A 70457-nucleotide genomic window follows, 5' to 3' on the forward strand; every position below is an offset into this window, starting at 1 on the left:
CCTGAGTTCTGACCCACTGGGCTGTGGGTGCAACGTATGTGTTGGCGACCCCCTGGCAAGGCCCCTGAGCCTCCTGCCAGATGCTCTGTTCTGGTTTTCCCTCTCCTGTTGACCCTCTGCAGAGAACCAGCAGAAGACCAGCAGAAGGCCCTCGGGAATGGCAGAACTTCTAAACGAAAGAGCCTGCATCCATGTGCGTGAGTGCGTGGACCAGAGCCCTCCCTCCCCACACCCAGGGCCCATTGCAAACCCACAGGGGACTGCGATGTGAATAAGAAATAAACCCTTATTCTGTTCTTATGGCTATGCCACGCCACTGAGATTTGAGGCTGTGTCTTACAGCTACCCTAACTCACTGACCTCCTCCTAAATACGCCTTTCCAAACCTAATACTCTGCCCAAGACTGGTTTTCAATTTCTCTCAACAGGCCATGTCCTCTCAACCTCTATCCCTACCTTCAACCACGCCCATCACAATTCTGTCCGCTAAGGCAGAGAAAGCCTCTTCAAACACACATCAGACCATAGCACACCTCGGTGTACATCTTTTAATGGCACCTCCAAGTGCTGTCCTGTGGCAGATGGTCTGTCCACACCTGGCTGTGGTCTGCAGTGCCCGCTTCACGTTAGATTTCTGTTGCCATCCACGGGGCCTGGACACAGGCGGCACTGGAGATTTCTGTCCTCAGGGCAGTTTCACCTCGCCTCTTCCTACAGCATCCTTCCTTTGCCTGCTCTCTGCCTCCCTCTGTTGGTTTAACTTCTCTGGGCAACACCTCCTTCAGGCTCCCTTGCTCTGGACCCCTCAATAAGCTACACACCAAACCCGTCACCGTGTTTTCTACACTGACAGCACTTGGGGCAGAGACAATTTTGGTCATCTGTGTGCCTGACCATAGCAGGGGCTCAAAAACTACCCCAGAGGTGACGACCAAAAATGACTTTAGACATTGCCAATGTGACCTGGGAGAAGCACCGCTCTGGAGGCACGTGGGAGAAGGGACCAGCTGCTCACCCTGACGAGAAAGCACAGGGGACGTCATCTTTGTGGGATCACCTTAGTCAATGTTGACCTGAAACTAGATTTTGTCAAAAACGGCTTTCAGAAGCCGACTTATAGGACCAAATTCAGAAGAGATTGGGGGTGGTAGACACTGGGCCTACGCAATACCCACCGCCTCCTTTGGGCTAACAGGCCCCAGTGTTTCCAGCATGGCCCTAAGCCCAGCACAAGCACGTCTCGAGATTAGTCCAGGCCATTCGTGATCATTCCGTGTCTCAGTATTTCAGCCTCCCTTGCAGTTAGGGGTGGTTTTATAACCAGTTGTAGTCAGTGTGATAGAAGGGGAAGTGCGGTATGAGGGTTTCTTGGAAATTTTTGCTTTCCTGATGAAAAGGATCACAAGCAGGAGACACCCTCCACCCACATCCTTCTGCCCTTGACTGTGGACGTACGGCCAGGGCTGGGCTGCCATAGTGCAAAGGCCAGGGGAGTCACATGGGTCAGCTTGGACGTCCTGGGGTGCTGTACCACCACAGTGAGGACCCTCTACCTCCTGATTTCTTGTTTGGGGAGAAAAGGAACTCTTTGCTTTGTATAAGCCCCTGCAGTGGGTTGAATAGTGTTCCCCACCACCCCCAAATCCATGTCTACCCAGAACCTCAGAATATGACCTTATTGGGAAATAGGGTCTTTGCAGATGTCATTGGTTAAGGATCTTGCAATGAGATCATCCTAGATTTAGGGTGGTCCCTAAATCTAATGACTGGTGTCACTATAAGAAGAGGAGAGGCCACAAGGAGACTCATGGAGAGAAGACCATGTGGACACAGAGGTAGAGATGGGAGTGGTGCAGCCACAAGTCAAGGGACGCCAGAGCCACCCGGAGCCGGAGGAGGCAAGAAGGATCCGCCCCTAGAGCCTTCAGAGGGAGAATGGCCCTGCTGACGCCATGATCTTGGACTTCTGGCTTCCTTAATTATGAGTGGATTTTTGTTGTTTTCAGACTCTCAGTTTGTAGTAACTGGTTTACAGGCAGTCCTGGAAACACACACAGCCACTGTTAGTAAAGTTTTCTGTCACTCTCGATGAAACTATTAATTGATACATGAAGGCGTAAATCGAGGGCCCTTAGAACCCACACTGCAGGTGTGTCCAGAGCCCTTCTTGGAGGATGAGGAAAGGTGAGGAGCCAGTGGGAAGGAAGCTCTGGGGAGACATGACCTCATTTCTTCTAAGTCTAGGTGGAGCCCTTTTTAAAAAATATGTTTCCAAACATTTACCACTAATTTATTTTTTTATTACGCATCATCGAGACATTTAAAATGGAGAACATGCATACATAACACTAGATTTATCTTACATTGTGAGAAAATAAGACTTTTCACACACATTCATATTACAGAAAACTGAGGCTTACCATTTTTTATGTTCACAAACTTCAAATACTCTCTAATCTATATTTTTTGAATATTCATTTTGAAGCATTTTGAAATATATATTGTCTGCTTTCTCAAAAACTAAGATTTTTTTAAACATGTATGAATTTTTTTAAATTTAATTTTGTTTATTTATTTTCTTAAAATAAGAATGGTATATATTGAAGGTGTACAACACGGTAATCTGATATACCTACACCTAGTGAAATGACTAGTACAGTATCCATCTCCTCTCGTAGTTTTGTGTGTGTGTGTTTTTTAAGATGGAGTCTATTGAAAACCTCCCCCTTCCCACAGAGCTCACCTTCTGGTGAAGGTCCGCACGTGCCCACCAGGGTCACAGGGGGCGTCCTTGGACAGAGAGAGTCAAAGCATAATTTGGAGACTGCCTGTTTATAGATTCCCTGCAGACCATCTCCCCAGTTCTGTTACATATTCCTCCCACAGGAATATTCCTCCCATGCTCCGTGTGATGTGCGGGGGCTCCTATTGTACGGGATCTAACTCACAGGACGTGCTGTGCTCAGCCCCCAGTCTAGTCATCCTAACTGGGCTGTCGTTTCAGGCAACCTCAGAACCCTCATTGGGAAAATCCGACCTGACGATGTGCAGGGCGCCTCTGCTTCTCAGATGAGACGAGACGGGGTACTCCTGGGATCTTGTGCTGTTTGGAGGTGATGACTCAGCCCCGAGGAAACAGTGGACCTAGGCTTTTTGGCAACACTCATCCAAGGTGCTAATGTCACCCCAAGAGAACACCAGGTGCCAGGAACCTCCAGGTGGAACACTGTACCACCTCTGCTGTCATCCTACCTTTAAAAGACCAACCCGAATTCCATCAAGGCTCTAGGTCCAATGACCAAAGCACAGACAACAGAGAGAACAGGGAACATGTTGAATGACACCACATGGAGAGAGTTGCAAAATCCAGGCTGTTGGACTAGGAAACCATGTTCTTCAATAACAGATAGAAAAAAAATTTTTTTAGGAAGAATCCATAGATTACAAATTTTAGAAGATACAAATCAATCAATAGCAATATAGACTTTTTTTAAAAAAAAAACAAATTAAAAATTTAGAAGACATTCAAATGGATCAGATATCTGATTATATTGACATTAGTATTAATATTTTGATGTGATAATATCATAGTTATGTTTTAGAACGAGAGTGCTTATCACTTAGAAATCCATACTGAAATAATCATGGATGAATGATATGTTATCTGGGATTAGCTTCAAAATCGCTGGAGATGGAGGAAATGGGTGAGGATACTGGTGAATGAATGCGGGCATAAGTTGAGTGAGAATTATGGAAGCTGGGTGATGGGTACACAGGGGCTCATCATACACATTTTCTCTACCGTTATATACATTGGAGAGTGTCCATCATTAAAGACAGAAGCAAGAGCATGTATTTTACAGAATAACTCACTGCCAAGAAAGTTCAGCATCCACCTTTGCAGGAAACCTCCCTTCCTGAACACGGAACCATTAGGACACAGCATGGATGGATCTCTCTCTCTCTCTCTCTCTCTCTCTCTCTCTCTCTCTCTCTCTCTCTCTCCTTCTACTGCCTCCTTTTTCTTCCATCATATTATTTTGTTTCTTAATGACCAGAGATTATCCACAAGCTAGACATAACCCACTGACTGTTCTAGTCTGGTTTTCCTGGTATGTTAGCATTTTCTGAATTCGTTGCCTTATCATGGCGCTTTCTGAAGCCAATGAGAGTGAACCCACCCAGAATACACCTCTATGAGTAAGGGAGTTTATCACCTCAGATGCCAAGACGTCTGGAGGGGGCGGCTCTGGTGTGGTCAGTTCTGCTGCTTGGCGAGGCAATCGGGGGCATCTTCTTTCCATCATGGGACCCAGCCCCCAGAGTGTTGGTCACATCTCTCTTCTGGCTTCAAGGGCTACAGCATCCTCCAGAGATGTGTGTCCAGTGGTGAAGAAGAGCGTTTCCTCTCGTGTGTCTCTTTTATTCTCCTGGGAGACTTTCCCGCAGGTGTTGTCCTCTAGGATGGAGTTATGTGTGGTGCTTACATCTGGCACGGAGAACAAGACCTCCAGGAATGACGCAGAGTCATGATTTGTCCACTAGTCTGAGGAAAGTGTCCTTCTACACAGGTAGCCAGTACCTGGCCATGAAGATACGTGGGCCGACTTGGGACTCTGCCAGCTAGAGCAGAGGGGGACAGAGGGGCCTAAGAACTTGGGTGGCAGTTTCTACTTAAGAGCTGACAATTCAGAACAAATTTCAGGCTCACGTCTGCATTTCCAGTTTCTCATGAGACAAGATGTCTCTGCCAGCTTCAGTGGGTCGTTCATTCCTGCTGCCTGGAGAGCCGTGGCTTTGGTCCTGGCAGGTACTCTCCAGGATCCCAGGGTCCCTGCCCCTCCTCATTCATGCCACATTGGGGCCCCAATTATTCCACTCCCAGCATCCCATTCTTCTTGCAATACGCCTGAAGCTCCTTCCATCAAGAGGTGAATGAAGGCTGTGTCCCCGTCCCTTGAATCTTGTGTAGGCCTCGTCACTTGTTTTGGCTCACAGAATGGTGAGGAAGTGAAGGCATGCCAATTCTGACCTCGTGCATGTCTGCTTGCTTTCTTGAAACCCTGTTCACGCACCCTGAGAACAAGCTGGGGCTAGCCGGCTGGACAACGAGAGATACGTGTCCCAGCTGCCAGCCAGCCAGCCAGCCGTGGGAGTGTGGCCATTTTAGACCATCAACCTTCAGTTCACCTGCCGGCTGACGGCAGCACACAAGTGATCTGTAAGCCAAGATTGGCTGTGTCTGACCCAGATCAGCAAAACCATGCAGTTGATTCGCAGACTCGTGAGCAACAGTAAACACTTACTTGAAGCCACTCATTTTGGGGTGGTTTCTTACCCAGTAGTCGCTGAATAATACATATATCCCCTGATTTTTCAGTTTCTTATATTACCTATTCAGTTCCTGTGAGCAGTTGAATTTGGGAACCCTGGATTAGGCAGAGGTGTTCAGACTTTACTGTGTTTAAGAATTGCTCAGGGAATTTACTTAAAATACAGATTCCTGGGCCTCATGCCTAGAAAGTTTCAGTAGATTGGGTGAGACCCAGGTATCTGCACTTTAACTAACCAGCATATCTGATTCTGGTGCAGACAGCCCAAGGAAGACCACTCTGGAAACCATTTGTTCATGAGAACAAATCACTAAAACCACAATGTAAACTCTAATATTACCCCTCCTCTACTATCACGAGAGAAATAGAGAGAGAGAGGGAGAGAGGGGGAGAGATAGGTTTTAGCCAAAGAGGGACAATGCTCATCCATGAAAATAGATGAGAAAGACCTCCCCGCCCGGAGTCTCAGGGACTGCAGTTCACTCTCAGTATTGCTTTTTGATTTACGTTAAGAAATATATTCCTTTTAACTTACATAAAAAGATGTATGACCAAATACATAAATAACAAAATCCCAGATCTAATTATAAGAAGTTGAATGGTGGCTGATGAATCGAACTAAGTGGATTAGCTAGAAGCTAAAAGAGAAGATGGAGCATGAAGCCATAGCAGGGGAAACCTTAAAATGTTGAAAAGAAGTAAACTATGACAACCTGTGTACTAGGTCCCGGAAGCTGGCAAGGCCACTTGGGTCGCCGGACAGTCAACCCTTGGTCATCCCAGCAGTGTTCACTGGGGACTTACCATGTGGCAGACAGTCCTTGAGCTGACCCACCGCATGGAAAAGAACAGATAAAAATTCTCCTTGTGGAACTCACATTCTATTGGGGTGAGGAGACACAGATAACGCACAAGATAAATACAATTTATATTAGATGGTGGAAAGGGGTTGTGTCCCCCGAAAGATATGATTGAGTTCTAAGCTTGGGTACCAGTGGAATGTAACCTTTTTTAGAAATAGGGCATTTGCAGAGGTAATCAAGTTAAGATGAGGGCATCAGGGTGGGCCCTCATCCAATATGACTGGTGTCTTTATAAGGAGAAGAGACACAGACGTGGGAGAACTCCATGCAATGACGGAGGCAGAGATTGGAGTCAAGAACACCAAGAATCGCCCCAACACCAGAAGCTCAGAGGAAGTAGGCGCAGATTCTCCCCTAGAGACAGCGTGGCCATGCCAACAGCTTCACTTTGGACTTTTAACCTCTAGAACTGTGCGAAAATAATTTCTGTTGTTTTAAGCCACCCGGTTTGTGCTATTTTGTTATGTGGCTCTAGGAAACGAATGGAGATAAACACTAAGAGGAAACTAAAGCAGGGAAGGGAAGAAGGGAGTGTTGGTGGTTGGGTTTGTAGTTTAGATAGAACCACCTGAAAGCCTTCACTAAGACCAGGGAGTGTGGAGCGGGAGCCATGCGGATACCTGGGGGAGAAGCAGCCCAGGTGATAGAACACGACCTACCAAGGCCCCAGGAGGAAGCTTGCCTGCTGTGCTGTGGTTGGAGCAGTCTGCGTTAGGGGAGGAGCTGGGACAGGAGGTGGGAGAAGACGGAGAAGGACTGGACAGTGTAGGGATTTGCAGGTCCTAGTAGGGCTGAGTGAGAAAGAAAGCCACTGGAGGGTTTTGAGCACGAGTGACATGATCTGAAGTTTGAATGAGTACTGCTTCTTTTATTTAAAGGATCACTCAAGCTGCTGTGTTGAGGAAACGCCAACAGTGTCAAGAATGAAATGTGGGGAATGTGGGAAATTAGCTAGGAGGCAGTGTTTTAAAATAGGCTAGAAATAGGGGTGGCTGGAGGGGGATAGAGGGAAGGAAAGCTGTTAGGTTGTGACTGTTTCTTGCAGGTGGAGCCAAGAACACGTTGTGACGGAGAGAGGGGAGACTGAGATGGCTGCCAGGATTTTGGCCCAAATCACTGGAAGCAAAAGGTTCCAGAATATCGACTGTTTGACTTATTTGTGATTTTCCATAGTTTATTTAATGCACATGTTCTAATCATTGTCTGCATGTACAAGTACTAAAAAAGTGTGAACTGAAATATTCATTTTTATTAAGTAACACCACTTGCCAAAAAGCCTTAGTATGTGAAACACACTTGCACGTTGGTACAGATGTTTGAAGTGTCAAGCGCTCAGTAATGTGCACTCACGTCTATGGTATAGACACGAAGAGTGCATTTAAAATACAACGCCGCGGTGGAGACCTTGCTCAGATTGCCTAAGGAATGCACCCTGCGCTGGGGTAGTAAGCAGACAGCTTGGGGCCTGGCTGGGTCCTTGCAGTTGCCTGCGCTGGGAGTGTATTCTCCAGGCTCAGACCAGTGAGGACCAGGTCCCCCTAAGGCCAGGCATTGGGACGGGCGGTGGTGTCCCTTCAGGCTGTCTAGACTGGCATGGCACAAGATTTACATAAGGACATTCTGGCATTCCCTTTGGACTTCACAAAATGTGGTTAGCCTTGCATTCCAAGCAATACCATGGCTCCACCCAGGCTCAGCACCCTCCGGACAGCAGCACCTCAAACAGCAGGCAGCTGGCAATTCTCTGTGCAGTCCTGCCAACGTGGTGCCAGCTGGAATAAGCAAGGCCAGGAGGCCCGACACCAAGTACACCGGCTGCTTCTCTGACACGCAACACTGCCAAGTTTGCCTCTCGGGAAAACCGCACTAGGGAGCTGACTTGGAAGTCTGAACTTCATTTTCTGCACACAAACCATTTTAAAAAGAAAACACAGAAGGGTTTTCTGTAAGGAGACGCACACGGAAGGGTTCTGCCAGGCCCCCTCCAGGTCCTGCCCCGGGACCACCGGCGGTGAGACCGTACCCTCCGGGAAGACGCCGGCCAGCACGTGGGCGTGAGCGGACACGAGTGACTGCAGCGTGACCGCTGCACATGGGCTCCTAATGATGGACAGTAGGGGACTTGGGGCACTCTTGTCTTTTTCCCAGAGCAGCGGGCGGAGAGCTGTCGGGCTGGCGCGGCCCTTACGTAAGGCGGGCGGGCGGCCAGCCGGCCGCCACTGTCGCGGACAGCATCTGAGGCCCCCACCCCGCTGCGCGGAAACTTCCACGCGGCGGCGGCGGCCTCTCGCCCCCGCGCACGCGCCGCTTTGCCCGGTGGCCGACAGGGACCCGGGCCCCAGCGCGCGAGTCACGCCTCGGCCGGCGCGAGGCGACGAAGGTGGTCCCCGCGGACGCAGCCGGGGGAGGGCGGCACGCCGACCTGCGCCTCTCTCCCTCTCTCACTGCGACCGAGTCTAGCCTAGAAAAGCCCACGTCGCCGCCACCCCTCCCGCCCCTCCCAGTCGCGTATCTTTCCGACACGGCGCCCTCCCCGCCCGCACCGAGGGGAGCGCCAGGGCGCAGGCGCGGTAACCAAGGTGGCGGAGTCTAGTGAGGATTTGAAATCGGCTGCGCGTGCGCACTGGAGGCCGGCCCTGGCGAGGAGGCCGCGCTTCCTCCGCACCTGCCCCGCCCCCTCCCCGCCCCTCATTGGAGCGGAGGCGGTGGCGCCCCCGCCTTCCCCCGCGCCCTGTCGCCGCCGAGAGTGTCTTTTCGCCGCCGCCGCCGCTGCAGGAGCACGGAGCCAGCGGCGGGAGCGTGACTGAGGGCCCGGCGCACGGCGGCGGCCCTCCTGCGGGTCCCGGGCCGCGCGGCGCCTGGGCCCGCCCCCTCGGCCCGGCCGCCCGCCCTTCTTCCATGGCCTCTCCCGGCGGCCCGTGTGGAACGCCGCCGCGGTCCCCGCGCCCGCCCCGCACCGCCTGAAGCCGCCCTACAGGCCCGAGCCGAGCCGCGGCCTGCCAGGGTCGCCCCGCGCCGCGCCGGGACCCCGACGGGAGCTGCCGCCGCCAGCCGGCCGGAGCCGCAGCGCAGGCCCGGCCGCCCGGCCGTCCGTCGGTCCGTGCGCCGCGCGGCCGGGGCTCGGGGCGCGGCGGGGGCGGGGCCGCGGCGGGGCGGGGGGGCGGGCGCGCGGGCCCGCGGGGCGGCGCGTGGATGGATCCGCGCGTGGCCTGGATCCAGCCCGAGCAGAAGGGGCCGGCCAATGCCCTGTGGATGCAGATCTGGGAGACCTCGCAGGGCGTGGGCCGCGGCGGCTCGGGCTTCGCGTCCTACTTCTGCCTCAACTCGCCGGCTCTGGACACGGCGGCCGCGGCGGGGGCGGCCGGGCTGGGCGGCGGCGGCCTGGCAGGGCCCGCGCTGCCCGCCGCGTCGCCTCCGCCGCCCGCACCAGGCCCGGCCGCCTTGCCCCCCGCGCTGCTGACAGCGCTCGGGCCTGCGGCCGAGGGTGCCCGGCGCCTGCACAAGTCGCCGTCGCTGTCGTCGTCGTCGTCGTCCTCGTCCAACGCCGAGTCGGGTACCGAGAGCCCCGGCTGCTCGTCGTCGTCCTCGAGCAGCGCCTCTCTCGGCCGGGCGGGCGGCGGCCGCGGCGGCGCCTTCTTCCACTTCACCGACGGCCCGCCCAGCGCCCCCGGCACGGCCAACGGGCACCCCGGGCCGCGCGGCCCCGCGCCCGCCGGCTCCCCGCCGCAGCACCAGTTCCACCCGGGGCGCCGGAAACGAGAGAACAAGGCCAGCACCTACGGCCTCAACTACCTGCTGTCAGGCAGCCGCGCGGCCGCGCTGAGCGGAGGGGGCGGCCCCGGGCCCCAGGCGCCGCGGCCCGGCACGCCGTGGAAGAGTCGCGCGTACAGCCCGGGCATCCAGGGGTGAGTGCGCGCGGGCGGCGGCGGGGAGCGCGGAGGGGGTCCTGCGCGCGGCGCCCCGGGCGGGGGGACTCCCGCCCCGCCGGGTGCGCGGACACGCCGTGGTGTCGCGGGCGCTCAAACGTCCCTGTCTGGGCTCCTCTTTAATTTCAAGGCTGGATGCTGGAGGCCAAGGTCCGACTCCACTGAAAGATTTTTATTTAGAAACTCCTTTTCTAACCGAGTGGTCTGCCCGGGTCCTAGAACTAAGTGCGGGTAGGGGGCCGCTGAATCCGGCTTGTGCAGATGTTTTCCTTTTTTGCCTCTTGAGACTGGAAAGGGAGATCTGATACTTTCCCTCTTTTCCTCCCCCAAGACGTGTTAGGGACCCATGGTCAAAGTGGGGTGCGGATAGGCGTGGCGTTTTCTGTAATTAAGTTGCAGACGATTTAGTATTGCCAGTAATTTGAATCAAATTGAGGGTAAATGTTAACTTTTTTTTTTCTTTTTGGCAGAGTCCTTTTAAAAGATGATTAGTTTTTTGATTGTGATACAATTTAACCAACAGTTAATTTAGAAGTGACTTTTTTGGGAGAGGGCTTGTATGTTACAATTAATTTGGTGCTGAAATTAACATAAAAAGCATCAACTGCAGTTTTTTAAAAAGAACTAATAGCATTCAAAGAAAAAAATGTTTGTAGCACATACTTATTTTTTTGGAAGATGCCATCTTTATTTTAAGTATTTTCACACCAGTCTAGAGGATATTAAAAGTTTTGTTTTAAGTTTAGTGCAATTACAGATGACCAGGACTGGTTAAAAAACGTGTGTGTGTTTGGGGTGGGGAATGGAGCTGTCCCAGGTAAAATTGCTCAGGTGTGACTGTTACCCAATCCTTTTGCTTTTCTGAGCGTCTAGAAATAAAGTGTTTGCACACAGGTTTCATTTCAGTATCTCAAACTGTTTTTGCACAATTACATGCTCATTTAAAAGGCACCTAAGGATTTCCCAGGGTCTTAGGGTTGTTACAAACATTAACATTCTTCTAATTTCCAAATTGTTAGATATTGGTATTACTTCTTAAAGGAACTTTCTTTCTTATAGGTCTGCTTATTCTCATTTGAATTATGTTGGGAAACAAGTTGATACCACTTTAGAGCATGTGTCATAGACATTAATAGATGCGTATTCTGCGACGTGTTTCACCTGGTTTGGTTTAGAAGGATTGTTAACTTCGATTCCCTGAAGCCTGAGCACGCACATCAGACCAAGCAGGAGCCCCGTCTCCTCTTCCCTCTCTCCTTCGGTTCTTACTTGTAGAACTTTCTGAGAAGAGGTGGTGGGAGCACTTTCATAATGTGTGACATTGTACCTAAGAGCTCTTTGGGGGCGACCTTCAGGTTTCCAGCCAGTCGTGTAACTGGAAGTGGCTCTGTGTCTTAGCACTTGGCAGGTAGGAAGGTATGTCGTCCTCACTTACAGAGCATTTTTGGGCCCAGACGGTCTGGAGTCCCGCTTCTTCCTTTCATGAGCCTCTAGCAGTGGCAGTCGTTCCCGTGTGCAGATCACTCAGGCTCTGGGTGCTGTTTCCTCACCTGCAGCTTTATAGTAAGCCTCAGTACATCCCTGACTGTTGCTTTTCTTAGTAAATGAGCCCACTGCATGCCAGGCGCTTTGCTTGGATATGGGCAGGGGTTGGCACGGGAGACCCAACCTCAGGATCCCGGTACCCAAACCTGAGCCTCCTTGGAGAGTGCCCCCCGGGGGCCCAGCACACGTGAGCACCGTCTGTCCGGGGCCCGTCGTTCGCTTCTGTTTGTGTGCAGACCTTCATCCCCGTCCTGTGTAATGTCTCTCTCTCTACCTCATCCTCTCACCCTCACGTGGACTGTTGTTACCTGTGGTGGAGACCGCTCCGTAGCCGCAGGTGCTGGGCCTTTCCCGATGCGGTCATCTACCAGCAGGTTTGATCAGGTCCCACCCCACTGGAGCCCTGTCACGGGACCCCGCAGCCCCCCTTAGGTTAAAGACTAAAGCCTGAAGTTCTCAGCAGGCCTCTAGGGCACTGCTGTGGCTTGGAGGTCTGCTTGCCCTCTCTGCCAGGGTCCCACACTGACACCCCTGCCTGCCTGTTAGAACTCAGCTCAGAGGCCACGTGGTGTGGGGCTAAGAGTGCGCAGGGAAACAGCCAGGAGGTCTGCATTTTAACCCACCTACCGTGTCTCCCCGAAAGTAAGACCTAACTGGAAAATAAGCCCTCGCTTGATGTTTCAGGATGACATCCGCTGAACATAAGCCCTAATGGATCTTTTGGAGCAAATCTTAATGTAAGACCCAGTCTTATTTTCGGGGGAACACGGTAGTGGGGGCCTCAACAGTAATGCTCATGGTAATGCTTTGTTGCTTTTGCTGGTCCCCCTTCCTTGCCTGCTTCTGTGGGGGTGTGCATGCCCCCAGTCCTGCCCTCAGCGTGTCACTTCCTGTCCTCTCTACCTAGAGGAGGAGCCTGGTGGGATTGCCCTCGGCCCTGTGCCTGGAAGGGCGGGTGCTTGGTTTGCTGCTCCCAGTCCTTGCGGCGGAGGAGTAAAGCGGAGTGCTGGAGCTGTCCTGGGTCAGGGGAGGAAGGTGGCTCAATGACCATTGCCATGGGGCCCGCTGGGCTCGTGGCAGCCAACCCTTTGGCTCTTTGGAACCTACCCCTGGCTGCCAGCTTAGCCAGAGGGATGGAGGAAGGCCACTGAGAACTCTTTCTTGGGGCTTCGAAAGGGACAGAACGGAGGTAAGAGAGCCCCTGGTCTGGCCAGTAGGAAAGGGCCTGGAGGCTGAGAAGCTGCTCAGACTTACCGTGATCACGGTAATCAAGACAGATGCCCAACACACCTGCCCCAGTGCGAACGTGCCTCCCGGGTGAGGTGGCGCGGTGCATCTCTGACAATTTGGGATTTGCACTACAAGGTAAATGTCTTATTCTGAGAGTTCCGTGCTGCACTGGTTTTCTGCGGCGGTGTAACAAATGACAGCAAAGTCAGCGCCGTAAAACAGCACTTGCTTATTGTCTTACAGTTTCTGTGGGTCAGAAGGCGGGGTGGTGGCTGGGTTGAAGTCAAGGTGCTGGCTGCTGTGTTCTGGGCTGGAGCTCACGGTCCTCTTGCAAGCTCATTCCTGTAACGGGCAGAATTCAGTTCCTTGCAGTGAATTGTGGGACTGAGATCTCTCATTCTTTGCTGGCTGGCAGCTGGGTCCCTCTCAGCTACTTTAGGCCACCTGCATTCCTTGGCTTGGGGCCCCTCTGTCTTCAAAGCTGCAGAGCTGCCTGCATCTCCCTGACATGTCTCCGCTAGCTGGAAGAAGCCCTCTGCTTTCAGGGCTTGTGGAATTGGGTCCGGCCCCCCCGGGTACCCTCTCCCTTAAGGGCATGGAACAATCAGCAGGATCACAGGGTGCTGATGGCCTTCTAGTCTCCGGTCCCAGGGATTACGTGTAGAATCTTGGGCTTCCTGCCGCATGCAAATGTCCTGCTGTAGGGAGACTTCCCCTGCCGTGGGCAGATGGGTGACGAGGACCTTGTGGTATTCTTTCCCAACTTCTGTGCCGCGACCGGACTCCAGCCTGTCGTGATAACTTTTGCAGATTGCTGGTCCTGTCCTCTACATGTTTGTCATCACTGAACTTGGGCAACCAAAGTGACCCTAGCTTTGAATGCCTTTCTGTGCCTCTCTCATGTGTACTAAAATATGCCATCTAAGAAAAGTTTTCCAGAAAGCCATGTGAATGAATACATGAAAATTACAGTGATTAAAAAGTCCTGTTCATGAGCTAGCTTACGTAGGCCAGCTGAAGTGTCATTCCTATGCTAGGTGAAAGGGTGGCTGGTGACTCACCCAAGTCACTTCTGGAATCCAGTTCTAAGTACATAGCAGTCCAGGCTCGCTTTGCAGAAGACCCCACACCAGTTGTCCTGCAGTCCAGGGTAATGGGAGTGGGGGCTGCCCCAAATGGTTCCACCTTGGTCCCTTTCTGTGGATACTGCTGCTCTTACAGAACTGACCACTGCTCCCCTGTGTCCCCTCAGGGGCTGTGTTTCAGTCTGTGTTTTCAGAGCCATGCACATGCTCGCTGCTACCTCTGAGTACCTGTGGGATAGATGAATGGATGGATGGGTAGAAGGAAAAGAGGGAAAGAGGGGCGGAGGGAGGGAGGGAGGAAGGAAGGAAGGAAAGGAAGGTAGGAAGGAAGGGGATCTGCCAGCTTAGATGAGCAAGTGAGGGGTGGCAAGTCTACATAGTTTAAATAAATGCTAAAGTTAACTTGTCTGTCTTAGAATTTCTAAAGATTTGATTGCCATCTCTGAAGTTATCCAAATACAGAAAAGTCAATCTTTCGCAGTTTATCTGCCTGTCTTCCTGAAGAGTGTGGTTAAGGCATTTTTATGCCTTGCAATATCAAAGGCAAAAACAAAACATTCAAAAAATTCTGTCCTGTATTTGAAAGGCATTCCCACTTAGTTTTAACGGGTCTCTTACTTTTGTAGTAAAAAGTAATACTTAACATGAAAAGTTAGGAAGCCTGGGCACCTGCTCAGTGTCCTGTGACTGGCTCACTCGTGTCCTGGGCTTCGGAGGCGTGCGCTGGCTTCCAGGAGGAGGCAGCAGCCGCTGGACTTGGTCCTGGACTGGGTGGGTCACTGTGCAGAGATTTATCTGTCTCCACACTGACAGGTGGACTAGATGGGATCAGCTCTGGCGTTCCCATTGGCAGGGGATGTCTTTGATTATCAGCAGCCTTTTTATTGTGGGTTTCTGCTCTTTCTAATTCCCAAATAAGCCATTCTGCACAACCATTTAGGCTCTTCTGTGGCTTTTGATTGGAGTTTATTTCTTAAGTGATAACGTGTGGATGTAGATGGTTTATATCTTTCCACGTTTGAAAGAGATTTCAGACGATCGTCATGTTTCTGGAATCCTGGAATCTGAAGGAATGGCTAGGATGCAGGGCTCTAAGGCAACGGAAAAGCAGGCTTTCTGCTTTGAGACTTTGACTGGCGTCTGTTGGCCAGCTTTCGGAGGCGTGCACGGGGCCTGAGCTCGCTGCGCCAGCCTGCAGCGTGCTCTCACAGAGCCTGGGTCACGGTCTAGGTTTGGCGGGTTTCATCGTGGGTTCTCACTTCTGAGCCTCAGTTTCCCCACCTGTGAAGCAGGGCCTGTGATGTCCCCTCGCAGGGACATATTCAGTAAAGGAAACTTGGAGCCACGTGTGAATTGTCACGTGAGGGATTAGAAAGGCCTTTGCTTTCCTTTTCTCCTCTCTGAGGAAATTGAAACCAAAAATTATGTGGTTCTTGTTGCCAACTAGACAGAAGAAGCCTTTTGCCTGGTTGTTGAAAACACAGACAACTTTCCCTCTCAGGCCGAAACTTTCTTCCTGGAGAAACTGCTGAAGACCCAGAGGCCGAGTCTTCGGGCAAGGCCGCGGGCACTGCTGGAGGCCGGCCGCCGTGATGCTGCAGAAACACTCTCTCCCTTTGAATCAGGACATTCTTTTCTATTTTTAAAACCTTAAACGATGCCCAAGTAATGTGTTCTCCAGTTTTTAAATAAGAACCGTACCTCCCCAGAGCCTTAAGGGGACTCCTGATGTACTTTATCAGGTATGCGTGTGCTGCTGTATGTAACTTGTTTAAAGTTGGTCAGGGTGTTTTTGTTGCTCTGTGCACATAATAGAAGTGCGTGTTGTGTGATTTCTCTGAACTCTTTGCAGCTTCTAGCACGTTCTGTGTGTAGTGGAGAACACAGAGGTGGGTGCCCAGGCCCGTTAGGCCGAGATAGAGCAGTGCTGTCCAGTACGTGTCCTGTGAAGGCGGCAGAGTTCTGGTTCTGTGTGGTCCTGTAACGGGAGCCACTGGCCACATGTGCCACTGAAATGTGACTAATGCAACTGAGGAACTGAATTTCAGTTGCATTGAATTAAAATGAAAAATTAAATGCATTGTGCTTGGGCAGCACTGAACTGAAATAACTTTAGACTCTATTCAGAACACAGTGTTTGATTAACTGTTGCCTGAATAAATCCAGACTCAAAACAGGAACAAAAACTGTGCTACTGAGCAAGTCACCCCTGGAAAGCTCTAGAAATAGTGTTTCTGAGTTCGTAGTGTAATTCCTTTTCAAAGGGCTGCTGTTTCAGTCACCAGTGAGGCATAAACTGGGTTCACAGCCACGTGCAGCCTGGCACGTGTCTGGTCTGCGGGTGCAGGTGCCAGGTGTCGGCAGTTCTGTGTGCCTGCGTAGTGACATCATCTGGCAGTCCCCTGGTCACGCAGCAGCAGCTCAGAGTGCGTGGGGCTCTGTGGGGCCCGCCTCTGCCTGAGGGTCCTCCCTGGGTTCTCAGCAGGCTCACGAAGTGGGTAATGTTACTCCTGTCTTGTAGACAGAAAACCAAAGCCGAGACAGGCTGGTGTGATTCGGCAAAAGATGCTGCACTTGGAAATGTCAGTCTGGCACTCGTGTCGGGGAGCTCCACGCAGTGTTAAGTGAAGGAGGCATCCCCAAGATACGGGGAGGGAAGACAGCAACTACTTTGCCCTGGAAACCTGGTTTAAACGTGTCAGTGGAGACCCAGTGCCAGGTGGCGGTGCCAGCTCCTCCTTGAAGGACTCTGACAGTCAAGTGCAGAATGAAGAAGATAGGGGAACACTGCGGGAGGATTCCAGGGACAGGAAGCCATCCTGCTACTGTAGTACACTGAACCTGCTGCTTTCCGGAACTGGCCTGGAGGGGCATTGCGGTGGAGGGAGCAGGACTCCTGCCATCGGAATGATTCTTACTGGTTGTAGTATTCCAAAAATGGAGCTTTTGCTGAGTTGCTGTTTTGTCTGAAGATAGAGAGTTGAAAGACCAAAAGTAGGACCAGGGAGGGCTCCCCGACTGCCTCCTGGGTGTCAGGTGCTGCTTTGGACCTGCATTCTCCCAGTTCTTCTTCTTGACAGTAACTCATTTTAAAGAGAGACAAGTTAAGCCTGAGTAGCTGTAAGCATCTTGCCTGAGGTGCAACCAGTAAATAAAAGACCTGGGCCAGGAGGTGGGAGGCCTGGTACGAGAAAGCCCACGCACTTCACCAGTGCTCCCCGGGCTCTTGGTCAAGAGCGTGGAGCAGGGACATGGTGAGTTGGCACAGAGGGTACAGCACAGGAAAGAGCGTTTTGGTTATAGGCGTTTCTCTAACTGTAAGTAAACTGATTTATGAGAATCGAAGAACATCTTGGAAATCATGGCAAAAATACACGAGAGGACAACCTGGCATGGCCTGTGACACGCAAAAAAATACTCAAGCATTGTTATAAGTTGTGGAAAAAGGCAGATGAGTCTGTCTAAAGAGTTGGTGGCTCTGACAAAGACTGACTCACAAGAGACTGATGTACAAACCTAAATACAGTCATGATGGGTAGAAATAAGAATGGAGAACCAAGACCAAATCCCAAAGAATGGGAACTTGTGAGAATTGTCACAGGGCAACGCTTGGAGTGAACTGAAGCTTGAACATTGTTAAGACTGAAAAAGGCTTTTTAGGATGGGCCTTTAGGGGAACTAAAAGGGCGATGGTTCGGAAGAGGCTCACTGCTCGCTCGAAGCTTCTCTTAGCAGGCAGCTGCTCCAGCTTTGCCTTTATTCCCATCAAACGAGTGGTCTTCAGCACTTGTCACAGTAACGATCGGTCGTCACTGGCCCGACTGAGCCCCCACCCGTTCATGCAGCGCCTCCTGCGGCCCTCCCAGGACAGGGAGAAGCTCTTGCCCTCTCACCATGCAGAAGGAGAAGTGAGGCTTGGTGACGTGGCCGGCCCAGGCTCATATGGCCGGTAGGTGCAGAGCCAGCGCTGGCGGCCAGGTGGTCTGGTCCACAGACCATCTCTGTAACCACTGGACCTGGAGAGCAAAGAGGGCAGTATCCAAACGGGTATGACAATAGGAAGACAGCGATTACGTTGAGTTCCAGTTCCCTAGGCCCACGTGTGACGGAAACACAGGTTGATCCACAGAAGTACTTCCATGACAGTTCATGTTCTCCTTAAATACAGTTTACTAAATTATTAATTGTGCCTGAAAGTGAAAGTAATGTTCAACTTTAGATAGAAATACTAGTTTCTAAGAAACGTTGCTGAGACGAAGAATATAAAAAGGATGATAAAAATCTTAAGTAGATAAGTGCAAAAAAAAATAAACTCAGTAAAAGTTCCAATGAAACCATAGTGATCTGCTTGCTGCTACGTAGGGTAGAGATGTTAGCCTTCGCTATGGACTGAATTGTCTCCCCCCAAATTCCTATGTTGAAGTGGGATGGGATTAGGGCTCGGCCTTTGGGAGGTGAGTGGGGGTGTCAGTGCCTTCTGAGAGCTTCCGCGCGCTCTTTCTACCATGTGAGGACAGGTGAGAAGACGGCGTGTGCAAGCCAGGGGGCGTCCTCCCACAGCCGGCCTCCCGGGGCCCTGGTCTTGGACTTCAGGCCGCAGAGCTGTGAGAGAGACGTGTGTGCAGCTGTGTAAGGCGCCCAGGCCGACTCAGACGGCCCTCCACGTATTTCGCCATCTCCCGATCGGGGTTATCTCGTCTGTCAGCATGACGTACGCATTTCTGCTGCGTTCTGTAATTGTAATCACCAGCGTATGGTGGGCTCTGACTCAGTGCCAGGCCCTGTCTGACTACTTGGTCCGGACTCATTACATGCTCATGACAGTGCCGTGTGGGGGTGCAGGGACCATCATCGTCCTCCTTCGTGTTTCACATGAGGAAATGGAGGCACAGGGCAGCTGAGGTCCTGCAGGTTCTCGGAGCTGGAAAGCAGGGGCAGTCCTGAGCCCACAGGAAACCACAGTTTGCCGTTGGTTAGTCTTGGCTTGTGCTTCCATAGACTTCCTGCTCAGCAGCGGGGCTGCCGGGGACCCCTTCAGATCTGCACGTGCTGTGTGTGCCGCCGTCCCTCCGGCTTCGTCCAGGCTGTGTGTCGTCCAGCAGGGCCCACAGGCACCGGCCGTCTTTGTTCCTTCTGTGCTGCACGTGCCGCGGGGCGGCTCCTGCCTTGCGCTCGGCAGACAGTGCTCCCCGGGCTCCCCCGCGGCCCCGGCCGTGGTCCTCACAGGGACCCTCCATCCGGCTCCAGCCCTTCCGCTCATCGTGTCTTTTTGTTGTGTGTGTTGTGGCCACGTTTCTGAAGGAGAGTTACTTGGTGCCGTGGTCCCTGCAGCCTGCCGCGTGCCTGAGGCACAGGTTTCTCTGCCTCAGCGCCTCCACACCACACGTCCCGGGTGTCTGGCTGTGAATGGAGAAACCTGAGGCACGTCCGCTTCCGCCGGAGGAGACCCCACTGCTCAGGTCCACAGGCCGCCGGCTCTGGGCACACTGGGGGGCAGTGATCGGCAAGCTCTCCCTCCCCCAGGGGTGCACCACGCCCGGCTTTCCTGCTCTGAGGGGCTTTGGGGTGACTTGTCCCATCAGGACACAGCACCAGCACTGGGGAGAGGCTGTGCAAGTGTGACGCTGCTGCTCTGTGGTCACGTCCATCAGCGAGAGGGGAAGAGCAACTTCAGGTGCTGGAGGTGGCGTGGGTGCAGCTGGGGTCGGGCCAGAGGTCTGCGGAGCTGATGGCACACGAGGCTCCGGGGCGCTGTGAGCAGAGAGCTGCGGGAGGTGCTGCCTTGGCTCCAGGCAGCTGTGACCTGCCAGCGGGGGACGGCAGTCGTGGTGCTTATGTGCTCATGCTCCATGCGCCGGCACAGAGCAAACGGCCGGGAAATGTCAGCTAATCCTGAGAACATGGATACCATAGTATCACTAATGAGTTTGAAGGCTTTTTAAGTCTCCCTGCAGCTTCAGAATTCTTCTCAGCGCCGCCCTCGGCAGCAGTGGCCGGGAGGCGAGCTGGCACAGGAGAAAGCCTGTTAGCTGCACCTGGTGTGGCAGGGCCGGAGAGCTGGGGTACTTGGGAGGACAGTCCCTTCCTCACACACGTCTCCTGTAGGGTTAGTCTCCCGCATCTGCAGAGGAGCTTCTTCAGGAGCCCTGTCTTTTACGTTGCAGTGGGGGGTAGCTTCCTGAACCAGTGACTTGGGGTGGCTCTAGAACCGGAGCTTTAGCGCAGAGGGGCCTTTTAGCCTGGCGGGCCCTCAGAGCTGAGCAGTCACAGGAGTCGTTCCAGGATCTCCAGGAGGCCAGGAGGGCGGCCCACTGGGGGCTGCGACAGACAGGCAGCAGGGAAAGCCCTTTCTCCTGGTTTGGCCTTGCTGTGAAGGTGAAGGCTGAAGGCGGCCAGCTTCGTGAAGAAGACGTCAGGCCAGCCCATGAGGTCTGCCCTGGGACCTTCGGAGCTGAAGGCAGTGTCAGTCAGCAAAGCTGAGGTACTGTTGGTTTTTTCGTTGTGATTACAAAGGCTGTAACATACTTAGGGAAGAAGTCTGGAAAATACAGAGAAGAAACTACCCATAATTTTTCTTCTAACATTTGAGCATATTTCGTTGTTATTTTTATGCTGCTTTAAATATGTTGCAAAGAGGTCATTTTGCATTTGTTTGTTTAAATCTAATTCTAGATAAGTGGTTCCTCTTGTCATTGGAAAGCTCTTCAAAACAGTGTTTAAATGTGTGACTGTACATGATTTCCTAATAATCAGAGAGCTTCACTCTTATAAGGGGACCACAGTGAGCTTCCGCATGTTTCTGTATGTCGGGTCACCTCCTAAGTGTGGCTTCCCAGCTCTGTGGCTGAACACCAAGTTTGAGGGCACACAGCTCCGGGTTTGAGTTCTGGTCGTGTGGTCCTGGCCAGTTATCATCTGTCTAGTGAACACTTACCGTGTTTCCCTGAAAACAAGACCTAGCCGGACAATCAGCTCTACTGTGTCTTTTGGAGCAAAAATTAATATGACCGGGTCTTATTTTACTATAATACAAGACCCGGTCTTATATTAATTTTTGTTCCAAAAGATGCATTAGAGCTGATTGTCTGGCTAGGTCTTATTTTTGGGGAAACACAGTAGTAGGCAAGGCTGGGGACCCTGGACTTCCCTCTGAGCACCTAGAAGTGGCCTGCAGTGGCCTGTAATTGTGCAGTGGCGGCCAGGCAAACCTGGGTGGTAGGCGGCTTGAGCCAGCCCAGGAGGGAGCCAGTGCCCAAGGCTCAGCAGAGGGTCTTCTTGTGCCCGGCCGCTCGCCCAGCTGAGATCTCCACTGCATTGTGGGTTCCTGAGGACCCCACTGTCAGGAGATGGAGGCCCGTGGGTCATTTGTGCCCCATGATGGGTTGCGGATGTGCTAAGCAAGTGGGGTGCTTCTGCTGTTTGCTCCAGCAGGTGCTTGAGGCGTGGGGTGGTTCTTGGGGTTCTAATGCAGAATGGCATAGTCATGATTCTGGAACATCCATGTGTCACTCAGCGTGTCACTCAGTTTGTGAAATGCTGGGGGGGACTTCATCCTGGTCTGTGGGAAGCTCCCAGGTGCCTCACCAGAGTTCTTTCTATGAAAACCATCTCAGCACATCTTTTCTTCTCTAGTAGGGGGTTCAGAAGAAATGCATTCAATTAAATACTGTTGCCATGGCTTAATCATAAGCTTCTGGTATCTGAGCTTTCTGTTCTGAGGGGAAGAGAAGATTGTTGGGGTTCTCTGGTCTCCGGTGGCCCCAGGGCCTTGGCATGGCATTTGCAGCGAGCTTGGGTTTGCCCTGTGGAAGAGTGTCATTTCCCCTGCTCGTCTCAGTCTAGGGTCTGAAAGGCCCTGGGCCATCTCCCTACACCAGGATTCAATGTGATTGATCCCTAAGGAGGGGTCTTGAAGCGAGGAAAGAGGAAGCTGACTTTTGCTGGGAGCTGAATTTGTATGGACCTTAGTTACTGCATTGATGATTCCAAAGCTGCAGAGCCTTCTGCCCTGGCTATTTTGTGAATGCTACTTGGTCTTAGCCTTTTGAACCTTGGGTTGGCCTTGGTCTGTCCCACAGCAGCAGTGCCTTTCTTGCCCAGCTCCTGCCTGCTTCTCCTCCAAGGAGGTACCCCCCACTCCTGTCAGTTGCTTAGCTGTCAGGCGCCTCCCTCCCCCACCACTTTGCAGCGGCTTCTTTCAAGGGCCTCACTCTTCATTAACACTTGTGAAATCATGTGCACATGTAGCTTTATTCAAAGCTCCTCTGAAGAAAGACAGGTGCACAGGTAGGTCTCTGCAAGGTGTGGTGAGAAGCTGAGGAGCAGACTAGAGCAGGCTGATGGGAGCCCTGGCGTGGCAGCCCCCACCTTAACAACAGAAAGGAACACTCTGGAAACATGAGGTCTCGACTTTGCAGTTTCAGTTAGTTTCCTTTTACTTTGGAACTTAGGTGAAAAATCTAACAAACCTCTGAAGTTCTGATGCACGGTTTCCTGAAAAATTGGAGCAGTTGTCAATGGTCTTGTACTGTAATTAAAAATAAATAAGAGTGATTTATAATTAGCTCAGTAACTGTATCAGCAAATAAGTGCCTTAAAGAGGGTGGCCCTCCCTGACAGGAGAAGTGACTCGGTCGTCCCCTCACGGGTGTCGGCACTTGTCCCTGCTCAGTACCCGCCCGCCTCTCTGGTACTGAGGAGGGATGGGCTGCCAGCTCAGAGCCGGCCCTGTGTCTGGTCCAGACCAGCGAGGGGCTCTGGTCCAGCGTGCTTCAAACTAGAGTCTAGTCGGGAGCTCCAAATATTTTCACTAAGGCGTCGTTTTTGGCAAAAAAGCAGACAGTGAACTTTGTGGAGCCGAGGGGAGGGATTTCTAATTTCCGAGAAATCACTGGCTTTTTAAAGCTTTGGAAGGTTTTAGGAAGATTTGGAGACAGGGGGAGAGGGAGAGAATAACTTAACAGTTGAAGACGGTTTCTAGTGTTTTCTGTTTCATTTTACAGCGGAACGGAAAAACTTGGTTTTCCCCAAGCGTTTGGAATTGACTGCATTTATGGGGGGTGAAAGGTAAACGCCACACCTGGTTAATGTGGGGACAGGACTGTGGGGCCCAGTGTGGGGGGTTCTGGGATTTCAGTGAGGAGGGAGGCTGGGCCATGTTAACACTAAGAGTGCAGCTCGTGTGTGTTTAGTGGCTTCAGGTGGTGAGGCTCTTGCAAGCACCTGGGAGGAGGCTGCATTCACTCCCCTGGCTCCTCTTTACCGTTAAGAAAACGATGACTACATTCCCAGCTCTGATCACCTCTGCTCTGAAGCACCCACAAGACTTGCAGTCTAGGGGAGCAGGCCGGCCTGCAGCCAGAGCCTGCTGCGTGTGTCCTTCACCCCGTTTCTTCCTGCTTTCATGTTTTAAACAAACGCCGTGGTCCGTGCTTCGGGCCCCTTGTTTGTGTCCGTTACCTGCTGCAGCGCATCTGCCTGTCCATGGTCAGGTGCAAAGAGGCCACGTTGGAGCAACATCCAGATTGTGCTGGGGCTGGGAGCAGGGGAAGGAGGCAGCTCTGGCGCCTGGGCCTGGACACCCAGTGTCCTGGAGCGGGAGGCGCTGACACGGACGGCTGGGGCCGCCCTCTCTCCCCGCGGCCCTCCAGACCAGCCAGGCCTCCCTGGCTTGCATTCCAGTTTAGACAGTTGGGAACCCTGTACCTCAGCAGCTCAGTTTCTAGAATAAGACATAATCCCCTGAAGTGGTCATCTGTGCTCATCAGTAGCTTCATTAGCTGTGAAATTAGATAATTTGGTTCTCTAACCAAATGATCCATCTTTAACTCTTTAAAATAGCTCATTGAGGTGGGTTTTATAAATATTTGCTGCAGCCGTGTGCCGGATACTAAGGTGCTAAAACATCGCTGATCCTGATATTTGGTACTAAAAGCAGAAATTGGGAAATGTATAAAAAATCGAGAAGTCAGTCATTACCTTCTGAATGGCTGTGGACTCTTAGAACAATTGTAGATGAGAAATGTCTTCTCATTTTTCAAAGAACTTTATTTCTTAATATTTACTTTAAAAGTACATTAGAAAATAATGCTTCAGAAGTCTGTTCTCTGGCAGTTTCATGATAAAAACTAAAATTCACTGAAAACTCTGGTCTCACCATTTCTTTCTCAAAATAACCAGAAAATGAATCAGTCAAGCCTTTCTCCAGGCTTGCGAAGTACCGTGTTTCCCCACAAATAAGACCTAACTGGAAAATAAGCCCTCACATGATTTTTCAGGATGACATCCCCTGTACATAAGCCCTAATGTGTCTTTTGGAGCAAAGCTTAATACAAGACCCGGTCTTATTTTCGGGGAAACACAGTATCAGTCTGAGATTCTTCCCAGTTGAATCTCTGAGGTGCACCTGACCTGACCTGCTCTGGAAGGGCCAGCAGCCATCACTAGTCCCGGAATTCCTCTTCTCAGTTAGGCCATGGCAGACGAGCTGCATTCATACATGCTGAGGCTTGCAGGGCTTCTTTTAAGCACATGACAGCAGACCCCCCACCCCACGTGTGCCTGCCCACATTAGTGACACAACCACGACGAGAGGCTGAAGCTGCCACCACAGCAGCACAAGCTCCGCTCCCCTGCTGTTACCTCTGGACCCCACTCACAGCTTAGGCTGAGGTCTGACTGTAGGGAGCTTTGCGGGTTCATCGGCGCCCAGTAGCTGCGGAGAGCGGGGCAGGCCTCGTCCCACTGGGCCTCACGGCCACCCTCTTCTTCCTCACATCTCGTTCCCACGTGTGGGCGGGTCTGAGGTGCCATTGCTTGCAAGACGTTGGCAAAGTTGAAATAGTTGTTTTTGTGGGTCAGAAATACAAATTTCATATTGACAACTTCCTGTAGATAACTGACCTTAAAAAGATGCACCAATGTGAAATGTACCATGAAGAAAGAAAAACGTTTAATTTTATACTGATCTGATGCTCAGCCATTGCTTGAAAAATGCATCCTGATTTCAGACATGTTCAAATGTTAAGGAAAAGGTGCATTTTAGTGATCACGGAGGAGGAACATGCTTTGCTCAGTCCCACAGTTCCATCAGTTACTTGGAAAATGCCCTAATCCGGCACCTTTGTTGCTGATGTCTTGTTAAGCTATTAAACCATAGTTTTCTAATTGTAGCAGTAAGTATGTGTTTAAATTTTACCAAGAACTGTAGTGGTTAGTTTTGACAGACATTGGGCTTATTTGTCCACATTTAGCCCTAAGATTTAAAAATCTTTATTTTAGAGAAGGTTTGGACAGAAGAGTCTGTGCATCTACTAGAAAGCATGTTCATCGCTTGACTTGGTCTCCCCCTGGATGGTGTGGGTGGGGGGTCAAGTCGGGCCTGGCGCCCTGGGGCAGCCACTTCTTACTTCCTGGGCTTTTGTGCCTCCAAGGATGAAAGGAAGGAGTGATGGTCTGGGAAGGGAGATGGAGCCCATTCCTTGAATTCTGGAAAACCTCCAGAACCATGTTGTAGAAACATGACGCATGTGTGCGTCAACCTTCTGGTGAGTTCGGTGTTGCTCAGCTGTCTTGGGTTTAGTTAAGGAAGAAGCAGCCAGAACTGCACTGTCGCAGAGGGTGGCCACTCGCCACGTGTGACTGTTTAGATTTAAATTAAGGAGATGGAACATCGAGGTCCTCAGTTGCACTGACCACATCTCAGGGTCTCTAACTGCACTCATCGCAGAAATCCTCTTCGTGGCGCCCGCTGGGTTCACTCGGGCCACGTCTGTCCCTTCCCTGTGGCAGCAGGGGCCTGCCCTGCGTCCCTCGTCGTGGTGGTGGTCGGGCCCGGCCTGGTGAGCCCACACCACGCGCTGGTGCTGCTCTGTGAGCTGGGATGGCTCGTGGCATCGTGGCATCGGTTAGAGGCCTGACTGATGGCGTCTTCTGTTTGCTTTCTCTTTAATTATGGAATGTAGATTCATTGTTAAGATTAAAAATGCACACAAGCAAAAAGAATACAAAAAACACAAGTAATCTCATCATCCGGAACTACAATGGACTGTTTTGTGTTGTATGTAACATTTTGCTGTTACCAAGTGTTACATATAAGCAGGGGTGTAATGAACATTTTCAAGGGTGGACTTCTGTGTACAGTCTTGTTCTTCGTCTAGAAAGTATACTTATCGTTTTTCCTTTGCCTTTTAAAATCTGTATGATGAGTACATTCTTGTAAAAGAAATTCAAGCAGGTCCCAGTGTGTGGAGTGGACAGCAGGGGTTCCCTCGCCCAGCTGACCCGTGTCCGGGCTGGGAAGCCTGTGTCGTGGCTTCCTGCTGGTTTGGAGGTGTCACCTCTGCACAGCTGTTTAGACCTGGCGTGTACTCACGTCCATTTGCGGCTGAAGCTTCCTGCGTAAGTGGGACCGTGTCTTCTTTTGTCTTTACACCGACAGTCTGTCATGAGATCTTCCCTAAGCAGTGCTCACATCTTTCTCCTCCTGAATGCGGGGACAGCGTGTCATCTTGTGGGACCATATGACCAGCAGGCCTGCAGTGAGCACGCCCAGGTACCTGGGTATGTTTCCGTATTCGTAGCACAGGTTTCCAGATTTACGGGGTTCTGAGAGGCATGCCGTTTTCAGCCTTTGGACGAGCTGCCAGCTTCTCCCGAGCGAACACCTCGTTCCCCGATACCTGGTGAGAGGCTGCCTCTCTGCAGTGTCACTCTTCATGTTTATTTCTGCCATGCGCAGTTGTCATTTGCTTTGCAGTTTGTTTACACTCAGCTTGCTGTTTGATAGAATTTCTTTGTAATTATTTGGATCTGTCAGCCTTTGTATTATGATTGTTGTTCTGGAATTGGAGTCTGGGAAGTCCTTCAGGTTCTATTTGATTGTTTTCAGGTAAAATTTTTAACCCTGAATCTGTAACGTATTTTCAAGTGTAGAACAAGGTGGAGACCTAACTTTGATGTGTTTAGGCTACTCTGTCAAGGTTAAGCTTGGCTGCAAAGAACATACATAATGGATAATGGTGATCCAATCCCATCAGGGTCTAGACGTCCTGCTCAGAGCCACAGGCATGGGTCAGAGCTCAGGACTGAGGAAGGGGAAGGCAAAGGGCTGTGGGAACGCACCCCGTAAGAAACCTGCCGAGGAAGTCTCCCGGTAGCTTCCACCTGAAGCTGTTGGACAGGAGGGTCCATGTGGCCTGTTGGCCTGGGACGCTGAGGCAGGATTGGGACAGCGCCCCACGGCCTCCCGTGAGGCAGTCGCAGTTTCCTGCTGGTTTGGAGATACCACCTCTGATTCATTTTAGAGACTTTTCTGTGATGGTCACAGCCTAGAAATGTCCTTGGAAGGTTTGGAGACTGCATGCTAGTGGGCTGACACTGAGTGCTGATGACAATGGCTAAATTGTCTATGGGTAAGGAGACTTAGTGCGGTTTTTTGTAGACATCTTGTCCGCTGTGGAATTCCTTTGAAGTTTTGATATGTGAGAAAAGTAAACTTCCTCATTTTTGTTTTTGAGGAGAAATGATTAAAACTTTTCATGAAGACATTCTGTGAAACTGTTTGGAGAACTGAGTGTGTGGGTATATTCGGTATCAGATGTAATAGACGAATAAAACGATCTGTGTTGTATCTGATGCTGGTGGCTGGACATGTGGCTGGTAGCATCTAATTGTGAAAGGATATTGCTGTGACCAGAATATGCAGTTTCTTCAAACTACTTGTAATGTTAGCATTGAATAAGTAATCCAAACTTTTATTTAGCACTGTATCCACTTCTAAAAGGATAGCTGGCCATTTCAATGGGTTCAGCTAACAAATCAAGTTAGCCACTACAGGGGTAAAATATTATTTCTTGGAATGTTAATTTTTGATGTCGTTTTGTAGGAGATGTAGATTTCCGATGACAGGGTCATAAGCAAAATGCGCATCGGAACCTGATTGGATTCGTTCCGCACACACTGACGGATGCCCGCCCGCCGCGAGCAAACACTGATGCGGAGATGAGGCGGGGAGCAGGCGGGCCCCTTTCCTCCTGAGGGGCAGCGGGTCCCCAGCCCAGCCCCACGTGGCCACGGCCTGAAGAACATAGTGGGTGGGGGAAGAGGGAGTGCCCGGGCGTGGGCAGGGAGTGGGCGCCCCCTCGCCCGTCCTGACGCTTTGGTTGAGTTGCTCTGATCGCGTTGTTCCTCTCGGGCAGGACAGTGGTTTCCTCTCCCTGCCTGACCCCCCAGCCCTCACCCAGCCCTTGGTGCTGCCTCTCTGCTTCAAGGGTTCCATGGAGAGCCCCAGCAGGAGGAGGCAGCCGTGCTGGCTTTTGAGACCTTCCTGTGTCTGCGCCGAAGGTGCCATCGCACTCCAGAGCGCCCCAGTCCTAGGGTGGTTCCCGGAGTCACGCTGTGCTTTCAAGGCCCCTGCTGGCCCCTCCTAAAACACCAGCGGGGGGATGCTGGTGACCCCTCTTTTGTCATGAGCCAGTCGGGAGACATGAGGAAACTGACCCCGTCCCAGGCCAGGCAGCGGGTGGTGTCTGCAGACTGGCCGCGCTGTCTCCCTTCACGCTCGTCCCTTCCTGGTGTGTCAGGGTGAGGAGGGCAGGGTCCTGGGAAGCTAGGAGGACTGTCTTCTCTCGTGACTTCAGAGGCACCAGCTTACGAGAACACTGATACTGATAGTACGTTCCACTCCACAAGTGCAGACCTGCGTGACATGTTGGCAAATTGGAATATTCGGTTGACAGGGTGATTCCGTGTGCCCCATCTGGGATGTGGTAGCGTTTCAGCACACGGCGTTGGTCGCCTACTTCCGTGACGTTGGGCCAGTTGATCGATCATTCTAGGCCTGTGTATTTTTTGTTTCTAAATTTCTATACTCCTGTTGCACCAGAACAGAACTAAGAGGGGCAGGAGGGCCTGTGTCCTTACCCGGTGCAGGAGCAGCTCACCCAAGGTGACAGCTGCTCCAGCAGCCCCTCCTGGACAGCTCTCCACAGTGACGTCCTGCTGACAGGGAGGGGGTGGCCTGTGGCTCTTCGCTGGGGGCCTTAACCTGCTAACCAGAGGAACCTAGTCCTGTGACAACATTGCCAGGTGGTAGGAGACTTCAGGTGACACCTCAGGCTTTAACATGCCTGCTGAGCTGCTGGAAGGGATGCGATTAAATGCTTCGTGTGTAGTTGGTGCTCAGGGCCCATTGAAATAATAGAAGCTTACCCTTAATATCTTGGTGTTTGATAGTTTGGAAAATGTACTGATTTTAGTGTTGTGTGACGTACTACTTTGGATTTACTGAGAACTGGGTCCTGGCTGACTGAATTGGCAGCATGCCTTTCCCCCCCCCCCCCCCAAGTTAAACATGGTAGACACACCTGAGGTTCCAGTGATGGCCTAGCTGGCTGGTACTGCAGAGAGGCCGTGGACGGGTGTTGGGGCCGTTTTTCCTGTTATACCCCAGTGTGTGCTCTCAGGGGCCTCTAGCCATCAGACCCGCTGCCACTGTCAGGAGTGGTCCCTCCACATGAATTCTGGGGCGACAGAACTTCAGGTGAGAAGTTGAAATGGGCCTTCAATGAGCCGCTGTAAGATAACACGTAAGATAATATGACGCCCCTTACCTTTGTAACTTGCCACTAATAGGCCCTGCTGAGAGGTATTGCCTGCTGTTATGTGGACTATTTTGCTAGCTATTGAGCTAACATTATTATTACATTTTTATTGAGCTAATGTTATTTTGTCTTTGTTTGCTTTTCTAAACAAACTTGGAATGGAAGCAGACGAATTGATTTGTTATCATTCTGAGGATTGGATTATTTGGCTCCCACCCTCACCCTCCCTTTAATCCCTGAAAGTAACCAAGGATGACCATCTTTCCTTCCTGTAGGAGTCTCTGGAGCAGGTCCTTGGCCCTGAAACTTAACTCCACAAGCTGTTGCCACCCCCTGGGCCCAGCTTTTTCACTGACAGTGACACAGTGACTTTTGAGGCAGAGATGTAAGGCAGCTTTCGGAGCTCACTCCTCTCGTGAAAACCTCTCTTAGGAGAGGAAGAGAGGCCCCTCTGTGTTCTGCCTGCATGCAGTAGGTTGTTGCCCATCTGGTCTCCTTCAGGACAGAACACTCGGGTCTTGAATTAAATGGGGCTTTTCCACCTCCAGGGCGGGCGTTTGTGTGAAATGAGGTTGGGGGCCTGCACAGCAGGTGCGTGGGAAGCCTGACTGCTGAGACTTGACCGTCAGGCTTTGGAGGACATGTGTGTTCCTTGTGTCACGTGTCCCTGTCCCAGACATGTGCACGCTCTTTCGTGTGGGAGCCAGAGGTGTCCACGGGGCACAGAGCACCTTGGAGCTGTGGCGGCGTGCCGGGGAGACTGTTCCCTGTACCACCTCAACCAGGACTGCCTTCCATCTTCCATGGGGGAATTCTGTTTCTGAATGTGAAGCCACAGAAACGATTCTTTTGGATAAGCCTTAAAATGCCAGTCGAAAGTTTTGGTATGTGGTATTGACAGAATTCACCTTTGTCAATGTGTGGTGCTAAACAACACTTGTAATTGGTCCGCCAGAGTTTTCATTACATACTGTCAAAGGAAGAGAGAAACTGGGTTGCCAGTGGCCAGAAATATATGGTGGTGTCATGCTGATCCAATCACAGAGGGAAAGTATGGTTAAGTTTAATTGTAACTCTAGTATGTTTTCTCTTTTGTCCTCTAGACTTCATGAGGAAATAATTGATTTTTATAACTTCATGTCCCCTTGTCCTGAAGAAGCGGCCATGAGAAGAGAGGTAGTGAAACGGATCGAGACGGTGGTGAAAGACCTCTGGCCAGCGGCTGATGTGGGTATAGTGTCTGTCCTTCTGTGTCACGTGCGAGAGAAAGTGAGCACTCGACTCGCCATGAGTCGGGTCCGTGCACATCTGTGTCCCCTCACTGGCCAAGGCAGGGGCTCTCCAGGTGTAGTCTTGGCTCTGGAGCTTGTTCGCCGGGCACTTGCTGAATCAGACGCCCCCTGGCGGCAGGGCCTGCGTGTGTGTTTGACACTCTGCCCTAGGTGGCCCTGAGGCACTCAGGTGTGAGGACACTGCCTGAGGGAAGGTTTTTTGGGAATGCTGGGATGATTTTTCTTGTTTTAAATTCACCTTAAGCCTAGAAACTTGACCCTTTCCTCTACAAAAATGAGCATAGGTTCATTTTTGTGTGAAACTTGAGAGTGTTTCCTTACACACCACTTTTACAGGGATTGAACTAGTGTCCCTTTGAGGTGAGGGCCACGGGCATTTCCGGTGCTTGGCACAGGCAGCACGGCCGTGTCCTCTGACCAAGTTCTGACAGCCCGCCCGCCTGCAGGCTCCTGTCCTGACCCGTCAGCCTCCCCTACCCGTGACCGATGGCCGTGATGGGTGACCCCCCAGTGGTGGAGATGAGCTGCTCCCCGGGGCCAGGCAGCAAGCTGAGTCCCCGCCTTTCATGAAGTCACTACACATCCTTGCTTTTAAACCTTAGTGCCGGAGACAGCCCCAGCTCTGTGCCTCAGCTGTGGGTTTGAAAGTTGTAGAGGGTTTGAACTGGGCCCTGAAAAGTCCTTGGTTTTGAGCAGGTGGGGGCGAAGCCAGTAATGTTTTCATCTCTTAATATTGAGTTTTTAAAAATTCCTTCTGAAAACAGATCTTTCTATATACATATAAATTAAACATTTTTTAAAGTTACTGTTGACACGATATTATATTAGTTTCCGCGTAGTGATTAGGCATTTCTATAAGTTAGAGTGATCCCCAATCGGTCTAGTGCCCACCTGGCACCATACATAGTTAGTCCCATATTATTGACTGTGTTCCCTGTGTTGTACTTTACATCCCTGTGACTTCTTGTGACTGGCAATTTGTACTTCTTAATCTTGGGGCAGGTCTTTAACTTAAAGATTTTGTTGGATTGTTTTTGGTATCCCCCCAACTGCAGAGCAGTTTTAATTTTATCTAGGAGTGGGAGTGAAAGAAAGTAGGCCTTTCTTTCAGTGAGTAGTGATGGAAGGATGACCGCTTGACTTGTCACCTATTCTAAGACAATCATTCTTTCTTTTAGGTCCAGATATTTGGCAGCTTTAGTACTGGTCTCTATCTTCCAACTAGGTGAGTGCCAGGGTTAGTGTTATGTTTATGTAGCAGGGGGTGGGGTGGGCGGTGTCTGTATCTGTGTTAAGGGCTAAAAGTAGGTTCCTTGTATTCAAATCTGAGGCTAGAAGTATAAACTAAAGGGAAGACTGTGGAACGCAGAGGGGAAGTTGCAGGAAATAAAATGTAATTTGCTATTAGGATAATTGATTGCTTTGTGTTTTTCCTCTTGCACTTGAGTCAGTGGAGTACAGAAATGCTGGATACTAGAAACATGAAGATGAGTGAAAGGGCCAGGGGAAGAAAATGCAATAAAAAATATTCTGTGATATTTTTAGATATGTGTTTGAAAAATCGATCTTACGTTTTAATGAAAATGAAAGCAAAATTCTAAACACTATTTTGTTAGGATTTTTATTTGATAGAAAAATGCCAAACAAGTTTGCATTCTAAAGTTCTCCAATGTTTACTCATCAAGGACTCTCTTAGTATCCAAATCAATTTTATGTGCATCATTTCATTAAAACTTTATTTTCTGTTAACACCTGTTAACATTTGGAGATTAAAGAGGCCATAACCTCAGGATTTGGAGGTTTGAAAGTTGTTGGAGGGTTTGAACTGGGCTCTGAAAAGTCCTCGGTTTTGAGCAGGTATAGGTGAGGCCAGTGGGGAACTGAACAGGTTTTTCCAGGAGTCCTGGGTCAGTAAGAGGGGTTGGTCCAGTGCAGACGGCACAGAAGGAAGGGCCAGGAAACCTCAGAGAGTCAGGCCTTCATTCAGTCCCTTAAGTGCTGGTGATGCTAGAGCGGCCGCAGCCGTTTTACTTTCTGTTTGTCGCGAATCTTTGTCAGCTGCACCTGCTCTCCCTGAGGGAGGTCTGCTTCACGGGGTGATGTCTGGCCCTGAAGGAGCTAGGCGGAGGCGCCGTGCCACGGGTCCACCCAGATGCCTGGGTTGCCGTATGTACAGTGAGGAGAGCAGTGGTTCACGGTCGCTTTTCTTTTGTCCAGTGACATTGACCTAGTGGTCTTTGGAAAATGGGAGCGCCCTCCTCTCCAGCTTCTGGAGCAGGCCCTGCGGAAGCACAACGTGGCTGAACCGGGCTCCATCAAGGTCCTGGACAAAGCTACGGTGAGTGAGGGACTTCCCACGGCCGCAAGCTGCCCTCAGACCCTGTGTGGGCAGCAGGCGTGGGGTGGGTGTGTTTGCGAAGACTACTCTGTTTCCGGTAGAAACGCGCTTCCGTTCCGAGTTGTTTTATAGCTAGGTTACAGCTGAGGACGTGTTTAGTGACATTCGGAACTGCAGGTGTGAGAGCCTCCAGCTGTTCTCGGCCCTGGAGTACATGACTGTGTGTCCTTGTGTTAGGTGTGTAAGGAAAGGGTGTTGGTATCGGAAACGAGACACGTCCAGGCACTGTCCTTGCTGGAGAATGTAACTGAGTGATGAAAACCAAGGCTTTTATTACATAGAAAAAGATTACCATTCACCAAGTTACACTTCAGAAAGAAAAACCTACCTGTTCCTTCATTGTTCAAAAAATACACATTTATGGAAAAACCTCTTATCATGGGGAGAAGCTGGAAGGTGAGACTGATTTGGAAACATTCCTGTCAGGGTTAGAAACAGTGCGGGAACTGGAAGTTACTTGCCTGTTGGGTGAGACCAGTTACTAGCTCACCTGCGCTGCCAGAGGCCTCACACACGTGTCCTTGGCAGTGGGCCCCAGGTGAGCAGTTCAGATCTGGTTGTGCGCTGAAATGTGTTTTCCTGTATTGACTTCTATTAGATGTTTTAAACCTTTAATTAGACCCTGATTGTTGTGGTGAAGGGAACATTCTTTTTATTCCTTAGAAGCTGAGGTAAACAAAACATTGCCTTTTAGAAGAATACAGTTTTGGGGGGTGGTGACCTGAATGGTTGCTTGGGCAGCTTTTATGAGGCGAGTTTTGGGAGCTGTTGGTGATAGTTTCCGTTGATGAGAGTATTTCCAAAAGAGCCTTTTACTCTCTGAGTTTTAGGGGATTTTTTTTTTTTTTTTAGCTTGCCTTAAAGAATGAAGCCAAAAGTAGAATTGTTTGGAGAAACAATATCAGCATAAACTCTAATTTGAAAATGGCTTTGAAGTTACTCTGCATGTGTTCAGAAAGTCCAGCAAACACCATTTGGGGACCATGAGTTGCTCCCCAGGCCCAGGCACTGGTGGAACTGGGACACAGCCGGCTGCGGAGTCTGGGCCTGCCCTCCCTTCTCCCTCCCGCAGGCTCCTTGGCATTGATTGGCAGCGGCAGCTAGTGGCTGGGGAGGTGCTGAGTCGGGCCAGCGGGGCTGCACAGAGGTGTTGGCAGCCCAGGGTGGGGGTTGTGGGGGTATCTCGGGTTCCAGGGACTAAGGAGGTGGACACTGGCAAAGCCCTTTTTCTTCTCATCTATCAGATCTCGGGTTCATCATCTCTAAGCCCCTTTTGTGAGTAATTTGTAGAAAGCACCTGTGTACAACTTTGGAAACATTTTGATGCCTGACCATGGAGAATGTGACGTATTGAAGCACAATTTTTCAAATTAAATCTTTGCAGGTTCCGATAATAAAGCTCACAGACCAAGAGACGGAGGTTAAAGTTGACATCAGTTTCAACATGGAGACGGGGGTCCGAGCAGCCGAGTTCATCAAGAATTACATGAAGGTGCTGCCTCCTGCGCGTTAGCACGGCGACACGGCTCCCGCTGCTGTCTGTGCCAGTATCGTTTCTCCGATAGCTGTTACCCCTTGAGACTGATGGGTGTCTTCAAGAGTAGAGACTGTAGAGTTGAATTACCCTACAGTGTTCGTTCTAGAGACGCTTTGAAATGACTTGGCTGTTTTTCGGATTTACTTTCCTTGGCTGAGCATTTCATAAAGTTGAGCATTATTTTAGAGAGCTTTGTCAAATGTTCTTTCTAGTTACCACAAAGCGATCATCCCTGCAGCTCCGTGTGACTTACAAGCTAGTCCAGGGCCCCTGGAAGGCGAATCCATCGTGATGCGCTCCACATGTACTCAGTTGGTCTCCTGCCTTAGGATGGCAGAGCAGACTGTTTACTGAGAGGACCGATTTTGGTCTCTGACCAGTGAAACAGATGGTCTTGCCCTCCTGTTCCAGTGGAAGTGGTGGGATCCTTGATAGAGGCCCCGAGCACCTGTGGTCCGGGTCCTACCTCCTTCCTTCTCCCTTTCCTCTGTCATCTCTTGTCTACAGGCTCATTGCTCCCCCAGCAGACATGAAACAAGTTTCTGCTGGCCCCACCCCTTCTCTGGCCTCTGCATCTCCCTGTGCTTTCACCCGGCTCTCCCCTGGGGGACTGGCCTGCTCATCCTGCTCTTGTCCCCCCACCACTCGCTTCCTCTGAGTGTCAGAAGTTCATGCATTGGTTCCAGGACCTTCTGTCACTCACTGCTGCTCCCCCTGCACCCGGCACACAGCAAGCCGTGGAGAGGATTTGAAGGAACACACTCATTCACCCCCCGCTCCTCTGGGGCTCCCCACCTCACCCTGCTCAGTCGTAACCTGGGCAGGGGCTCCCCAGTGGGGTCTCAAGGAGGTCCCCTGTGAGTCACTCTCAGACCCCTCTGCATTGAGGGCAGTTGGTCTAGAGCTATCCGAGGGCCAGGAGGATGGAGGAAGCTTCCTCTACAGTGTGAAATTTGCTGTGAGAAGTCTCAGAAGGTGTGTGAACTAACCAAAAATGTTTCTCTTTTGGAATTTACAGAAATATTCATTGCTGCCTTACTTGATTTTAGTATTGAAACAGTTCCTCCTGCAGAGGGACCTGAATGAAGTTTTTACTGGTGGAATTAGCTCGTACAGCCTAATTTTAATGGCCATTAGCTTTCTACAGGTGAGTGTGCTTTCTCGAGACTGGTAGACTCTTCCTTGTTCTGACCTTCATGGACCCAGCTGGCCTTGCCCTCCCTTTACTACTGTTTTGGTTTGGTAGACATTGACTTCTCATATTCATAGTAAAATCCTATTTTGATTAATATTTCTTTCCTATTGGTCCTTTAGAGTTTATTTTGCAGCTGATTTAACTGTTGGAGGAAGGGGAGGCCTTATGTGCTTCTTCTGACAGTCTGTCTGTTGATCTCAACTCAAGGAAATGCCTTCAGGTTTACAAAACTTTCAGACTTTGATAGGCAGTAAAAAGCGATTTTTCTTGGTGCTTGACTGTGATTTATACTGAAAAATCTGTGTCAGTAAAACAGTTTGGTACCATGTATGGTAAAAAATGTTGAAAAGAGCTCTTCTTTTCAGATAGATGAAACTTCATATTACGTCTTGAGGTATATACTGCCCTTCTTTTCTTGAGTACCATGAAAAACTCTGTCAGTAGAAAACCTACCTGTGTTAAATGCTGTGAAATACTGATAAACTAGATTCATACTTTTTAAACATAAAATGGTCTCTAAGTTAATTGAAACATCTCAATTTATATTTTCTTGAACGAAGGATTCTGCTCCACACTATCTGGCCTCTGTATGTTAGCTGCACAGTGCTTCCTCCATGTTCGTGACTAATTCTGTGTTTGTGATTGTGCCTGGTGAGGGTTTAACGTCCAGAATGAGCAGAGTGTGGTCATTTTCTCGTTATCAGAAGAAGCTGACAGTACACCTGCTGGTTGCAGAGCCTTTACTTCCTTTCTCTCCCTTGGCCTGTGTTTGCCAATAGATGCTTTAAGAATAGTGAAGATGGAATTCCATGCGTTTTCTTCCAGTTTTCATCTCGTTGCCTTGTCTTCCACTCTCCTCCACGATGCTGCCCTGATAGCCATTCTCCTCTAGTTTTTGGACAGGCTTTTCAGCTAAACACAACCTTCCCTTCTAAGCTTACTTCCTCATGTATTCCTGATTTGAACTATTTCAATAGCCTTGTAACAATGACTGTACTTACTTTTATTGCACTGGGCTAAGTGCCTCCTGTCGAATTGCCCCATGGATCCTTGCAGGTTCCTGTGACCCCACCAAAGGCTTTGCTAGCCTTTGTCCTCTCCCCATCCCCGAGTGCCTTGCGTCCTGCCTCAGAGCTTGGACTGGTGTAACATGTGAGTTCATTTCATGGCGCGTTGAGCTAAGAAGGCCTGGCCTGTCCTGGGTAGCTCTCAGGTGCTTGATTTTGACTAGAAGGCAGGGGCTAAGGAAGGGAATAAGGCCAAACGGAAGGGAATAAGGCCAAACTTGCGTTTGTGCCTTTGCAACATGCCGAAGTTCTGAGCCCGAAAAGCACTCGGAGGCTTTCCTCGTGGAGCTCTGGTGTAAGTTGCACTTGTGTCAGGACTTGTGTGGACGTGACTGTCACTTTCCAGCTCAGTGCTGTGCAGTGCGACTGTGCAGCTGGCAGTGTTCTGTCTGCACAGTCCAGCGAGATAGCCACAGGCCACAGGTGTTTGCTGAGCACTTGCGGTGTGGCAGCAGGAGTGACAAATGGAACTTTCATTAATGCGTCTTAATGTATTTAAGTATAGAGAGTCACATGTGGCTCGTGGCCTTTCTAACGGGCAGCGCAGGTCTGTATTGCTCAGATCTGTGAGTCTCTTAAATCAGTGAGTAAGGAGGGTGTCAGGAGACAGTGGCCTGGGTTCAGAAGAAGCCCCATTAGCTGCTAAAAAGAAATTGTGGCGTTGAACTGAGGCTCTTGCTAATCTGTCTGACAAGCAGGATGTAAGTTTGCTCCAAATATTATAACGTACTAATTAGCTATACGCAGTTAAAATGAACCCTGTCACATTGTGGGTTTCTGTGACACTGTTCAGTCTCATACTGCCCTCTGTCGGTCGTGTTGTGGAATAATGGAGTTCAGATTAGAATATGGAAAACGCACCCACTGTCCAGATGAGTCCACACCACGCGGATGTGCCCACTTGTTACCAGTACTTGGGAACTTGGGTTAATCAGATGCCTGTGCTGGCAGGGAGCTGCTGTCTAGATGACCAATTTCAAAGAAATAAACGGTAGTAGAAAAGTGCACATCAGAAGGTTTCATTTCTTTCACTCTTTATTGAGAAAGGCTCTCGAGGCTGTTAGTGCCTCCTTGGGCTGCTCTGTGACAGCGTCACTCAGGGCGGTGCCTTCAAGCCACTGGACGCGTGCAGCCTTCTTTAGAAATGCCTGGAATCGGTACAAACTGTCGGTTTGTTGCTTTTACAGTTGCATCCAAGAATTGATGCCCGGAGAGCTGATGAAAACCTTGGGATGCTTCTTGTAGAATTTTTTGAACTCTATGGAAGAAATTTTAATTACTTGAAAACCGGTATTAGAATAAAAGAAGGAGGTGCCTATATTGCCAAAGAAGAGATCATGAAAGCCATGACCAGCGGGTACAGACCATCAATGCTGTGCATTGAGGACCCCCTGCTGCCTGGTAAGGCCCCTGGCTCGGCACCCCCCGCGAGGCGTGGCGCCCCTGGCCCAAGGGCGGGGGTGGGGGGCGGCCTCAGGCCCTGTGGGTGGGGACGGCTCATTAGATGTCCTACTGTCCAGCCGTTCACAGTGACGTTTTAGGATCCCTTGTTTGTGCTTCTCATTACTTACTGCAAAGTCGCAATTTTGTTACATTCTGTAATCAGAAAACTAGAAGGCGAGAATGAAGAAAAATGGATTTTTTGCTGATTATAAAAGTATTATATGTTCATCATAAGCCATTTAACTCCCGTAAGTGTGTAACATAGAAAAACGAAGTATGCCGCAGTCCACTCCCATTTTGGGGTGTATTTCTCCCATTTCTTCCCACATGGTTATTAACATTTCTTGTTGCAGCCCTATTAGTTAAATGGCACCAGATAATACAAACAGATCTGCAGCCTGGTTTTTCACTGAACAGTATATCCGAGACCCCTTCGCTAAGGTCTGTTCCATTATAAGGATTGCCACCCAAAGCAGGTCTCCAGTTTTCCAGTTGATTCCTTTTAGCACATTTAAGGGTCTCATGTCCCCAACCTTTGGTGACAGTCGTTTAAGTCATTGCCAATCTGATGAAACCATACGGTATAAATTTTCATTTAATGTACATTTCTTTAATGATAGTGAGGTTGAACACATCGTTTATGGAGCATCTGTTAGGTGAGACACTGGTCTTACTGTTGCTGAGAAAGTCAGTGGCAGGCAGGTGACAGAAAAGGTGGTGGAGGTGGCAGCTCCAGGCACACTGCCCTTTGCATGTCTTTTCATGTGAGTCGCGTGCTTCGTGCGTGTGTTCCCTTACGGATTTGGTAAGAGCCGGTGTCGGCTACAGAAGCCTTTCTTTGTTGTACTTTTCCCCTCCCCAGTCTGTCATTTGCATCTGGGTGTGGCATTTTTTATTGTTCAGCTCCAATATATATATTTTTAATATCCTCAAATTTAATAATTTTTGTTTTGTTTTATAGTTTCTGGAGTATGAAATTTACTTCTTCAAAATCTTTTGAGAGAAAACACACTGATTTTTGTGTCATTGTTCGTAGATGACCTGGTTTGTGCCGGGCCTTTTTAGTAGTGGGGTTCCCGGCAGCACGTGCGACAGGTTTCCATCAGCTGTTTGTTTTGTTTGTGTTGATCAGTGAAATTGGAGACATTTCCCTTGTTTTCAGTGTTTGCTGAAGTGTACTTGACAAACAAAAACCCACATTATCACTAGGTTATATTATTAAATCTGGAAATGATAAAATTCTTACTTTTATCAATACTTAGAATACATCGCCTAAAAAGTACTTATTACCTGACTTGTGAAGAACAAGTTTCGTGTAAACTGAAATTCCAAACAGGCTCCTTGACTGTGGCTCACTTGGTGACCTCAGTCAGTGGTGGCTTCATGTGATTTGCTACCTGTCATGTTCTCCACCCCCGGAGTGCAGGCCTGGAACATTCTATCCTCAAGGATTTGCTCTGTGCAGGTCCCATTGGTGCTGACCCATCTGTGATGAGCTCGGGTTAACTGCCCATTGCAGTGGGCTCTCGGCCAGCGAGACAGCAGTCTAATGCAGGTGGCTGCTTGGCTCCCGGGTGACACTTATGAACTGTCACTGCGTCTCCGTGAATGACATGTCTGTTCATGGAGGTAGAGACCGTGATCTGATGATGAGATTGGGCCTGAGCCCATGAACACTGTGAGATACCCACGGCGATTAGCTAAGGTGTGTTTGCAGGTGCCTGGTAGGCTTTTGCTGGCGGCTTCTGCAAGTGTTTGGGTGGTGAGGGCCTGCTGCAGAATAGCTGACACAAGAAGGTCAGACACACTTGGGCACCGGCCTGCGTGCTTGGCAGAGGCTCCCAGCTGCCTTTCTGTTGCAGGAAATGACGTTGGCCGGAGCTCCTATGGGGCCATGCAGGTGAAACAGGTCTTCGACTACGCCTACATCGTCCTCAGCCACGCCGTGTCGCCACTTGCGAGGTCCTACCCCAACAGAGATTCGGAAAGGTAACAGCCACGTGTCGTCTCCTGGGCTCCCAGCCCGGGGGGCGTTGCACCCTCATTAGCCTCTGCAGAGCTGGCACCCCTTGCCTCCGTCGTTTGCTTCCATGAAGTTTATTAATGGATGTACCATCAGGTTTTAGTAAAACTTGAAAATATTGGTATGGGAAGAGCTTTCAGGAATTCAGGATGGCTGTTTTGGCTCATCCAAGGGCAAGAGTGAAAATTTCATATTTGAGGAGTTAACGTTTTTTTTCCAGTGTTTTGTTTTGGGGAGGTGATTTCTGGGTCTTCAGACTTGGGAAGGTGATGATTTTCTTCAGGCGGTTCAGTCCGCTCTGCGTGAACATGTGCCTGAGTCCGCTGGTCCCACCCCTTCTCTCATTCTCGCTCACGGCCGTCCCTCATTCTCCAGTGTACACTTTTATTGGTAGTGAGAAATACTTAGTTTTGGCCCCAGATTATGCTGTTGTGGTGGAGGTGGTGGGATTGGGGGGGCAGAGGGAGGCAGTGGAAGGAAGGAGAGTGTCATTGTCACAAGTGGCAGTGGGCTCTGTTTCTTGGGCAGCTTATGAAGTAAGTGGATTCTGAGGCCTGGCGCTGGTGGTGACAGCTGGCCATGGGTTTAGCGGCCTCTGTCCACACAGTTTTCAGACAGCGCATTGGGCCCCGTCGTGGGAGCTCGTGTGTCTTTTTTCTCACCGCGCCCTGGGAAGTGGGGATGTCAGGCCTTCGTGGTCACTGTGGGTGGGGAAGGTGGTTCCCCATTCAGGTAGCAGATTTACAGGGTCTTTTGTAGATCAATGTAGGCTCAAGGACTTCTGCTAAGTGAAACCACTTTTTCTGTGCTGTGATTTCGAAGTGCATTTGAGCTCAGACATCAGAAGTCATACGTATTTTGTAAAGCTGTTTTAGCTTTTTCCTATATTTCACTTGGCAGAGCGTTACGTTGTATGACGTAGCTACTGGGAAGGGTGCTTGGGCGTCACGATTCTCTTACGCTCTGTTGATTTCCCCTGCTGTCCTTTTGTAGTACTTTAGGAAGAATCGTCAAAGTAACTCAGGAAGTGATTGACTACCGGAGGTGGATCAAGGAGAAGTGGGGCAGCAGGGTCCACGCGGCACCGGACCTCGGTGAGACAGTAATTCAGTCGGATCACCCTACTGACCACTCTTGTGGGAGAAGCCCTGTCCCTTCGTGTCCAAACTAAGAAAACTGCCTCGCTTTTTAAATAAGAGTTTAATTTAAAACTATAGGATTTAGGCCAGGGCTGTCCAGTAGAAATATAGCGCATGCCACACATGGAATTTTAAGTTTTCTATTATAGTAACTACATTAAAAATGTGAAGAGAAACAGGTGAGATTAATTTTAATAATATTATGATTTATTCAACTTAGTGTTCAAAATATTCACATTTCAAGATGTAATCAGTATAAAGTCATCGAGATATTTTGCAGCCTCCTTTTATACTACAACTTTGAAATCCAATGCGCATTTATGCTTCCAGCATATCACAGTTAGGGTGCTAAATTTTCCAGAAATAACTTGATCTGTATTTCATAAATTTCATAAAATGTTGAAACATTTGAAAACTGTAAACAGTTAACTATTTACCTATCTATGCAACTTGTTCCAAATATATTTAAATGTTTTCCAATAACTGAAACAAACATAATTTAAAAAAATTAGAAGTTCAGTATGTCAGTTTCATTAGCGACATTTTTAAGGCTCAGTCACACCTGTGGCCAGTGGCTGTGCCCCCCAGACCCCACACATATGCCCTCCTAGGAAGTGACTAACCCAGGCTGTATTTTTCTCTCCACAGACAATAGAATTAAGATAAAAGAGCGAATTAGCACGCGTGACGAGGAGCAGCCCCCGCTTCGAGACCCAGAGCCTCCCTACAGCCAGCGCCTGACCTTGTCCCTGCCCAGCCCCCAGCTTCTGTCCTCAGGCTCGTCTGCCTCTTCCGTGTCTTCGCTTTCTGGCAGTGACATTGTGAGTGTGTCTGCTGGGTGGTCTGTGTTTGTGGCGAATGTGTGGCAGGGCGTCGAGACTGTTTCCCAGTTTCTGCCACTCTCTCTGAGTGTCCGAGGCCACCCCAGGTCTGCACCAAGTGGTCCCCACTCTGCTGTGACCCTCCGGGGACAGTTGGGAAGCCCCCCTCCCAGTGGCCCAAATGGCCCCTCGTGGGCAGTAGTGCCACTGACAGTAGAATGACAGCAGTCTTCCTCGAACAGTTTTTTGAACAGTTACTTGGAGATAACACATTGAAGTCGAGGTGTCCCTCATGCATGTCCTTTGGATTCTTCTTCAGTTGGGCAGTGCGGGCAGCTCTGGGCGGCTGGGTGGGAACCGCAGGGCGGGACGGATTGGCGCGGCCCGGGGTGGTGTGTGCTGCAGGTATCACCCTGGTGACTTGGGTGCAGCCCCCCTGCTCTTTCTGCTCACAGGATTCCGACACACCGCCCTGCACGGCGCCCGGCGTTTACCAGTTCAGTCTGCAAGCACCAACCCCTCTCCTGGCCAGCCTGCCCGCCGCCTTGCCCATGCCGAGTGGCAAAGCTCAGTCCACTACGAGGACGTTGGTCGTGACAAGTAACACTCAGGTGCGTGGCTGCTGGTGCCCTTCCTGGCAGCCCGGGAACTGTGTCTGAGCTGTGACTGTGCTCGCTGTAGGAGTGGCTGACACTTGTGATTTAGCAAAAGAACTTTAAAAATCGATGGAAGGTACATTTATGGTAGGGAATCCTCATCTTTTGTGGATTGGATGGAATGTATTCTTGTCACTCTAGAAAAGACTGTGTCATCGAGGCCCGCCAAGCACAGTGTTTGAAGTGAGGGGACTCGGTCTCGGCCCCGACACGGCTCTGACAGGGTGCGAGGTCACTGCCTTTCTGCAGATTACATTGACACCCGCTGTCCTGGGGTCATGTCGGAGAGAGGGACTCATGCTGTCCCTTGGCACAAACGGACACTTGTCCTGTTTCCTCTCAGAATTTCAGTGTTTACACTTAAAACATTCAGGTGTAAACGCTGACTTTTTCACAGTGTTCATTAGGCAGTGTATAGAAGGCTTTTCTATTGGAATATGTCTTCCATTTTCGTTTTTCAATTTAGACAAAATTAGAAAATAAAAGACTATCAAAAATACTGAATTTTGTATTTATACATCAATTGAATTATGTATTAAAACCCGTCATATTAATTTACTTTAAAACAAAGCCAGTCTCTACAATGTGGTTATAATTTGAGCATAAAGTGACATAGACACTCCCCAGAGGTCTTTGACTGCAAGATGTGAGCATTGCCGCTCTTGAAGGTCTGAGGAGAGGCATTCGTGCTGCACCCTGTCTGTGGCAGAACGTGGTGCAGAAATGGAAGCAGCCCCGACCGCAGAGGCACGGGCAGGGACCTTCTGCTGGCACCATCTGTCCGTTGCAGGCCCGTCACCTCCCGGGGCAGCCTCGGGGCGCTGACCTGTGTGGGGTGGGGGCTGCGCACGGGGCGCTTCCCAGGGATCCAAGTGACAGCTGTTACTCTGACGAGGGCAGTGTTCTGAGTTGTTTGGTCTTAATGAATGTTGAAACTCGATGACTTGTGTTACGGGGCATACTTCCCATTGTGATTGCTATTTCTGAGTATAAACACTTCCGATTCACAACTGTCCTGTTGGGTTATAGTCTCACCCAGGCGACACTGAAGAGCCTGTTGGCAAATGGCAGCCTTCTTGGGGCTCAGTGCTAGTACTGGGGTGGAGGGGCCTGTGTGATCGCTGCCTTATGATGTCTCTGCTGTGCCCCTAGACCAGGCTCGCTATCCCTCCGCCGGCCCTGGGGGTGGCCCCTGGCCCTTGCAGACAAGCTGGTGTGGAAGGCGCTCCGGCACTGAAGGCCGTGCACCACGTGTCTTCCCCGGCCGTCCCGTCCGCGTCGCCTCACCCGCTCGCCAGCCCCCACCTGTATCATAAGGTACGACCACGCTCCGGCCCTGGCGCCCCCAAAGCAGGTTCAGGACAGGCGGTGCTTAACGCGTCCTCCACGAAAGACAGATGCCACAGAGAGTTTTGTAAAGGGAATTTGTTTTCTGATCATTCAGCTTCACATTTGCTTTCTCTTGTAACAAACAACTTGCAAAGTGTTAAGAAATTATTTTAAAATTGAATACAGTTCCTTTCCACAAACATTTCACCAGCAAACTTTTGACCCTTGACTCTGGGCTCTTTGGACCTGTGTCATTAAGTTCTGATGACTTTTTTTACTACGAGTTAAGTAGTAGAGCATTCCTTTTTGGATTTATCCATCCTGTCACAGTGGAGTTTTCATCGAACCACAGGTGCGTCTTGCTGGCCTGGTAGAAATGTTCAGGATGAAAGGGGAGCTTTGCCGAAGGAGGAGCGACCTTCTTTAACTGCACTTTGGCTTCCTCCTCAACCTCCTGCTGCGGGTTTTGTTCTGAAACCTTCCAGGACATGGTTGCGTTGCCTCCCAGTCTGCTTTGCATGGCGCTCTGACCGCCTGCCCCTGTGTCACCAGTCACCTGATACAGCACTGACCTGTGGGACTCACGCATGTGTTCCCCGAGTCCTGGTGGCAGTTGGGAGGAACAATACGAGGAGGACCTTCTTGTTTCTGCAGGCAAATAGAACCATTTAGAAGTGAGATTCTAGGTGTATTTGGATGTGAATGTATGGCTTGATACAGGTCCACAGCTCTTACCTTGAGTGAATCATTGAATGGGAATAGTGGTTTTTCTGTCTGTGAGATGGAAGAGTTTGGCTTTCTCTCAGATAGAGCCTTTCGATTTGCTCACTGCCCGGGGCCGAGCTAGCAGGTGCTGGGACGGGGGCCCCGTGGCCGTGGGGCCTGCTCCCCGGGCCTCCCTCCACTCACTCTCCCTCTCTGTCTCCTCAGCAGCACAGTGGCATGAAGCTGTCCATGAAGGGCTCTCACAGCCACAGCCAAGGCGGCAGCTACAGCTCTGTGAGCAGTGGAGGCGTGCGGCCCCCCGTGGGGAACCGGGGGCACCACCAGTATAACCGCACCGGCTGGAGGAGGAAAAAACACACGCACACGCGGGACAGCCTGCCTGTCAGTCTCAGCAGATAATAGCTGCTGGCGGCGCCTCCAGCCCCAACCCACCCTCGCACAGAGCCGCCGGGCGCCCGGCCGGGAGCTGAGACCTGCACCCAGCACACCAGTCGGGCCTGTGGCCGCCCGCCGCTGATCACTCTGCATGTCCCTTGTGTGGTGGTCACGTCCATCTTAAAGAACAGCTCCTTGTGCTCATCTGTGAAGCCTTAGTCAACGTGGATGCTATTTTCTGCCTTGCCAGGATCTTTCCAGAAGCAGGTCTCTGGACCTGGAGCTGCAGGGAGTGAGGTCGGCCTTGGCATTTGTTTCTCAGTGGCCGTGTCTGTTCCTTTGCGGTTGGGTGTTTTCATTTTCCGTTTGTCAGCCACAGAGATCAAGCTCGTCCTCGGTTCTTCCTCAGTGGGTAGGACGGGAGGTCGCCATTGTTTTACTGCCCTCACACTTTGTTCCAAATTTCAGAACTGTTTTTTATGTAAATATTGAAAATTTATGATTTGTGCAATAACTTAGATATTTTTTATTTAATTTCATATTTTCACATAAGTTATATTTAAGGGAGGAGGGATTTTTTTTAAATAAGCTTAGGTCCTTTCCCGAGTTGCATTTTCTAAGTTGGGTTCATCGTTTGGGCTGGTTGTCGGATGAGCACCGTTGCAAACACCGGGTGAGGGGCTTGGGTTTATTTTTATGTTTATCCTTTTGGTCAGACCGGAGACCTCTCAGTTGGGGTGAAGGATCCCAGTGGCCCCCCACCCCGAGGTTTTCCGACGGGGTTCGGCTCCCAAGCCCTCTGACCAGCTGCCCGCTGGCTCTGCTGTCCAGCCTGTCTGTTGTCTCGCTCTGACCACAGAATTTTAATGATTTGGTTTTCTGTTCTTTTAAACTAGACAACAAATCCAGCATTTAAAGTGCCAGAAGTATAACTTTCTAAGGGAGTAGAGATTGTCACATTATAAAATCTTTAAAAAATGTGAACTTCTAAATGCTTCAGTTTTAGTAACATAGCTGGTAACTCTGATGGGTCTGGAGAATATCATTGCGGACAATGGTGCCCAGTTTTAGGAATGTGGAGAAAGGAGTTAGGTTGATTCCGTGTTGGAATCTAGCTGTATGTATCCGTTCTGTTAAGAGCACATACATGGAAGCCCTCCAGCTGCTCCGTGCGTTGGGGGGAACACAGCCCAGGATGGGAGCGGGGGCCCCGGGAGCGGCTGGCGCCCGCCCTGACAAGCATACCGTATACTATGCAAGTGTACTCTGCCACGACAACCACTGTCTTTGTTACCTTTTTTGAACAAGAATATGTCTATCCTGCCGAACCCTGAGTTTTCGGAGCACCACGTTGTCCTGGGAGTTAGCGGCGTCTCATAGGTCCCCTGATGCCCCATCTTTAAAAGGGGGTTCAGGCCCTGCTGAACACTACAGTTAGGTTGCTCTTTGAAGTCCGCTAATAGAGAATGTTGAGACGAGAAACTTGTTGCCATGACACAAGAGTGATGTGCAGACTGGGTTCTCGGGCGGTCTCTGAAGTGATGGACACCTAGAAGGACAAGCTTTAAAATGTCTTTGAAGCAGGACTGGCCCACATTATCATTGAGAGCTGCCAGTTGCAACAGCAGGTTCTCTAGGAGGCATTCCAGGAGAGAGTAGCACATTTTGTCTGCAGTTCTTAATGATCGAAAGTTATCAAAAATATTTAAAGGTATTTAAATTGTGAACCTATTGATAAATATTTATAAAAACTGATAGGTAGGCTGTACTAATCTTTACACGTTAGCAATATTGACTGTAACCCTACATTAAGGACGCCACTGTGGGGACCCGGCCAGTGTCCCGTGGGTGCCCATTTTAAAGCTCGAGTCATAACAGATGCCATGCTCCATCCCTGTCATGGTGAACCAATGAATTGGCCTAGCTGCCACTGTGGCATACGCTACAGATTCAGCAAAAGGATATCATGTTTCGATTTTATGTATGTGTGGACAACAAATGTGGAAGCTAAAATTGACATATTTTTATGTAAAGTTTTTCTATTTGATTTTTAATAAACTTTGGAAACCAGATAGTTTGTGTTTGAGTGTGTGCTTTCCTCTCAAGGGGAAGGTTACCTTCTACACTTTCACATTCTCAAATTTTCTAAGTAAGGAGGTGAAAAATTATTTCATCCATTGGTTCCATGAATTCAGAACCCAGTTGAGGTTCTAGGCAGAGCGAGGGAAAATCAGAATTGAAACAGTCTTTGCTCTCACGTTCTATGCTCGTGGGGATTGATTCAGACTGTTTAGATGGTACTGTTTATGTGAGACTTCTGACCCGCTCACACTGTGATGCTATGTGCTGACACTTCCCAGTGAAACATTGTTTCTTCTACATCATTCTTAAGTCAACGTTTGTGTCACTTACACAGAACACATGTGAAACTGCCGGACAGTCATAATGTGGCTTGAAATGTAAGGTATGTTTAGATTTATAAGGAAATTTATAAAAATTCTTGCAAACAGTGAGTGACAGAACTTAATTCCAGGCTGCACAGCCCCTTAGAGAGTGTGTTCTAGAATGATCGTGAAGGCGGGTGTCACGGGTACAGCGTGCATGCACGGTGTCGTTCCACAAAAGGTTTCCGAGGGGGCCCTGGGCAGGCACCCCCCTCAGCACCCCCCTCCCGAAGCGTGACCGGGGCCGGTGTGTTAACCGGTGACAACACCGCCCAGCTCAGGAGGTGTGGCCATTTCCCGTTGGACTGGGTTTCACGGTCAGTGTTTGGAGTTGTGAGCTACTGGCCTCATAAAGATGAATCCTGGAAAAGGGTGCTATGATTGTCTGAAACACGCACCGACCCCAACCTCTGGGCGTTTTTAAAAGTTTTTTAAATGACTTTTTGGTCATTGTAGCTCGTTCCTCGCTTATCCCCCTCACACGGCCGGGCCTCCGCTCCTCCTGTCCCCTCCTGCCTCCTCATGCATCCCCGGGGCCTGCTCTTGACTACATGCTCATGGCCAAACCCCTGGCCTGCTCCTTGGAAGTTTGAGAAGATCGGGGGTAGGTCGGGTGCTGGGAGGGGCTCCTACCTGAGTGTGGGGGCCCGGTCTCCCCCTGGGGCCCAGTGTGAGTGTTGGCTGGTATTGGGGAGGACCCCTCTTCTCCCTGTCCACCCTTTCTGGGGCCGGCTCCTTTGCCCTCATCCACGGGGTCCCTCCTCCTCGGGGGGTCACTTGGAGAGGTCCAGAGGATTGTTCTCTCTTCTCGGTGTCGGGCCCAGAATCATCAGTGGCCAAACTAATCACCTGTTCTTTTTGGCAGTCAGTCACTGTGTCATGTTAAGAAAGTAGCATTTCTTCTGTTACTTTTTGAAGTATGTCTTTACTAGATTGTGAGCTTTCTGCGGCGTGTGTGCGATTATGTGGGCGCGTGGGTCCCTCACAGGCTGAGCAGCAGGCTGGATTCTGGAAGTGGCTGGATACAAGGTTCATGGCAGGCCTCTGGATTCCTTTGCTCCTGTGATCACGTGCCAGAGGAGTCTGGAGCAAATAAACAGAAAAGCTTCAGTGAATGAAAAAATGGGAGGTGGAGAAAAGCAGCAGGAAATAGAGTCCAGAGTCCAGGTTTCATGTCTTAGGGAAACTGGAATCTAGATACGTACGGGAATTCTAAAAAGTGTCCTTTTAGATGAAACGGTCCATTCGATGTTACCCATCCTGGAAGGTTTTGTTAACAGGGTGCCTGCTAGCCCAGCAGCACAGGAGGAAGGAAAATTGAAGCCACAATGAAGCCAGAGGATTCCAGTGTTTTGTTTTGCTTTGTTCATGCATTTTATTTCATCCCAAGTTCCTTGCTGCGTGTGGTCCCCCAGGCCTCCATCCATTCCTGCTGCTGCCTGCTCAGTGCGGGATCTCTGCCTGGACCCAGGGTCTGGGGTGGCCATCACTCTCCATCCCCCCAGACCCGGCCCAGCGGGGTCAGGCTGAGGGCCCCCTCCTGAGTCCAGGGCACCCTTCTTTTTGGGCCCTTCAGGAATTGCTGGCTGTGCCAGCATCTCACCAAGAGGAGCGGTGAGACTCACAGGTGGGTTTTCTCAGCCTCGCCTGGTCTGTCCCTCTCTCCCCCAGGGGTCATAGGACTGCATGTCACTGCGGGGCAAGAGGGTCCCTTCCTCATAGTGGGGGGTGGAGGGTCGGGTGGCCCCCAGAAGTAGGCCGAAAATTAATATTTGAAAACCCATGTGCTCACATTTTAAAAATAGTACAGGGAAACCATGCTGCATTTTTTTTTTATTGAAAAAAAGGATAATATAAAATACCAACCGTGACAATTAGGGTGAGGCTGCCTGGAGAAGGGGCGGGGCACTCCTGCCACCACAGGGGGTTCCTGTCAGGTCTCACGGGGTCCACCCAGAATTGCTGCAATCGGATTTCCATCCTCCTGCAGAACCTTCAGCCTTTCTGTCCTGGACAGGGGACTGGTGGCTGCTCTGTCATCAGGGTCCCCATGTTCTGGGAAGGTTGGGCGAGGGGTCTGTTTCTGGTTGAGGACCTTTCCTGTCCTGTGTCCCTCCGTGTAGCCTGTGAGCTCCCACAGGCACATGACCTGTCTCGGCCCCTCCACCTGTGGACAGGGATGTGGAAACCCACCCCCGGAACTGTGGGGGGGCACATGCAGGCCTCTGTAACAATGCACTTTGTGAACTGCCAGCTGCTCCCCCAAACCCGCAAAGTCTGGGGCCCAGGCTTCCCGACCTTTGCTTCTTTCTCTGCCCGTTTCCTCCCCGGGACTCTGTCCAGCTGCCTTGGCACCAGCTCTCTGGACAGGCCTTGGCTTCTGGTAGCTGCACACTAGTAGTTGGGTGGGTGAGGGGCCTCAGGGACGGGACAGGGAGAGAAAACTCTCAGTTTCCCAGGAGCACAGGAGCCATAACCTTCCTGAGGGAGAACAGACTCCACACTGCGGGGCTGGGCGAGTGCACAAGCCTGGGAAGCCAGGGCCTCGGGAGATGCCAGCACCATGTGGTAACAGAGGGACACTCGGCCGCATGGGCCTGCCGGGGGTTCTGGGGGCTGGCGATCTGGTCGTTGGGTTTATGGCCATGTTATGAGAACAACAATTTTGGCAAGCGCTCTACAAATAGACACTCAGAACCTAAGTTCGTGGTGAATAAATCTTTCTTCCTTTATCAGGAGAAAAACCCAAAGCATGCTTCTTTCTTCCTCTCCACTTTCCCCTTCAGTCATGTCACCTTCCTCTGCCTGGTCAAGTCCTGGCAGGTGCTGGAGCTGTGTGCTGGAACTGCCCCTCTTCCCACAGGCCTGCACCCGCCTGTACCCGCCTGCACCCGCCCTGATGTCCGTGCCACCTGCCCTTCCCTCAGGTGACTACTCATGGGGATTGAAGCCACACAGCTCAGCCACCTCCCCTCCGCAGGTGACACACTCCCCAAGTCCCTGAGGCATATTTTGTAAAGTCCTGCTTTTTTCTCAGAAACCCAGATTGTCCCAGGATCGTTGTTTGTGTATCTGACAGTTTGGACCAAACGACCAAACAAGTGATTTTACTTCCTAAATATTTGACTTCTTGCTCTTGGTGATGTTCACAGCGTCAGATCAGGTGGTGGTCCCACCGGCCCCCATTTCAGGCAAAAGCTGGAGGCAGCACCTAGGCCCCGGGGAAATAGCAGGTGGACCTCCAGCCTTCAGAACCCTAAGAGAATAAAGCCGTGTTGTTTTACACCTCCGAGTTTGTGGTCACTTGACGCGGCACTGCGTTGCCTTCCAGAGGCCCAGGGAAGGCCCTGGAGTCGCATGTGTGCTCCTTTAAATTGGCTCCTCTGTGCGGTGGCTTGAAGGGGGACATGGGAGACTGCAGTAAAGAAAGGGCAGCAAGGGGCTTCCATGAGAAGAAAATGTCACCGACACTAGAGCCACAGCCTCTGAGCGTATCTTCCTGCCTCAGAAATCACTGACTCCCTGTCACGGTTCCTGACTTACCATTTAACCTGCCTGGTCATACCCAGCAGTTCAGGGGCGTCAGGCCAGCGTGCCTCCTACTTGAGGCACTGACGGGGCGGCCTTGGCCTTCTCAGCACTTGCCAGCCCGGGGCCAGCGTGCTCAGAGTTCCCAGCGTTGCCCAGGGCCCCACAGAGAGAGGGGGCAGGTCCAGCCCCGCTGTGGCCCTGCGATGAGAATTGGTGCCGTGAGTGGCCCATGCATAGGCTGATCTGGGCAGGGCAGTGGGGAGAGCTCATGCTGGGCTCCCCCTGAGGCCACGGTGGGGCTCCTCCGTTTATCTGGGCAGCTCTGCTGAATCTCCAAGACCCGCCCGGCGCCCCTCCTCTGTGAAGCCAGCCCCCAGCCTGACTCTCACAGGCAGAATCGGTGACTTTTGAAAGAATGGCACACTCACGCCACCTTCCCGGGACAGCACCTTGCTGCTCTGACTCAACCTGGGAAAGTCTTGGGCGGTGTGATCTGACGGAGTGGTTGTTAGATGTTCTGGGCTGTGTGTGTGTGTGCGTGTGCCTGTGTACACACGCATAGGTGGTTGTATTTACGAGCATACGCACAGGAAAATTCAAGATTGGATGTATTGGCAAACGTGTACGGAGTCACCCAGGGGCGTGCGATGGGGCCTGTTGATTCTATCTTCTTATAATTACACTTTCCCTGAAACAATTTTCAGTTAAATTTCTGTTTGACAAGGTACCAAGTGCAACCCATCTGACCTAGGAAGTGACAGGGACACGTTTAAACCCTTCCAACTTAACCTTTTCCTCCTGACTTAGCCTTTCCCTTCTTGATGTAAGTGAAGAAATGAGAGCTCTTGATTGTTACTGATTTGAGGAGATCACAGAGCCACCCACTGGGAGAAGTGAGGAAAGTTTCGCGCGTCAGCAGCTGAGAAAAGACGCTCCGTGTCTGGGGCTCAGACCTCTGAGCAGAGGCTGTGTAGCCCCCAGCGCAGCCCCATACAGAGCACGTTGACTCCACACGCTGGCCTGACCACGTAGCCGGCTAGAACCAGGCAAACCTTGATGCTGGGCTCGCAGTGCTCCAGGCCCGGCTCTGCACACCGGGTACCAGATGGTGCTTTGTTACCGGGGCCCTGGGACAGGCAAACAGCCCCTAGTGAGGGGTGCTGCCCGATGGCCTTGTTCATCCAGACCGGACACTCGCCCAGTCTTCAACACCGACGGGCACCAGCTTGGGTGGCCAGCGTCCCTCACCTGCCCACAGTGGTGCTGCTGTGCTGAGGGAACAGGGCATTCCAGCGGCTGTGGGGAGCAGGAGCCTGGGCCACGGAGCCGGGACACTACCCCGCCCCTGCGGGCGTATCCTGCCTCTTCTCCTCACCCACAACTGCTGGTAATTTCAGGACCCACCTCCGGGGGTCCCGGTGAACATGGACTAGAGCAATGCTTTAGTCAGTGCTGTGTGCAAGAGCACAGACCATGGAGAGAGAAAACACGTTGCCCCTTGTCTCATTTTCCCATTCCTATTGAGTATGTAATGTAAGAAATAAAAACGTTTTCTTTGACTTATACACTGCCAATAAGATGAGGAAGACATCTGAGGAAAATGTACTGGAAAAGAATTTCATCTAGTTCCCCAAGAAACTCACTCTGTGTGTGTGTGTGTGTGTGTGTGTGTGTGTGTACATGCACCCAAGGACAAGAAGTAAAATGAATAAAAATATTTCTGTTGGAGCCTCAAACAAGCCCAGTAATCACTGTTTAATTCCAGGCTTTTTGTAACAGGGGTTCCCCAAGGATCGTTCTTTGCACTGGGGAGCAAACCTCGATCAATAGAGCTGATCAAGGCATCAGCCACTAATGGCTGACATGAACCCAAACCCTTTCTCTGATTATAAATGTGATGCGCATGTTCACAACAGCACACTTAGAAAATACAGAACGGTATAAGGAGTATTAAAACCACCTAGAATTCCAACATGCATAGATAGCCACGGAGAACCATTGGCGTATTTTCGGGCATGGCTCAGTGAACCATGGCCCGCTGGTCAAATCTATCCTTGTGCCTATTTTCACAAGTTCTGTAAAGTTTTATTAGAATGCAGCCAATTCATTTGTTTACATATTTTCTCGGGCCATTTTCCAGCTACAGTGGTGGGATTGAGTAGTTGTGACAGGTACGGAATGGCCTGCATACCTTAACATATTTACTATCTGGCCCTTTATATAAAAACAGCATGGCAACCCCTGCTTTGGGTCGTCTTTATTGTGTGTGTGTGTGTGTGTGTGTGTGTGTGTGCGCGCACACACATATGGCAGATCCATTGACTTGATAGATTCGGTGGGTCTTAGCAAGGGGACTCTAAGAAGAACCAGTTTCAGAATTTCTGGGGACACAATGAGCTTAGTTTGGCCATGCTGAGTGTGAGGTAAGAGCCTGGCAGAGAGCCAAGGGGTGTCCCAAGGGGGGAGGAGAGGAGGGTGCTGTGGAGGGAGGGTCATGGTGGTGTGGAAGCAGGCCTGGGGCCTGCTGGACTCTGATAGTTCTCCTGCTATCTCTGATAGTTCTCTCTGATAGTTCTAGTGTGGGCGGGGCTGGCTGCAGGCGGAGAAAGTGCCTGCAGCTGTGCACACGTGCACCAGCGGAGCTCACCAGGCCAATCAGATTCAGATTTGGCCGGAAGCGTAGGGGGCTGGCTCAACACAGGAAAGATGGCGCCCACCTGCCAGCTGCACAGGAGCAGGACCCCTCACAGGGAAAATGGGGACAGTGCTCCACTCCTCCCCCCACAGCCACACATCAGTCAGCTCCCCCGACGTCTCCGAGGCCCCGAGTCACCGTCCCTCCACCGGAGCTCAAGGTGAGTGCCTGTGAGTGAATTAATCTGTGCGCAGGTTGTTCCCACAGCCTCTGCCCCACCTGTATGGTCGGAATCCCCACGGCTTTTCACAGCCAGATGTTGTGGGGGCTCCTGTTCCTGGCTCCAGTGCTCTGGGCTGGGGAGCCTGGTGTGGGGCTGGGGTCTCCTGCTTCTCTGGGAGGAACCAATGTGGCCGAGATGTTCCTCCTGATTCTCAACTGCCATCCATACTCAGGTGTGGGGCCTGTCCCATGTCTCTATTCTTACCCATTTTGATGTGCTTGTTCTTTAAATTTTTAGTTATAGGACTTCTGTTTGGCTAGACTTCAGATGGTTCTCCAGGTAGATTGTCCTATAATTAATTGTAATTTTAATGTGTTCATGGAAGGATGCAAGCACAGTGTTTATTCTGCCATCGTGGATCTCTCCTCGAATAGTAGTTTTTTATTAATTACGCCCAACCCCACCTAGTCAAGTAGACTGGTCTCAGGGGTGACTCTGAGATGGAGGGGTGTGTGTGAGGGGTCAAATGTCTCTACTTGGGGAAAGCTTTGTGAGGGAGTGGGAGATAGAGGAAGGGCGGGGGATGAGAAATGGCGGAGGTTTTGAAGAAGACCCTTGAGGAGGTGTGTACCAGGAATCACACCAATAAGAGAGCTCATCCTTTTGTTCACACAGTCAACAGGCCTTAATTATTCTAACTGCACCCTCCCCCTGCCATGGGGGTGTTTGCTGGGACAGAACCAGGAGAACCACCCAGGCTTCCTTCCCTGATGACTTCAAGGGAACAGGGCCACAGAGAAATGACAGTGTTACTGACCAGCACTGGTGGGTGGTGGGTCCTTTGTCCTTTGCATACAGAGAATCCAGACTCTGAGGCAACAGGATTTTTGCAGAGAAAAGTGGATTTTATTCATTAGGCAGCCAGCCAAGGCAACTGGAGAAGAATCTCAAATTAGTCTTTCTGAATAAAGACTTGAAACAAATTTAAACAATCAGGTGAGGCAGAGCTACACATATTCATTAATTCTAATTCAGGGGGTCTGATTGGATAGTCTTTGAACTAAGCCATCTAAGGTAATGGACATGAAGTAAGGCAGGATGAAACAAAGAAATTCCAGTCTGGCAGTTTGATTGGTGCTAAGGGTGTGCGCACTTGATCTAGGCACTGCGTCTTCCTTCTTGATGAACCTCTTGCTTCTTAATGGGCTCCAGGTGGAAACAGCGGCACCTCTATCACTGCGTTCCATGCATCTTGGTTCTGCTCTGCTCTCAAGGTCAGCTTAGCACCGTTGGGCTGTTAGCTGCACCTGCTCAAGCCTCAGGCACCAATTTATCCAGCTGGTCTGGTCAGGGAGCAAGGGTGAGCTGGAGGGCACTGGGCAGCTCCTCCAGGTCCTGCTCCCTTTTGGCCCCACAGAAGGGCCTTGTGAGGACTTCGGGCCACCTGCCGGAGGTGGTGTCCTTGGAGCAGTGGGGGTGCTCTCGGGACCCCAAGTGCAAGGAGGTTGTGCAGGAATGGGCCCCCCACGGGGTCTCCAGCCCAGCCCAGCCACCAGACTCCGAAGGGTGTCAGGACAGAATCCCCAATACCATCTGGGGTGAGGATCCTGAACCTGCCAAGAGATGACCCCGGTCCAGTCTGCTGGCTCCTCCCAAGATTTCCAGCCCTGGGGAAATCTCTAAATGTAGAGAAAACCCAAAGATGGTGTGTAGTGACAACTCCAGCCCTTTCCTTCCTGGGAATGGAGGAAATATCCCAGACGCTGAGTAACTTGCTGTTGGCTGAAGCCGGATATCTGGGTGTGAATCTCCAGCTGGGGAATCCGTGTGCTGGGAAGCACAGCACAAGCCAGTCGGAGCCGTGCCTCTGCCGGGAGAGCTGTGATCTCAACTAAATTTATCCTGAATTTCCTGCTGTGCCAGATCCATCTTCATGTTGAACTTTAAGAACCCAGCTCCTTGGGTTATGTAACTGCACCACACTAGGCATGAGTTGAAGGAAGCGACAGAAAATCGTGTACGTGGAACAGAAAGAAAAGCTTTCTTTCTGCTCCAGGAAAGCTGGTGCCCAGGGTTGCAGGCAAGGCGGGCAAGGGTGGGGGCAGGGCCTACACATAGGGCTTTTCCTCTTCCCACGTACCCTGGTCCCCCCAAAAATTTACCCCTCGGGCCCATTGCTTCAGGGCTTGGTGAGTTTCTGGGCAGACTGATCAAAGAGGAATTTCAGTTAAGACGTGAGTGCTGTGAGAAAGCCAGTGGTCATTGCTCCACCCTGGCCGCTCGTCACACTCACCTGGGCAGCTCGGAAACTATGGCTGCTGGGCCCTCATTCCGCAGGTTAGGATTTAGCTGGGGTGGGGTGCAGCCTGGATGCCAATGTCTGAAAGCTCTTTTAGCATTTTTCCTGTGCAAGCGGGCTAAGCTCCCCTGATCGAAGGTGTTACTTCCCCAGGTAATGTGTGTCCATCCACAGATGCCTCGGAGACCTCACTTCTGAAGTTTGTAAACTGAGGAGTATGGTTAAATGATCTCCCTGACCTCCTCATCCCGATGTTTTAGGATCCTGGGGTTCAGATGCTGTGGGATTCCTAACAGAGCTTAAGGCCAGAAAACCTGGCCCCAGGGACATAATTTTGGCTGCGTTATGCCTGCATCCCGCCAGACGCCTAAGGGAAACTTCTGAATTCCTGCTGGGCACATTTATTTATTGTTTCTTATTTCTCTGGTCATCAAGTGTGTAGCCCCATAAAATTTCATGTAGTGTAACTTACCACTAGCCAGTGCCAGACACAGAGATTGCCAGCCCGCCCCTGGGATTCTTCCTCATACGGTAAGGCCTCACTTCTCATCATCGTTGGTTCTCAAAACTGCGGCAACTGCTGGCCAAGGAAATCCGTTTTACCCTGGGCTAACCGATGTTAGCAAGAGCTAAGTTCCGAGGGTCCTCACAATGTTAAGACAAAATGATTGTGAACAAAACAATGTTATTTGAAAACTTGCTGCACTTCTTCTTCTTTTTATTAGTTTCAGGTGCACAAAACAATGTAATAGACATTTACACCCCTCACACAGTGATAACCCCCCCTTCCCCAGTCTACTACCCCTCTGACATCGTATACAGCTGTTACAGTTCCACTGACTCTATTTCCTATGCTGTACTCCACATCCCATGACTATATGTGTATATATGAAATTATAGTCGACGTTCAAGCTTATTCAGCTTCAGCTTCAGCTGTGCAGTGCAGTGGCGTCTTATTAGGAAGACCACTTCACGGACGGTGTAGACTTCTGGCGACTGCGCTGCACTTCTTCTAAGTCACTGCTCCCACCCGCCAAGAGTAACGTCTATTCTGGCCTCTGTCACAGAAGATTGGCTTTGCCTGGTCTTGAACTTGACATGGCATCACACAGTACCTTCTCTTTTCTATGCGGCTTCTTTCACTTAACCGTGTCTTTGAAATTCATCCATGTTGTTACAGCCATCAGATTATTTTTTCCCACTACTGTGTACTATACACAGAATGTTCGTGTCCTCCCAGTATTTATACTGGATCCTAAATTTCTAAGGTGGTGGTATTAGGAGGCGAGGGCTTTGGGAGGTAATTTGGTTATGAGGGTGGAGCCCCCACTAACGAGAGGAGCGCCTTGCTAAGACGATGAAGAAACCAGAGCTCTTCCTCTGCTCTCGGCCACGCGAGGACACAGTAGGAAGTCACCTGTCCACAAACCGGGAGATGGGTTCTCCCCAGACACTGCTCTGGACTTCCAGCTCAGGAACTGTGAGAAATAAATGTTTGAGCCACCCAGACTGGTATTCTCTGATAGCGGTCCCTAAGACGCTGTCATATTCCATTGTCCAAATCAAGCAGAATAGGATTATCCTTTCTTTTGATGTACATTTGGGTTGTTTCCAGTTTGGGGCTATTTTAAAGCTGCTAGGAAGATTCTTGTATTGATCTCTAATTTTTAGCAAATTCATTTTGATGTGTTTCATCAGACCTTTGAAATAGTGATCCGGACACTCAGGAAGCAGATTGTACAGGCAATGGGCCCACAAGGAATCTTTGGTTTTGACGCAATGTGAAGAGTGAATCATGATCATGGCATTTGGATGTAACTGAGCTGTCTGGTTTTAAAGACACGCGTGGCCATCATTGTGTTACCTGAGAAACGGGCAGGTGGAGTTTGTATGGGGCTTTGTCGTGGCTCGTTCCCAGTCTTCCTGTCCTGGGGGGTGAATGGGATGGAGCCCGAAGGGACGAGTAAGATGGGGTGAAAGTAGAAGATAAATGACACCGTTGGGACTTACATTGTTTAGGGGTGTGTATCCCACAGTAGACAAGGACAGCCCCGCACACTCTGAGTCATGTTTCCTGCTCAAGCTTAGTGTTGCCCTTTGAAAAAAATAACATGAGTGTTTACAGATGATTCTTGAAAACCATCATTAGGGCTTATTTTCTAAAGTTCCTCGAGGCTTATGGCTGCTTTGGGAAAAGTGGAGTGGCCTTGACTCTGTAATCCTCAGTCACTTATTTAAGGCAAGAAATGTGTGGAAATCTCGTTAAATGCAAGAAAGGAGCTGAACTTGACGATGCTCCTCCAGCTTCTCACTGGCTCCATCACTACTCGCTGGTGCACCCACTTCTCTGAGAGAAGGGAAAACGCAAGGACGTGCTGGTGGATACTGTGCGAGAGGCACTGAAGGCGGGCGTGGGACGCTGGGGACGTCCCGGGGCCAAGAGCCTGGCTCCCTCCCTTTGCACCTTTCACCCAACTGGACAGAAATTAGTCCCCTACTTCTGTCACATTTGGCTTGGTACAATGGACGCTGCATCTTAAAATCTCCCTATTATTTCAGTTGGAAGTGATTCATCCCACTTTTTCACTCCAAAAGCACATGGCAATCATGTATGTGTCACACGAGCTGTTACTGTGCTCACGGGTGAAAGTCTTCTCTCTTTGTCGCTGGTACAGCTTCAGGAAGACAGTCTGGTCTCGTCATTACTGGAATCCCGGCATCTGCTCTCACAAGCTGTATCCAGGGCAAGTTAGCTGTCCCATCTGGGAAATGGGCCAGACCTTGGTGACAACGTGGAGGTTTAAAGGGTTAAAAAGTCATTACATGTCATTTAATTAATGTGTACAAAATACTTAGAGGACACCGAGTGCTCCGTAATGCGAGCTGCTACTTTTATTACTAGTTTAATGGATCAGCACACACAGCATTTAGGATGTATTACCCTTAAAATACATGCTCGTCTTCTTCTTCCACTGTCACCCCTTTGGTGATGGAGAGTGTCTCTTTCCTGCCGTGGAAGGCATCGAGTGGCCTCTCTTACGCAGGGTGTTGGGAGGCCAGCGTTCGTGGTGGAAGGCTGTCCAGGCCCCCAGGGGACTTTGGAGGTGCTGGTTGTGCTTCCAGACCCACGGGGATCCTACTCATGAGCTGTGACAGCCCAAGGCCTGAGGGTCTGCAGGGGCGTGCGTGGGGGCCTACAGGCTCGCCTGCTTCGTTTCCTGGAAGGAATGCAAGAACTCCGCCACCGTGGAGGGGGACCATGAAAAAGGAGGGGCGGGTGGGAGCCGGCAGTCACAGCAGGACATGGGATGGGAACCGGAAACTCATTGCCACGGCTTTGATGCCCTGTGCCCGAACCACCATCTGAGGCTGGTGGGTGGAGGGGGCCCAGCCTGCCGTTTCCTTCCCATAGGACCCACCACTGATGCTCAAAACGTCTTTACTGGATAAATGAGTTCAGTGACCTGAGGGTGAAGCCAGGCTAGGCTCTTGGCAGTGGCCCTTCCCTGACTCTTGCAGATACCAACAGGGCTCGTGTGTTGCTTGCCCTCCATTGAGGGTGGTCTCAGGCGGAAACCTGAGGGTGGTGGCAGCACCAGGCCAGATGGCAGAGCCTGGCTGTGACATTTACTCTTTGTCAAATGCAGTGACAGCTGCAGGACAGCCGTCCTCGTGCCAAGGAACCGAGTGTGTAGAGAGAGGTGAACCAACTGATGGAGAGCAGTGTGATTAGAGGAAGGAAGTCCCTCATCTGGCAGCCGCAGGACATGATATAGTTGTGGGTTAGGACTTTTTTTTTTTTAAGGAGGGCGCAGCTCACAGTGGCCCATGTGGGGATCGAACTGGCAACCTTGGTGTTATTAGCACCACACTCTAACCAACTGAGCTAACCGGCCACCCCAAGGATTAGGACTTTTTAAAAAAAGAAATAATAATAAAAAAGTCTTTAATAAGAACAAATAAACTAGCAAATGTTTATAAAACAGTTATAAGACTCAGGGCCTTTTTATATGCAAGAATTTAGTGACTGATTTTTTATCCCAGGAAGGGCTATTTTTGGAACCAATGAAATTGTTCTGGAGGATTAAAAAAACATAAGAAATCCAAGACTTTAATTATTGTGACTTAATTATATATATTTTTTGGGGAAACTTAACATTATTTGCACTGCTAATCTTTTACTAACTTTTTTTCCCACATTTACAACAAGGGTGAACTTATCCAACTTAACAGATAAAGAAAAAGAAAATGGGAAAAAATTCTGGCTAAGCTAAAATCACTTGGTTTTTGATTTTTTTATGATGTGAAACCTCAGTCATTCAGATTTGTGATAGTGAATGAGTAAAACGCGGGTCTGTGGATCATTTAAAAAGAACGGTGTTCATTTTCCTCTGTGCCGCGTTCTTGATCAGAGGTGTTGGCACAGGGCGCCAACGCTGGCAGGGTAGTGGGTGACTATACGCTCCTGTGCAGAAGGGACAGTTGAATAAATGGGGCTCTTCCTATAAGGAGCGGAACACTGGGTGGGGGCACACGGGCCCCCCAGCGCATGAGGGTGTCAGCGTCTCCTTTTCTCTGTGTTCTTCCTGGGAGGGGCTCTTGGCCAGATGGTTGAGAGAATGTGCAGACAAGTCATGCTATGGAGTGTGGTCAAAACTTCTCCCTTTTTGGCCTTTACAGTTTCTTTCCCTCTGGGGTATTGGCTACTCCATCAGCCCAGTTTTGGAGGAAGGCCCAGGGAGCTGAGGGCACGGGGGTGGAGGACCTGGTGGATGGGGTCCCAGCACCAGAAAATACAGGCACCCCCATCCCCAACCCCACCCTCACCCGACTCCGCCTCAGCTGGGCCTTCACCCACTAACCTGCTGGGAGAAGCAGCCCTGGGGGAGACGTTCTGAGCCTGGAACTCCCCAGCCTGGGCAGCTATGGCCTGAAGCTTGTCAGTCTCCCCATAGGTTTCTCAGCTTCTTGCAACACAGAGCGTTTGCAGCTCCCAGAATTTCTCCTGTGGCCGTCTGGACCAGGGGTGTGATTGCCCCAGTTCTGGGACAGACACTCTTTCAATGCAATGGCTGGGAGATACAAGCTGAACCCCACAGCTCCTCTTCCATTGTACCCTCCCCTGGCCCAGCCCAAACTGCCACCCCCTGAGTTCAAAACAGGTCTGTCCCTACCTCCAGGTCTTGGTGTTTATCTCTAGAGTTCTCCAGCTTCATCTTGGGCAAGGGAGCCCAGGCTCATGCTAGCTCAGCATTTGGGGGGAACCAGAATCCTTCTATACACAGGAAGGTTTAAACATGTCTTTAATCAGAGTCTCACTTGTTTGTATATACTTAAGTGTTACAAAGACTTTGTTCCTAGACAGATAAATATAGCAGGCACCAACCCAGACTCAACCCTAATTCAAAACTGGTAACAATTTGGACAACGTTTGAGATGTTTTACATGTATTATACCTTCAAACGTTTATTTTTAATAAAAACAAAATCGCATATTGGCTGTGGTCGTTCCCAAGGCGGTTTATACGGAAGAGTGTGAACTAAATCTGCCTTCAGATAAAGTTAGTGGGAAAATGTCCCCCCTAGGACTCCGACAGTTAAATTTATGGAAGAGACTTTGAAATGCAATTAGATCGCTTGGGTGTGGTTTTAGCTCCTCTTGCCTTTAGATGGAGCCTAAGTTTGGTCTCAAGCAAATAACTCCTGTGGCTCTGACATAATTACCCAAACACGAACTTTGCAGGGCAGGAAGCAAGGTCAGATTTGTGCTTCTAAATTTAAGCCTCGAGACAGTGAACTCAAAGGAATGGTGAAGAACGTGTGCAAGACGACTTGAGACAATTCTGTGAGCTCATTAAAGAAAATTTACCACTAACTGGAGATCATAATTTTTACATTTTGAAGGATTTAAAAGCAAAGTATGGAGGCACAGCAGTCATCCATGGTTTAGCAAACGTTAACACTTGAGTACCTTTCCTTCATATTACTTGTATATTGTTTTGCACTTTTCTGTATTTGATGGGTTTTAAAAAAAACAGACACAAAGAAAATTACGAAAGTAGTTGTGATCATGCATTTGGTGACTATTCTTCAGCATCGTGGAGACAGACAAAATAATGGAAAGACAAGGAAGCAAAGAGCTAGGGATCTGTCCACTTGTGGATGGATGGATGTGTGTCCATCCAGTCATCCTGAGACTGGACTGGTCTCCATAATCACCCATATGCATCAGATAACATGGAATTGTATAATCGTCGTGTTTGAAGGACTTTGGGATCACTTAGTCTGACACTGGGGTATATAGATGGGTAAACTGAGGCTCAGAGGTGACATGATGCTGACAGAGTCATATTGTTCTAGCGACACACATTTGCTCCTCCAAAGTCACCATCTGGATAAATTGAAAATGATGGCTACAGGTCAGGAAAAGTTCTGAGATGTGAGAACTGCTGGAGGGCCTTCGAAATAGTTTGTTTTCTAAACAACAACATTGAAATGGCTCAGCTGCAGCCTTGCAAATGCAGATGCCAGAGACTAAAATCATTCTTGGCTTGTGCCTCTCGAAATCCTCCCCGTGGAAATTTAGGGACATAAATTACTAATAAGTGACAGCATTTCTTCCAGCAGAAAGGGAGTGGCATGCAGTTGGTACTCAGGGTTTGTACACACTTACTTCAGAAAGCGAACTTTTTTAAACTGGGGGGCTTTGAGATTCTTTAGTATGCCAGTGTGCAGTGTTACCAAACTCGTTTAATCAGGGTCCGCCTTCCGGAGAATGTTACATGGCAGTGCCCCACAGAACGTAGGTTAGGAAATGGTGGCCGAAGGTAGGGAGATGTCAGGAGAGGGGCAGTACAGGCTTTAAATGAAAATGATCACGTTTTATATAAAGTATGCACCTAACAGAACATTGAATCTTGGCAGCAACTTTGTAAGGGGAGGAAACTGAGGCACAGCAGTCTCTTAGGGACATATCACCAGGGGCTTCTACTAGGTGTCATCATGCTCAGCTCTAGAGGACAAGCTGTTCAGTCCTGGCCTCTGTGGGTGCCATCGGCTCCCAGGCCTGCCTGTTTCTGGAGCTTGTGCTCCCTCACCTCCCGTCTCTGCACCTTTATCCCGCGTGCCTGACGTTTGGATTCATCCAGTGAATCACACAGCCTCCACCTCAGGACCTTTGAACATGCTGGTCCTGCCTCCCTTTCTCCTGTTGACACCTACTCACCCTTCAGATGGCAGCTCAGGGTCACTTTCTCAGGAGGCCTTTCCTGAGCCATCAGACTAAGTCACGTTCTTCTGTGGCTCAAACGCCACATATCCCAGGTCTGACACCCCTCCCTCCACTGCAGGCAGGCGGGCCTGGTTTGGCCTCTGTCTGTTCACCGTGTCAAGGGCAGGGCAGTTAATAGACAGAGATGAGTCCCCCTGCCTCCTCGTGAGTCTCTCAGATTTACGTGGCACAGAAGCCCGGGGCGCTCACTTGTTGGACGCTCACGTGGGGCATCTTGTCTGAGCACCAGGGTTTGCTCCGCATCTTGAATAGTTGATACATAATTACTGCTCACTGTTCACTCCCCCAGCGTAATGGGAACGGAAATGGTAATTTTAAGATGGGAGTTTTTCTTCACATGGTTTAGGGAAAGCCCAAAATCGAGCTACAAATGTCTTTTATATTTGAAAACATCTCTAAAGGGTAATATGGTGAGTTGTTTTGCTCCCATATCAAAGCCAGAACTACAGAGCCGTCCAGTGTCCACATTCTCCGCCAGCTGTGAAGCTTTTGTCTGTCTGTCACTTCTGTAAAGACGCTCCCTGTCATTGTCACTGACCAACCCTCAAACCTAGTGGGAAGTGTGTTGACAAGTCACGCCTCCGGGGTCTGGGCCCACCGCCGCTCACACGCATAGTCCCAAGATTCTGGAGTGGGGGGCCCCAGAACGACTGGGGGGCAGCCAACACTACAAACGCTACAAACCAGGCCCCTTTTGTCCCCAGGGGAACCCGCTGTTAGATGCCACCGCTTCTAGCTCACAGGACTTTGAAGAGCCCAGTTTCAGTATAGAACCTGCAGCGCATGAAGGGGTGGTGGGCATTTCGTGTTGTTAGGAGCACATCCAGCTGCAGGGGCCGTTCTGGCGCATGGGACATCTTGTCTGAGCACCAGAGGAGGTTGCTGTCACAGGCTCAGGTCCAGCTGTACCACGCCCACTTTGGTGACATTTGGGACACATAAATATGTGCTATCTTGTGTTTTCTAGCTCCTTTTCAGTCCCTGAACGACAGTGTCAAAGCAAACATGTTTTAGTACCAGATGAGAAGACAGTTTTTTGCAAATAAGCCTCACTGATAACCCTCCGTGCCACTTTGACCATCACCTGGGCTGGGCCACGTAAGCTTCCCATCTCACTCTGTGGCTGAGTTGCTGGCACAGGTACAAGCTGCCCGATGAATGAAATGGAGTAGACGCTCCCTCTACAGCCACTCCCCTGGGGTGCAGGGCCACCTTGGGAATGGACTTGCCGATAGACATTGCCCCGTTCCTGTGACATCTGAATTTAGAGATATAGATGAGAGCTGGAAGGTGGAGCCCCCAGTAAGTCCTAGAAGCTTTTTGTCATGCACCCGACTGCATCACCATTGCTGGCAGGGTTGTTTTGTTTTTGTTCTTTACAGCTTTATGGGATTATAATTTACATAACATGCAATTCAGCCACTGTCAAGAATGTAAGTGTGTGAGTTTAATGATTTTTAAGTAACATACACTGTGCAGCCACCACCACACTCCCGTTTTAAGCGTTTTCATCACCCCAAAAGCTCCCCCCGGTCATTTGCAGTGAACCTGCTTCCACTCCCAGACTCAGGCAACTTCTGCTCTTCTTTTGGTTTCTGTGTTTTTTGTCTTTTCTGGAAAAGCTCACACCAATGGAATCACATACAAGGTACTCTAGTGCGCTTGGCTTCTTCCACTTAGATAACAGTCTGAGATTCCTCCACGTGTCAGTGGCCTGTTTCTTCCAGATGCTCAGTACAATTCCATCACACGGATACACCACATTGACTAATTTGCCTCTGGTGGGCCTGTCGAGGGCTTCCAGTTTGGGGCTATCGTCAGTGCTGCTGCTGTGAACATTCGTGCAAACGTCTCTGTGTGGACGCGTGCTTTCATTTTCCTTGGGTAGGCACCGCGGAGTGGAATGGCTGGGTTGTGTGACAAGTATAACTGTGAAACTATCCAACTGCTTCCCGAAGTGGTTGTACCGTTTTCCATTCCCCCTGGCAAGGGGTGAGTGCTCCAGATTCTCCCCGCTCTTGCCGGCGCTGGCGCTTTCAGTCTTTTGATGATTGTCATTCCAGTGGGCATATTGCGTTCTCGCCACCGGGGATGGTTTCATTCCTGTGGCATGCCCTCCAGCCCAGGGCCACCAGGAGTGTGCCTGAAAGTTCACAAGCTGGATTTATTACTCATGACGGCGAGGGAGAACACATTCCACAAAGAACGATGGGCAGAGAGGGCGCTAGAAAGAACTAAGTACAGGATTCAGGTTTTGGGTGGGGGATTTGGGTGGGGAGGAAAGGGAGCAGGTATACTCCAGGTTGGAGGCCGTAGGAAAAAGGGGGCATCTATGGTTGGATGTCCCTACATCTCGTCTGAGGGGAGGGTTGACCGGAGAGAAGATGAAGTTGTAATGGCTAAACTGTCACTCATTTTGGCCGCGGGGGTATAGCAGGTATTCTGGGGCTGGCACAGTGATCGTGATTTTGTCTGTTTAGACAGAACTATGAAGAGGCCCTGCTCGGTCTCACTTTATCGTGGTCTCAGAGTAACCTTGTCTGAGGTGGTTGTGCTGTGAGATCTGTCCCATAGGAGAGCAGCACGCCTGGTTGTGAGGGCCAGGCCACTTCTGGATGTCAGGGGATGTTGTTTGCTTTCTCACCTGGTCACCTCCTGAGTGAACCCAGTGGTTAGTCATGTCAGGTGTCTGTCCTGACTCCACGTGTATACTTGTGTGTGTACGCACATATGTGTGCATACACACATGTCTACAGGGGCTGCAAGAGGGAAGCAAAGTAGGACTTATATCATGTCTCAGTAAACTACCAGAAGATAAAACTTCACATCTCACCCCATTCCACATACATTTGATCACTGTTTTATGCCGTCAGCTCTGGACATAGGCAGTTTTCTTCCGAGCCATCCTCACAAATCATGTTTTCTCTATTTACTCATCACCTACCTTCTCTCTTCTGCCCTATTTTGCCGCCTGCCTTCTGGACTATCTGAACAGTAAGGACTATTGTGCAGTGTCACTGCACCTTTTTTAGTGGCACTGATTAGCTCTGAAAGCGACTTGAAAAAAATCACGGTGATAGACAGTTATATAAGATCGTGCTTCACCAACTCTTCTGGAAAAAATTTCAATGCCCAGCAAAGTATTAGAGTTCAACCAAGGCAATAAACCCTCTGTGCCTGCGAGGGAACTGCAAGTTCCACGGACATGCCACTGGGGGGTGCTATTCCTCCACCGAGGCCCAAAGTGGCACAGCCGCCAGGCTCTGGGCTGCACTGAATTCTCCTCTCTGTTCATAAATGTGTGACATTGTTTACAGTCCATGAGGAATCGTTGCAACGCTTGCCTGGTGCCTTATCCTGTCTGTTACTTTCCTTTTCCTCATCGTCACACCTGCTCTAGATGTCTGAGCCTGTCTCTTTATGTCAGCAGTGGGACCTCACTAACGTTGTTCCTCCAGGAGTTTATTTTGAAGGAAACTGCTTTTCCCTTCTCTCTGTATATTTTTTTGTATTTAGTAAAGTAATACAGGAGTTTACAACTGTTTACGATTGCATTTTCTCATGGGGAGTGCTACAAGAGGGGCAGAAATTCTGGTCACACCCATTCCTCCCTCAAAAAGACCCAACTGAAAATTCTCTTGAAATATGTTGTATGGTGGGACACTTAGTACTCAGTGACTATGCCTAGGACACGTACATTTCCCAGCCCTTGGACTTAGGTAGGGCTGTGTGACAGGCTCTGGACAGTGATCACAGACAAGAGCATAAACATCACTTCTGGACTTTTAAAACGCTGGAGAGGATACGTGACTCTGCACTTCTCTCCCCCTCTGAGACAGTGAGCTGGGAACCGGGGCATCCAGACGGTATAGCTGTGAGAAGCAATTCATCTGGCCCTCTGATCCTCTGTTCGGAAGTAAGAGCTGCTAGAAAGTGGGTGAAATCACAGAAGATTTTGCAAAAGAGACAAATGAACACTTCTGTACAAAGCTACTGAGATTTCTAGATTAGTTTGTTCCTGAATCATAAACTACCCTATCTGAATAACACGCAAAGCATTCAAATGCTAGAAAATGTTATGTCTGCGATAACTAATTAGGAGAGATTCTTAAAAAGCTGGAATCCTGGTCCTTAGAAAGTGGGATTTGTGACATTTCTGGGAAGGGCCCTTTTAGATAGAATCAGTGAATGATGTTTGATTTCATGTCATAAGTCTCCATTTTTGTTACCTTGATGCAAGTTCCAAGCATAATTAGAGTAGTTTTTATATTTTCACTCGTAAGTAGAAATGAAAGGAAAAAATTCTTCTCCTTAGACAAGAATACTACAAAAAGGAAAAAGGAGGCATTTTTCCACTATTGTGGGAGAAAATGATTGCCTTAGGCAGAAATACCTTGGGTGTGAGCAGTACCGGAAGAGAAAGGAAAAATCTCTGTCCAATCACGATTCTAACTACTATTCCTGATTCTTCTAAGAGCCTGGAGACGTCATGGGAGTTTAAATTAGACAGTTCCCTTTATTAGCCTCAAGGGGTCGCCACCATTCCACTACAGCTTGGTTATGGAGCCTGGTGACAGGTGATGACAGCAGACTGGCTGTTACGTATTTTCTTTGGATTCTGTAATGTTTACAGGTAGTCATATGCTTCTTACACATTTCTTGTTAGATGCATACCTAAGTTTTTCCCCCCTGTTATTGTGACTGGGACCTTCTTTTCCCTATACTATGCTTTCTAATTGCTTGTAGCTAGAAAATTGTCTTAGGGGAATTTATGCTAGTTGTTGTAACAAACAGCCCCAACATTTTAGTGCTTTAACACCAGGGAGTTTCATTTGCTGTTGATGAACAATTGATGTCCCCTTCATCTGAGCACTGATTTATGAGCCAAGCTCTTTCCATTCCAACCATGCAAGGCTGAGAATTTCTGAACTCCATTCCCTATAATCACTGCTTTCACACTAGCTTCTCCTTTTCTGAACTCATCTCTTTCTTGTAATTGCTTTCCAAGAGAAGCGATTGCCAGTACACTCCACTAACGCTCTGTGTTCATCTTCTGTAGAACTACAAGACCTAGTGTCGTGTGGCCTGGCTTCCAAGAAACAGAGGCAAGAGTTTTACCAAATATCTTGCCACAAGATAACATTGATCCATTTTACCAGTCTTAAACATCAATTTTCTTGCCACCCAATTGCTAACATAATGCCATATATTTTAGGTTTTAATTACTTATTTTATTTATAACTCTCTCAGGTTACAAAGTTTTGTCTTAGAGTAATTAAGTGAGCTGATGTAACAACCTAAAACTATCAGCGGCCTCATCATTAAAGCTGTATTTCTTTCTCATGTCATAGGCTTAATGGATTTCTTCTGTTTTTGAACATGTTTTTCCTTTGTCATTTCTAAGAATTTGGAGCAAGGGCAAGGGGAGAGAGTTGTATCTTGTTCTGTCTGCCACCATGATCCAGGACTCTCCTGCTGGATTTCATCACATTTAATGTGTGACGCCCAGAAGGGAAGTCGTGCTCCTGGCCCCACTGGCTTTGGAGTCCTTGGACATTAGTCCACAGGTGAGAAGTGTGTCAGTAGCTCCACCCTAGCTTACCACTGTGAGCCTGGAGTCACCACCATACCGGATGCCCATGCCCTTGGCTGCTGGTGCCCCAGCTTGAAGGGGAAGCCCAGAAGACTGGACCTTCTAAGTTTCCTCTTCTCTCTGTCTTTCTCCCAACCAGCATTGCTCCAATTGGGTGAACGAGGCTGCTCTTACCATCTTCTCTTCCCAGTCCAGTTCTGAGGGGGGTGAAGAGCCTGAGTCTGAGCCCAGCCCCCTTAGCTTCTGCCAGCTTCTCCCACTGGGGGCTTGGCCATGGCCTTGCCTCCTAGATGGAAGCAGTGCCTGACCCGGGCACCTGCCAGCCTCCAGTGTGGGTGTTTGTGGGGACAGAGCCAGGAGTGCAGTTTCCAGGCTCTCGGCCTCACGTGGAAAGGTGCTCACTCAGGTAGTAAATGGCCATCAGTTATGATTGGATGGCCATCAGCTGTGGCTAGTTGGCCGTCAGCTGTAACCAGTGAGCCATTGGCCACTAATATAACTGCCGTGGCTATGCTAGAAGAGAATGGGAGCTAGCAAGAAGATGGTGGCTGAGGTAGCAAGAGTGGATTGCAGAGAGGTGGATGCCGCCAGCCAGAATATAGTGGTGTGACTCCCTCATCTATGGCTCCGTGGGTGTTCCTTTTTGGCCTAGCCACATCCTGTGTTCTTATATGGGGAGCGGGAGCTGAGACGCCACAGGCCACCTGCACGACAGTGCTCCCGGGGCCTGTCCCCATGCCCCAGCTCATACTTTGTGGCCCCGCCCTCCTGAGCTGCTCACGGCCTGTCCTGCGGAGACCGGCCTGCAGCACGGCTGTCTGAGCACATGCTGGTTATGGCCCTCTCTGTTTCTCACA

At 50.1% G+C, this 70457-nt stretch overlaps 1 protein-coding gene across 2 annotated transcripts; it reads left to right on the forward strand.

Annotated features, from left to right (window-relative positions):
• Positions 1-9377: 9377 nt before the first annotated feature.
• Positions 9378-46177, forward strand: TENT4A (terminal nucleotidyltransferase 4A). Of its 2 annotated transcripts, none has more exons than XM_033110696.1 (13): positions 9378-10101; positions 30688-30811; positions 32055-32101; positions 33094-33214; positions 34659-34766; positions 35830-35958; positions 38261-38474; positions 40379-40505; positions 41533-41633; positions 42327-42499; positions 42955-43110; positions 44308-44472; positions 45415-46177. In XM_033110696.1, exons 1-13 carry the CDS (start codon positions 9389-9391, stop codon positions 45607-45609), a joined length of 2373 nt encoding a protein of 790 aa, XP_032966587.1. In that variant the 5' UTR covers positions 9378-9388; the 3' UTR covers positions 45610-46177. The 2 variants fall into 2 exon arrangements, with proteins under 2 accessions (XP_032966587.1, XP_032966588.1); XM_033110697.1 differs by having other exon boundaries at positions 9389-10101; positions 45418-45609.
• The last annotated feature ends 24280 nt before the right edge of the window (positions 46178-70457 follow it).

This window comes from Rhinolophus ferrumequinum, chromosome 7 (assembly GCF_004115265.2).
Source record: "Rhinolophus ferrumequinum isolate MPI-CBG mRhiFer1 chromosome 7, mRhiFer1_v1.p, whole genome shotgun sequence".
Lineage (NCBI taxonomy): Eukaryota > Metazoa > Chordata > Mammalia > Chiroptera > Rhinolophidae > Rhinolophus > Rhinolophus ferrumequinum.

Excerpts from the sequence above, each read along its gene's own strand:
- TENT4A (XM_033110696.1), top strand. The coding sequence starts at position 9,389 with ATGGATCCGCGCGTGGCCTGGATCCAGCCCGAGCAGAAGGGGCCGGCC. Across the intron at positions 10,102-30,687 it reads TACAGCCCGGGCATCCAGGG|ACTTCATGAGGAAATAATTG; the intron begins GTGAGTGCGCGC and ends TTTGTCCTCTAG. Across the intron at positions 34,767-35,829 it reads TCATCAAGAATTACATGAAG|AAATATTCATTGCTGCCTTA; the intron begins GTGCTGCCTCCT and ends TGGAATTTACAG.